The sequence below is a fragment of the Hetaerina americana genome, unplaced genomic scaffold (genome assembly GCF_022747635.1).
Source record: "Hetaerina americana unplaced genomic scaffold, ioHetAmer1.1.p SCAF_5, whole genome shotgun sequence".
In the NCBI taxonomy this organism is placed as follows: Eukaryota; Metazoa; Arthropoda; class Insecta; order Odonata; family Calopterygidae; genus Hetaerina; species Hetaerina americana.
This window is the reverse complement of record NW_027287095.1, coordinates 47075582-47147670: the sequence shown is the minus strand read 5'-3', so window position 1 is coordinate 47147670 and position 72089 is coordinate 47075582. Positions and strand designations below refer to the sequence as shown.

At 38.5% G+C, this 72089-nt stretch overlaps 1 protein-coding gene across 1 annotated transcript; it reads right to left on the bottom strand.

Moving 5' to 3' along the window:
* Positions 1 to 12627: 12627 nt before the first annotated feature.
* LOC139693664 (uncharacterized) lies at positions 12628 to 64686 on the bottom strand. Its single transcript, XM_071591902.1, has 6 exons — positions 63548 to 64686; positions 28729 to 28934; positions 28208 to 28343; positions 24522 to 24655; positions 21180 to 21570; positions 12628 to 13484 (listed from the first exon to the last, which is right to left on the bottom strand). The coding sequence occupies exons 1-6, from the start codon at positions 63636 to 63638 to the stop codon at positions 13228 to 13230; spliced, it is 1215 nt and encodes a 404-aa protein (XP_071448003.1). The 5' UTR covers positions 63639 to 64686; the 3' UTR covers positions 12628 to 13227.
* Between the last annotated feature and the right edge of the window lie 7403 nt (positions 64687 to 72089).

Here is a 72089-nt window from a genome sequence, read left to right as displayed (position 1 = left end):
ATCTGCGATCATGCGCACACTTAACCGACTCGACGGTCTGAATTCAGCTCCTCATGTACTTGTCAGGAAAAATTTCTTACCGATTATTTTTATTCCAAACCTGGTACGCATATTTTATTCTCTGCATTTCAAAAATTGATATAACTGTGTTGATTATTAAAATGATATATAAGAGATATTCGATGAAATCTCTTTACGAAAAAAATGACGTGTGAGTGTATTGTTTCTGGCCTCTACACCCTGTTTGACTAATTTATCATCGACCGAGGAATCCGAGACGCGAAGTCCGCGTCAGCGTGTATATATTTTAACACCCTAAAAAACTTGGGAAAGGGTACGCGGATACCAAATGGCAAAGTTGATGGAAGGGAAAAGGAGTATATTAACACCGATGTGGACCTCGTTATAATACATTTTATTCTCCTCTCCCCATCGCTCCTTCCCTTGCCAACACGGCACAGCTGGCAATCCTAACGAGTTGAGCGACATTTGACATGGAGAAGGAAGGGTGGAACGGCTCGACGAAGGGGAAATATTATTTCTTCCGAGTTGGGGGAAAAAAGAGCGCGAAGGAAGGTTGAAGGAAAAGATGAAGGTGCGGGAGGGGACGCTGAACGTAGAGGGAGGTAGAAGGCGAGGCGGCGGAAGGAGAGAAGGGAAAGGGTTTAAGTAAAGAAGTTGAGGGACGAGTAGGGTAGATTACGTGGTGGCGGGAAAGGGGAAGGGCAGGGCGTTTTATACCCAGACGCCGTCGGACACAAAACAAGGGAGATACGTGCCCCAAGGTAGATGCGGGGAGTTGGGGAGGGGTGAGAACGGAGAAGGGGCAAGAGAGGTGTGCGTGCTTGACCCCTTCGAGATTTTTACCCCTTCTCATCCCCTCTTCCGAAAACCCCCCACGCTGCATTCGTCCATTCCACGGCATGGTCGAAGGTTTACGCCTTTTCCCTTCACAAAGTTTCAGTTTCTAACTTCTTCCTATTATTTTTAAGGAAGACGCAAATCATCTACGCCATCCTCCTTTGCTCATACCTCCCCAAGAGTCATTTGCTCTCTCAGATGCCTCCTCCGTTCCCTTCAGCCCAACCGCCCATTCCTCCCGCCAAATACTGAGCTCCGCCCTCCATAGAACAAAACATTTGGCCTCTTGATTATTTCTAAATGTTATTTTATTTTTTCATGTACTACCTCCTTTTAAACAAAGCATTCTACTTCGATCCGTTTTATTCATTGTAAGATTTGTTCTGAATTATTTTTTGTCGTACTGATTAGGCAATTCAAAATTATATTCCGTCTTGAAACGTAAGACCATAAAATTGGCAATTGAAGCTTTGAAATTATAATTTTGTATTAATATCATATTAAATTTTCCCCGTAGTGTATTTTTTAAATAAATTAAAAATTCAATAAGTACTTTGCAATTTAAAAAAAAAGTTTTCATTGAAATCATTTAAAAAATCAGAAAATCATGATTGCTCTATATGTATAGTTCTTCAGATATCAAAGGAGTCATTGTAAAATAAGATATGTTTTATGCATAATAAAAAGCATCCCTTAGAAGTCCTGTAAAAATAACCAAAAGGTGTGGGGATAACCCGCATTCTTGGTTCGAGATATTTTACTTCGAACTTTGTAACATTCATATATCTTTTATGATAACATGTCGAGTTTACCATGAGGCTCAAGATGGCCTCCTATATTCTTCAGGATAGTTTTTCACTGGAAAATGAATGCTCGAGGCCAATTCAACCTTATTTGATCAATTTGATTTCACAATTATATTCTCCTTCTCAAACTTCAGCCTCGATTCTCTTGTATTGCTGAAAGCCATTCGCTAATTTATACCTATGTGTCGATTCCTCTCGAATCCCGATGGTTATCGAATACCGCGAGAGGAACCGAAGCTAAGTCGAAGCAAAATACCATTTGGCTACAGAGAACACCGTCATTGGTTAAACCGATCAAATGTACGATAACCACTGTCAACCCCCCCCCCCTATGAATCCCTTTTCCCTCCTCTCCACGGCAGTCCATCCAGAGAACTGCGGATGCCTTGAACATGTTGCGGCCATGTCGGCAATCCTTCGCTCACTCAAACTACTAAGGCAGCAGTGGTCTCCCCACTCCTTCTCCCTCCCCCACTCGTAAATCAAACCAGTGCCGCGCACCCTCGCTTCCTCTCCCACACCGCGCAAAACCTCCATCCCCCGACCCTTCCTATCCAAGCCCGAGACGATGCCCAGCGTCGACCGGCCGCTCACAAACCCCGTTCACCCATTCCCCCGTCACACCTAACCCTGTTCACTCCGTGATGAAGGAGAAGAAAAGAAAAAGAGATGGGAAGGAACGGAGAGGAGGAGGGAGGTTGAGAGGAAAGAGGAAGAAAATCCTCACGCTACGCGGGAGGGAAGGGAGCGGGAGGGTGAGTTCACGGAGGAGGAAGGAGAAGAGAGGGTGGAGAGTTTGGCGTTGGGGGAAGAACGGGGAATGAATGAGCCAGTGGTAGAGGGAAACGGTTCGGAGCCGAAGAGAGAAGACTTGCGTGACGGAAAAAAAAGGAAGAAGGATCCCAGGGCCGGGCCAAGACGGACGGGTGAGAAGAGGGGGGACGAGAGGGGTGGACGGTGGAGAACGGAATGACGGGAGTTGTGTGGGCGGGCTGGTTGGGAGGCGAGTGAGGGCGTGATGTGAGGATCGTGACGAAGGTGAAGGGCGCCATGGTGGAGTGCGACAGCCTAGATGAGTGGACGTGGAAATGGGGAGATAAAATAAAAGGTGCGTTTTAGATAAGGTGAGGAAAATGTAGGAGAGGGTCGAAGGATTACGGGTGCCAAGAGGGGGGGGGAGAATTCTTCGAGAGTCAAGGGGGATGGGGGATGAGAGGGAGTGCGGGAGAAAACAAAAGGGTAGAAATCACAAATATAGGAGGGGGCTTAATATTTTGGAGTTTCGTGAATCTAGAAATACTCATAGAGCTATCGTGAGATGGACGAATAATACACATTTAAAAGGTTACAGAGAAAGTATTCACCATGGTGAATTATTTTGAGACGCTGAGTCGGATTTTAAATACGTTCGTTCTTATAGACATGAAATCCTCTCGGCGAAATAAAAATAAAAATGTCTCTCGGCGAAAATTGGACTTCCTGGATACTGAATATTTTTAGAAATAATTTCCTTTAAGCTGATCGTTTTTCACTTTGGGATCACAACCTCATGGTCATAAATTTGTCTTCTCAACTACGATATTATTTAAACAATCAATCCGCAATCACACTTTTTAGATTTACTATAAAGGAAAAGTGTACCTATCTATGTAACTATGATTTTTCTCCATTCAAAATATCGCTTGTTCGGGCTTTCTTAATGTATTACTCATGCAAAAAAGTTATATAGTGACTATTAAATGTACATTTTGAATGTATTTTCAATTTCAAAGTGAATTAAGAATTCCACATGAGCACCAGACTTCGGGAAAAGCCGGCGCGGTCAAGAATGTTATTACGAAATGACATCAGTTGAAATTGATTGTGAATGCACATGTGTAGGAGAATATAAATAAATCTTTGAATATCAATTTTTACTCTCCGTAAATAAGTAAGGCAAGCTTCAATAAGACAGAATTGGGCGACCTTTGGCACCCTTTCACCAGTACGGGACCTGGAGCAAGGAGAAGAGAATGAGGAGACTGAAAAAACATCGACTGGATATGAGAGCCCGAACTCTGACCCCCATTGAGGTCCCCTCCAACCACTTTTACCACCCCCTCGGGCCGGCGGCCACCTTCTCCTCGATGTGAGTGCCGCTGCCAGCGTCGCTCGGGGGAGTAGCGGAATGACGTAAGGCGGGAGAAAGTGCCGTGGGGAAGTGACGAGTTGGCGTGCGGAGGCAAGGAGATGGAAAAAGAGAGGAGAAGAAAGCGTGGAGCAAGATAGGGATGAGGTGAATTTGAGTGAGTGAGAGGGCGTGATATTGCAAGAGGGTAAGACGAGTGGACGTGAGGGACTAAGGTGGTGGAACGGTGTGGGAGATGGAAGGAGAGGTGGTGTTCGGAGAACAAGAGCGAGTAGGAAGAAAGAAGAGAGAGTCAAAAGGCAGGAGTCTTGGAGGAGTAAGAGGGAAAAAGTATGAGTGGTTAAAGTGAAAGGGACTAGAAACAAGATAGCGGGGAGATGAACGGAAGGTTCAAGAGAGAGAATAAGTGGCCGCATCGAAGACAAAGAGAAGAGGGAGCCTTGTGTGAGAAAAAGTCCATAAAATGTGTATATAACCTTCGTGCAAATTTTGGAAGATGAATGGAAACGAAGTGACTGAGAGAATATTTAATTATCATCGTAGTGGGTGATAAAACAAGACAGAGGGAAATAAAGGAAGCATGGTCTAAATATTTACATGAGGAAAAAAGTCATTCCGTGGGTTAAAATGAAATCATAGCAGTCAAACTAGCCGAAAAATAAAAGGTTATTTACATAATTACAGGTGTTAATTACATATATTAATTACATGTGTTAAATGAGGGTGTTAATTGCAGACTAAATGGCAGTATATTCCCAGGAAATTATGCCTAAAAATATGACTACGAGCCACAGGTGAGCAATGATTTTCGTAATTGTCCTTACATGAATTACAACCTGATATCAATTGAATGTAAATTGAAGTCGAATATTTACGTAATAATAAGTACCTTTACGTAGTACTACTATACCTCAAATATAATATTCCTTAGAGGACAACGCAGGTGGAAATAGCCCTCACAGGAACGAGAATTTTGGGAATAATTAAGAAACACACGTTTCTCCTTAGATAAAAGCCAACAAACCACCAGCTGCATGCTGAAGGTAGTTGCAATTTGCGGTCTAGAAACAGCAATAAAGTTTTGATATCTAATCGCTATTTCAAGCTGCAATGAAAGGTGATATCAAGCATCGAGAATGTCTAAACCCCATAATAAAACACTTACTTAAGAAAATACCTGAAGGTTTTGGTAACAAAAAAACGCGAATCATACTAATATTTTACTTCTTGAGCCATAAAACTAAATATTTTGCTTCAAATTTCGAGACAAAAAAAATTTTTTAGCACTAAACATTTTCCGAGTTAACCGTAAATGAGAGCCTCAACTCAGCTCTAAATAATTCACCATTTTCATAATTATACTCTGCAAGAATTGTTACTCCTCAGTAATGGAAATAGAATCAATACGGATAGCAATGAGGTGGCACAGTGGCTTGGATGTACTCTACCCACCTCGAGGTCCGGGTTCCAATCCTTGAAGTGGCAGGATTTTTCAATTGGATGTCGATACGTACTTGAGGTACTAGATGGAGAGCACTTCAAGTGAATGATACCGTCTGTCAGATGCGTTGAGCTGAAAATACCTTGGATTCTTTTGGAAAGAGTAGGCTAAGTGTGATGCCAGATTTCTCTCCACCCTTCCCTGAAGTTCCTACCCCACCAAATTGACCGCCTATCTGTAATGGTACAAAGGTCATTTGCTTCAAGTTATAACTACTAGTACTACTTTGAGCCAATGTACCATTTATAAGACTTACCCTTTCCACATACAAAGTGAAGTTCGTAAATTAGCTATCGTGAGTTGATTGAACGTGATAAACCCTTCGAGGCGGAGGGTGGAAAAGACCAATCAAACGTGGTAGGCAAATTATCTCTTTTCGTTTGAATGAAGCGTCACCAATCGGATGGACGGAAGTGTTGAGAGAAATCGACTCAATGGCCGGCATGAATGCCCGCCATCCGACTCATGTTTTTTCAGCACAGGTTACGCACGGGAAAATAAACGAAAGAAGGGGACGAGCCGGGAACCAGTAGGCGGTAGTCGGATAGGGAAGAGAACATTAGAGAGGATAATAATCGCGAGAGGTCAAGGGAAGGCGATGAAGAGAGGAACATGAGAGCGGAGCGTGAATGAAAAAGGGGATTTGGGAGAGTAATTTGGAAGAAATGAATGAACGAAAATTCTAGGCGGGATATAAGGTGGGAGGTATGGGGAGAGAGAATGTTAGGGGGAGGGCGCGAGGAAAAAAGGAGGAGGGGGTGATGTGGGTTAAGCAAAGATGTATGGCTGCGGAAACAAACGGTAGTCCCGCAAGTGGAAGGGGGGTGGGGATGGGAAACTGGGAAGGAGGGGTAGGAAGAAAGGTAAACAATGAGGAGGGGAGAGATAAAAGTGAATGGGGAGGAGGTGGGCGAGGAGAAGTTGGGGGGATGTGGGGGAAGGGCGTGGAGGTGGAAAGGGATTATTTTCTTTTTGACGGAAGTGAAGGGAGGGCACAATGGTGAGAGGGGAAACCAAAAAGAAGGATAAGAAGAAGTAGGGAGAGTGCGAGTGGAAGAGGCCCTGTGAGGAGCAGCAGAAGGGAGTGTAGGAAGAGGAGAGAGTGGTGGGATTGATAATGGAGTTGATTGAAGAAGAAGGGCCCCACGTTGTGTGCTGCTAAGGACAGTGAGTTATGAGAAGGATGTGTTTATGTTGATTAATCGTCGAGGATAAACCACTTTATTAATCATTTAGGAAGAATCATGGCAATTGGATTGGCTAAAATACAAGTGAGATGGCGGCGTGGGGTTTAAAAGAAATATATAAAGACGAGGTGCTCCGGGTGGTTCATGACGGATCTCATAATCAGCGTTTAAATTAAAAGTTTGTGGTTACGCTTCACTTGGGCATGAACCGCTAAAAGGAAGTCGAATGTCTCCAGGGATATGAGAAAAATGAGGATTCTACGCGGATTGAAATTTCTGGTAAACAATGGGACGAAAATATTACCCTGGAAGGAATTCGTCTTCTTCATTTAAGATATTTTGAGCAGTGGTTATTCAAAGAGTGAAGGAGATGGAAACAAAAACGACTTAGGCTCATAAAACAATAGTATAACTCCTCCTGCCCATACTGAAAGTGCTTTAATTTTAAATAGTAAAATTAAGCTTTTAATTAAACGCTCTAATATTTTTAAAATATTACCTACTTTTAATATATGCCCTTTTAACAAAAAAGGGATTCCATCCTAGGAACCTAAGGCCGTCATCCTACGGAAGTGGCGTTTAATGCTCAAAAATAGTACATATGGAAAGATTCAACAAAGTTGACTGTTGACAAGTTAAAATGATGGTTTGATGACGCTGAAAATAGTATATTTTTAGATGGAATAACTATATAAAGTTTTTCGTCACGCAAATGTAGTTGTTATCACAGAATGTTTCTTGGGCAAAACGTGGTACTATTTATGCCTATAAGTAACTCATTAAAATTGCTTCAACTCCAGAATGATCTAGAATTATGATGCATAATTTTCCATGCAAAACTACATTAGATACATGACTTGACAAACGTCCGCACAGTTTTCCACCATGGTTAATTCTTGAGATTAAGATTAAAATTAAAATGTTCAATGGGCTACCACATTGTACTTTAAATTTGAAAAAATATTTTATTTCCGAATTTGAAAATTATAATGCATATGAAGGTTTTTACATATGATAAACCTATTTTAAGATAAGCTAAGTTTTGATCATGGTAACATTACTAGCCCAAAATATACTGTTATGATTGAATCATAATTGAATTATAAATCCCTTGAAAGAGACTAATAAATCACAATTTTTTTAAAAGAGCTCGTCCTAATCAAACATTTTATGAAAAACAAAAGTCATATTTTGTAAATTCATTTTAAGCGAAATTAAAATGTATACACCTGCAATTGGAAATTAATTGAGAATACAGAAATAAAACGATATAACTAGAATTTAATGTATAATGGCCCACTCCCTCATAAAATATAGTGTACATTACACACACAAGACTGATATATTCTACCCTAGGAAGGAAACGCGAGATATTCATTGAAATAGCGATGACAAAAGGGTCAACAACTTAAAAATTATTTAAAGCAGTGTTTTGATAATAAAATATTATCCAAAAATATTATTACTAGTATTTTATTATTAAAAATTATGAGAGAAGATAAATGAATAAAATAATTATGTTTACTTTACTACTGCATGCATGAAATTTGATCCTGAGGACATTTAAGTCTAAATAAGAAGTTTAAAGAATTTACAGTACCTTGAAATCATCGCCTAAAAACTCTCTGGGTTAAGACTAAATGTCTTCAAAGTATTATCTGAATTTAAAAAAATATTCCTCTTAAATACCCAATTCAACAATATCTTTGCATTAGTTTATGGAAATTGTTGCAGATTTGCCTCAGATTTTTTAGAAACAAAACAAATTAGGGAAGCGAACTATTTGCTTTCCTGCCGTTGTACTGATTGCACTAAGGCATGAAAACACTTTCTAATATTAGAGTAGTAGCCGTTAATAGTAAAGTAGTACCCGTTCGTGCCGCATGAAGTGCTGACGACGCGAGTAGCCGCTGGACGAGGTCAGATAGCTTCAGTGGCTTGTCTGCCTTCTCTGAGCCAAGTTGCGTGACGCTAGCATTGCCTGTGTTGTTTCTGTGATTGTTTACAATGTTTAAAAAAATTGAGGACGCCGCCAGTTGTGAAGTGAGGGCAGTGATTAAATTCCTCAATGCAAGAAACGTTCGCCCATGTGATATTCATCGCCAATTAAAGGAGGTGTATGGAGACAATGTAATGGACGAGTCGTCTGTTCGGCGGTGGTGTCGCAACTTCAACATGGGGAGGGGGAACACACACGACGATGAGCGTTCGGAGAGACCGTCTGTCATTACAGACCAACTGGTGAGCTCAGTTGACGAATTCGTGAGGAACGATCGGCGCGTCACAATTGATGACATCTGTGAGCATTTTCCCAATGTTTCTCGAACAATTGTTCATGAAATTGTTAAACACCATCTGCATTATGCAAAAATTTGTGCAAGATGGGTCCCTAGCGTATCTCAATGAGCTGGCGGCGAAGGACTATGCAGCAGGAATACAGAAACTTGTCACACGTTATGACAAATGCCTTAATTTGCTTGGAGATTATGTTGAGAAGTAGTTTAAAGTATCCTCTTTCAAATAAAATTTTTTATGTTTGTTAATATTTACTTTTGTCTCTTTATTTCACGAACGGGTACTACTTTCCGGATGACCCTCGTATAAACGCGAAATCAACAATATCATTCATTAACAAAAAGGATCATATAAATGAATTTTAATCAATAAGAAAAAGAAATATGGCACTCGTAGAGAAATGGAATTGCTATCAATTTCAACTGCTGCAACTAGAAGTGAAATAAAGACTTCAAACTTGATTTCAAAAATACGAGGAGCTGCTGTAGTTAACGTTCACTCATTATAAGAAACCATAAGTCTTCGTTAATTGTGAAAACATCTCTGATCTACGAAAATTGGGAGACGGCCACGTGATTAAAGATTGTAGTTCATCCCGTCGACCGCTCATTTCCGGCCAAATTACTCCCAAGGAGACGGCGCGGCGGCCGGTAACGCGGTTCCATAAGATAGATAGATAGAGGTCTTTATTTGGGCAAAATTGAGACCAAATGACCCCTTCTTCCATTTAACCCATGAAGAGGAAATAAGCAGAGGAAAGAAGGAAAAAGAACTAGAAATGGGATGGGGAGCAATGAAAACAATCTAAAAGAAAAGACAAAAAGAAAGAGGGGGATTTTTCCATCGAGGGGGTTGAAAAGAATAAGAACGTGGAGGAATATGAGGAGTGTGGAACGGGGGAGAAATTGGTGGGAAGTTTGATTTTTTGGGCGTCAACGGGATTTTTGCCGCCCTCTACCCCTCCTCCAGGCCCCCGCCTCGAAACCACTCTCTTCCACAACCGGAGTGCCCCGGAACCCACTCCCAATACACACAAACCTCCCTTTCTTCCCCCCAAATCCTCCCCCGAAAATCACTCCTCTCACCGCAGCAACACATGTGTTCGTGACGAGACGGTGGGATGGGCACAGCAACCAACCCCCATCCCCTCCATCTTTCTTTTCCTTCCAGAAAATCCCTTTCCAATTCGATTAGAATGGAGTGCTCGCAGCCTTTTATCCGGAAGGGGGAGGGATCTGCGAGTGGGGAGAAGGGGATTCTGGGAGTGTCGAGGGCAGTAACTTATTGTCAACAAGGAGTGGAGTTTCTTTATCTTTTTTTGAGTCTACCGTGACAGTTATTTATTTTTCCCAATTTCGCATGAAGACTGCGAGTGTAGTAGATTTATGCGTGTAGCAAGAAAAGCCGAGCACCGGCGTAGGAGCTATTTTAATCCATCATCAAGCGGATTGTGCAAATAAAACACCATGGCTATCATTATCAGAGTTATCATTTCTTTATTCAAAATCTATTTTCACCCTCCCTAAAGCTAGCCGCTCGCATTATCCGCAAAGAATATTTTAAAAAATAAAACTCGGACCACCTGCAAAAAATTGATGCCGAAATTTCATTTTTCCGTAAAGTGAAAAATAAAATTCCTAAAATCCTTAGAAAACATTTCAGCAGGTGTGAATTTAATAAGGGTCAAATCGATTTAATATTTTGGATACAAAATTGTGTTTATTAAAGCAGTTTCATTCTTGTGTCCGTAAGCATTTATTTTTTAATTATGGCCAATATTATCGACTCTTATACTCTGTAAATGTTCAGTTCATCACGCCAGCTCGTTGACTTTATTAAAGTTCACTACTTCCGAAAAACCTTTAAATTAAAGTTTAGAAACTCAGAGTACTGAAAAAAATAAGGAGGCCATAAAGATACTTCAATAAAATATATTTTATAAAAGAAGATGAGATCATTGTTTTAATGAAAAGACGGCTTTCACAGACATAATTTCCGGCGTCATTTATATGCCACGTTTTTTCTAAGAAATATTTGTGAAGACCTAATGCGTGTTAGTAAAATTAGCATAAAAATCTCTCATATGAACTATTCGTGATTTTCAGTGATTCCTCTTTGTTTACAGGTTCAGTAAATGTATTTGGGAAAGCTTTACATTTTTGCGGTAAATGCTTCGAATTTGAATTCTGAATAATTTCGCGTTATCGTTCGATTTTTAACATGCTTAGTCGATATGCTAAGTAGACTAAGGAAAAAATATATTCATGTTTTTATTTCACGATGTGTGGTTGATAACACTCCTATTATTCAGTATAACATAACCTACCTTAAAAGATAGATAACTAAATTATAGTAATCATCATGGAAAGGGAAATTATTACAGCTATATGGCACAAAATATTACAAAACCAAACATATATCATTACGTTTCACACACCAGTACCTTTCAATAAAACATATCCCTCAGGATATTTTCTCATCGAAGGAGTACCGATTTTACTTTGCAACAGATGGAATTGAAGATTGACGGCATTGAATACAGTGAAAATAAAATTACTTATGCAAGATATAAAATTATAAGAGTTTATATGAATATTTAAATGTACGATTATCTCGACTCGTGTTTTGAATTATTTGGTTTTAGTTTTTGGTGGGTGACAACTAGAACTAAAATTGTATAGCATTATGGGTTTTATAGGGTTATGAATTGTTTATGCACACATCCACATAGAATATGGGAATGGTATAGAAGGAACTAGATTGAGCATAAATATTTCATCGTTTTAATATTCAATTGTATCATGTTACATGAAATGATAGATTTCACAAATGAAAAAGTGTTTTCAATTAGAGTGGACAAATAGATTTCAAGTACCTAAGTAATGCAGTTTTAAAGGTGAATTTCAATTCTCCATTGCTTCAAAATGCGATGACTTTCCAGATAAGCTCCGTCATCAGTTGGAGAAATGCAAAGGGTTGTATTATTTTCAGGCAGTATTGATTTCTTCTCACTTAAAAAAGAAGCAATTAGTAATAATTCATTGCCAAATTCGCCTACCCGTGGCAACAATTCGTATTTAAATCATAAGTGATTGACGTTATTACAGCCGAATTAGGGCCTCCAACCGATAATTAGTGAAAGGGCACTCAAGAATTTCTTGGCTCATTTTCCCCTCTCTCTCGTACCCTGCCCATCCACGGACACTCCTCCCTCGTCATTGATATGCATCTATGCTCAAATTAGCACTATACAAATTAAAAATCTTTGCGAGACGGTAACTGTCCTTTTGTTTTTAGCCTCATAACAATTTTTTTGTATTATTTTCCTATTTCTCTAATGAAAATGTCTTCCATTTCCCTCTCCATTCGTTCCCCATTCCCATTTCAGGGAGGAGTCATTGTTTATTTTTCTCACTTGGGCCGTCAATAAGTTTCCAAGAGGAGGGCAATGCATTCAATCCCAGACCAACCCGTGTCCATAAAGTTCTTGCCTTCCCCTTCCCTGATTTAGATGGGAGGCTCTCCACGAGGCTCCCTCACTTTCAATTAACAAGGGCGTTGACAAATTTCCCCCTCGTCATATATAGCTTCCGCTGATACAGACATGGAAATACTTTTTGGGGAGCGACGATTATCGTTATGTCCGCAGTGATATATATAAATATATATATATATATAAATATATATATATATATATATATATATATATATATATATATATATATATATATATATATATATATATATATATTTATATATATATATATATATATATATATATATATATATATATATATACACATTCATATATATATATATATATATACACATTCATATATATATATATATATATATATATTTATAGATGCACTTACACTTATGTACAATATTGCATGCATTTAATTACTTTTTCGTTTAACAAACTGCGGACTCTATCATTTCCCAAAACTGAAAAACCCTCCTCAGTATCAACGACACGATCCAATTCGGTCCGGAGCGAGAGGGGAGTTAATTGATACAATTGAACTTGGGTCCAGAAAGGAGCAGGACACAAAAAGCAACAACCACCTCTCACCAATATGGGCACCCCGCCCCACATCCCCCCATCCCACTGCTTTACCATTGAAGGAAAAGAAGACGAGAGGGCCAGGCTACCCGCCTCGTGAATAGAGGGGCTGCATTCCTTCGCTCACGACCAAGACAGCATGCTCAAAATTAATATGCTCCCCCAAAAGGTTCGCCAATTTTCCGGGTCTTCTTCCCCGCCGACGTCCATCCTTCACACCTAACCACCCGGTTTGGTGACAATGATTGCGAAGACAACGATCGCGTTGGTGACGGCAATGGTATCGGAGGCTGTGGTTGTGGTGGTGATGTTGGTTGTGAATGGCGGTGAATCCGCCGCTGCCTTCCTGGGAGTGTCCACGCTGGATGACGCTCTCCGCGATGCTATGAAGTGGCGGCAGAGGAGGCGGCGTTGTCATCCGCCGCGGGAGATGGGGCGGAGGAGGGAGCGGAGGGGAAGATGGGGTTGGTTGAGGCCGCCGCGCTCATGCGCTCCTCGGAGTGGTGCCCCGGTGACACGAAGAAGGGCACTGATACAAGAAACAACGACGGGATGAGCTGCGAAGAGGCGAGTGCCGAGAGTGATGCCAGCAAGAGGGTGAGCGAGGGTGAGGAGACGAAGGCCGAGGCAGCTGCGCGGACTGGAAAATAAAAGAAGAGGCACCGAGTGGAGGGGGTGGTTTGCGTTAGAAAGATGGGGAGGGCAAGAGACAGACACAGCGAGTGAGGGGGAGGAAAGGAACGGAGGAACAGAGTTGAAGCATTCAAAGACGAGTAGGAGAAGGTAGGGGAGATGAGGGGGACTGACAGAAGGGGGAGATGGACAGGGCAAGGGAGGAAATGTGCTCACCAAGTCGTGAGAGTAAAACAAATGAAAAATATACATAATACCCATGCACATATACGTAAATAACAGATGCATTACGGCATGAAAAAGTGGTGTACTTTTTTTTGGTCGTAGTTGGAGTGTCTTTTATTTAGTTTATTTTTTCTTTTCTTTTTTCGAGGGAATGGGGCGAGGGAGAGTCTGAGCGAAAATAAAGGGACGGGAGCTCGAGGAATGCACGTTTCAAAATCATGATCTTGCTGAAAAATGGCAGATGTCGAAATAGAAAAAGAGTATGTGGGTGGGAGGGTGGGTGGAGTTGGGGGAAGAGGTTGGTGATGTGCTCGCTCGGCGTGGGCCGACGTATTTACTTAGGCAGATGCACGGAGACCCGTTTCCCATCGCGGGATGAAACTGACCGTCTTAGCTGCTCCCTTGTAGGCATACTCTAGGACATTTTAAGATTGGAACATGAGAGTGAGTGAAAATCTAATAATTGTTATTGCTTATATTAAATTTTAGCGGGACTATGCAGTGAAAATACGTGGCGGAGGCAATGGCAAGGGATCCAAAGAAGTATTTAAGGGACCTTAAGATAGTTACATTAAAAAAGCATGCATATACTCTATTACTCCATCAATATGAATCTTCATTGATAGAGTCCTATAGAACATGTAGGCTCTTTAAAGTTCTGCCTGATTAACGAATTTAATACCTATACAGTAAAAGAGAATATAAACCTGCTGGTGACAAATAAACATTACAATAGTGGTTTTTTAGTACAATAATCGCTTCTTAATTAAATTTCTATTCATAAAAAATTTAATGGACATTCAAGGCAGCATGTGTAGGATAATTATTGTCATGCCAAACAGAGATGAGAAAGGCAAAACTATATAAAGTAAAGCTTCTAATTGCAGTTGGTTCCTAAAATTACTCTGAATGGAGTAATTCTATATATATATATATATATATATATATATATATATATATATATATATATATATATATATATAGAAACACAAAAAAAGAGATCACTCACACGTTATTTCTTGATAATTTCGACGGAATTCTACTCCGTCTTCATCGGAAGATAGAGAAGTAAGTTACTATTGCCATTAATTCATATCCCGATGAAGACGGAGTAGAATTCCGTCGAAATTATCAAGAAATAACGTGTGAGTGAACTCTTTTTTTGTGTTTCTATATTGTTTGTTACTGTGTAATGTACTATTCGGCACTTCCGAGTTACGTCTACGAAAGCATATATATATATATATATACACACACGAGGGTCATCCGGAAAGTAGTACCCGTTCGTGAAATAAAGACACAAAAGTAAATATTAACAAACATAAAAAATTTTATTTGAAAGAGGATACTTTAAACTACTTCTCAACATAATCTCCAAGCAAATTAAGGCATTTGTCATAACGTGTGACAAGTTTCTGTATTCCTGCTGCATAGTCCTTCGCCGCCAGCTCATTGAGATACGCGAGGGACCCATCTTGCACAAATTTTTGCATAATGCAGATGGTGTTTAACAATTTCATGAACAATTGTTCGAGAAACATTGGGAAAATGCTCACAGATGTCATCAATTGTGACGCGCCGATCGTTCCTCACGAATTCGTCAACTGAGCTCACCAGTTGGTCTGTAATGACAGACGGTCTCTCCGAACGCTCATCGTCGTGTGTGTTCCCCCTCCCCATGTTGAAGTTGCGACACCACCGCCGAACAGACGACTCGTCCATTACATTGTCTCCATACACCTCCTTTAATTGGCGATGAATATCACATGGGCGAACGTTTCTTGCATTGAGGAATTTAATCACTGCCCTCACTTCACAACTGGCGGCGTTCTCAATTTTTTTAAACATTGTAAACAATCACAGAAACAACACAGGCAATGCTAGCGTCACGCAACTTGGCTCAGAGAAGGCAGACAAGCCACTGAAGCTATCTGACCTCGTCCAGCGGCTACTCGCGTCGTCAGCACTTCATGCGGCACGAACGGGTACTACTTTCCGGATGACCCTCGTATATATACACACACACACATATGTATATACACATTTTTTATGAATTAGCGTGATAATACAGTTGATAGATCATCTGGTTAGCGGTCAGACTCTAATATTTAAATCCAAAGTGATTCCTCTGGGTCATCCCATACAACCAATACAAATTTATGGTAATATACTTTTTGGGGGACAACGCTGGTGGCAGAGGACAGGAAAAAGTCCGCCCATCTATAATGCATTAGAGGCCTTATCCGTGGGCGAGCTCTATCGTGGTTTTAAAGACATCTACTGTACTTTAAAAAGTAATGACTGAAACGATGCTTTTCTTTCATCTTAAATAGTTTTTAGGTCAAGTTCACGATTTCTATTTAATATCTCGTGGCGCCTACTGAGTATAAACCAGAGAAACTGAAGAAACCACATGTTTTAATAAAAGCAAACTCTAATTCATATTATGAGAAATAAATTTTTTAATAGTTATCAAGTGCATTATGTTAGGTATTTTTATAATATTAAGAATTAAAAAAAATACTGGAATAAAAGATGTGTCTAAAAGAATAACATTCCTAATGGTACCATCCTTGCAAGATATCTGCCAAGTATCTAAGATAAACAATGCTACAATGAATACTAAGTTACTTTACGTGTTGATTAAATGACATTGCCGTAATCTGTACATATATATATATATATATATATATATTTATATATATATATATTTATATAATTATATATATATATATTTATTTATATATATATATATATTTATATATATATAAGAATATTTAATAGAAATGATGCGTTGTCCACACGCGTTTATATTGTCACCGTTAATCGGTGTTTGTACTGCATGGTATTTTAATGAATTCATTTTGTGTACCTTCCGTTAAATATTCATTACATACTGGCAACTCGGTAATGATAATCTGAAATACGACATTTTCCTAAAACTGCTCAATAATATTATTTCAGATTGATTTGGAGGGATCAACGTTAGATAACAGAACATGTTTTGTTTAACAGCAATATTATGTTCAAGTGCGATTCGTAAAGGGCTTTCATTGGCAAGGAGTGACTGAGGACTACTGAGTATAAACCAGAGAAACTGAAGAAACCACATGTTTTAATAAAAGCAAACTCTAATTCATATTATGAGAAATAAATTTTTTAATAGTTATCAAGTGCATTATGTTAGATATTTTTATAATACTAAGAATTAAAAAAAATACTGGAATAAAAGATGTCTAAAAGAATAACATTCCTAATGGTACCATCCTTGCAAGATATCTGCCAAGTATCTAAGATAAACAATGCTACAATGAATACTAAGTTACTTTACGTGTTGATTAAATGACATTGCTGTAATCTGTACATATATATATATATATATTTATTTATTTATATTTATATATATATATATATATATATATATATATATATATATATTTATATATATATATATATATATATATATATATATATATATATATATATATATATATATATATATATATATATATATATATATATATATATATATATTTATATATATATAAGAATATTTAATAGAAATGATGCGTTGTCCACACGCGTTTATATTGTCACCGTTAATCGGTGTTTGTACTGCATGGTATTTTAATGAATTCATTTTGTGTACCTTCCATTAAATATTCATTACATACTGGCAACTCGGTAATGATAATCTGAAATAGGACATTTTCCTAAAACTGCTCAATAATATTATTTCAGATTGATTTGGAGGGATCAACGTTAGATAACAGAACATGTTTTGTTTAACAGCAATATTATGTTCAAGTGCGATTCGTAAAGGGCTTTCATTGGCAAGGAGTATCAAGAGAGTCCAAAGAGTTTAGATAAATTTCCGAGATATGAGGCCCAGAGCTTTGATAAACGATTAATAAATTAGTGAAAGAAGAAAGACACAGTGAATCTTGAATGAAAGGTACAAGGGGAGGATTTAAAGGAATTTTGAGAAGGCGTGAGGTTAAGAATTGTCCATTTTGAATATACATGTAGGTTCTCAAGATAACATTGAAAATCTATACGATTGTAAGAAAAATAGTGATGTTAGGAGGGAGGAGGGTAAGAGTTTATCACTGAAGCCACTAAATGTCTATCGTGAGAATATACCAGGGTACATAGTTGCTAAGAGATAAATGTTCGCTCCCTGACCGAGCCTGAGGTAACCGGACTGAAGGCTCTGAAAAGGGACTGAAGAGGCCAAAGGTTTCCAGGAGTCATCGTGGCAACGAAATGGAAAACTTAATTCTCCAAAAGCGCCATCAATTTGTTCATAAATGCTCGGTTGACTAAAATGGTTTATTCTTCTTCCCAGTGTTCACATTTTCCTGATATTGGACTTAACAGAAGTTAACAGGGTGGGGGTGAGGACGGAGAAAGACAGAGTTCCCGTCCCCATTCCGGCGCTGCCTGATGGCAGGAATGGCGCTGAGGCAGAATGATGATGAGTGGAAAGAAAAGGCAGAGAGATTTGGGGAAACAGAGAAAGCGCACCCGGAGAGATAATTGAAGGCTTACTCTTTCACTACTCACAACCTCAGTGAGGGTGAGAGAAATCACAAGTAAGCACGACTGGGTCGCGACCTAAGAGGTGACGAAGACCGTAATTCCGTCGCTCGATAACGAAACGGTCGACAATCACCTCAGTTGAAATAGGCATCTCTCAATGTATCTCATTTATGCTTCCTCGCACCCTCTTCCTTCTCTTACTCCCCTCCCTCATTTCACTCACCATTATTGTACAGCCCCTTTCGATCAATCCCCTACCCCCCCCCAAACGACAGCCTCCTCACTCGTTATCTAGCTTTCCCTTTCGAGCAGAACACAATTATGAGCAAGAGGAATTAGGAAGGCGCTTTCAATTCTTCCTACCTCTTCGGAATTGAGATTTGCATAATTTCTCAATCTTGAGGGGATTAGCTTTTGTGTGACGCTCTCAATTGTTTTCTCACTTATGCCTCCGTCGTACATTAGGATGTCCCCCATCAGTGGGAAAACAGATGATAAACTTTTGCATTGCAAATTAGGATTAACCATGAGACATAAGACTTTATCAAAATATCAAAGATTCGCGCTTATTGGAGCCCGGGAAGACTGCAAATTCTACGAATCCGATAAGCTGAAAACTATTTTGGCACAAAAGTTGAAGTGAAATACTCATTTTTACAATCATAAATTCAATTGAAATAACTGTCCTCACGAAAATCCCTCTTATACTTATAATTGAATCTCTAATTGTTGACAGGGAAAAAGAGTAAAGGAAGATAACGAGAGACCGTAAATACAATGATTTTTATGCGTAGTAATGGGATAAAAATAAAAAGTAGACTATGTAAAACTATACACATAAAATAACCATAGAAAGGGACGTTAGTTTACCTTTTATGTTATTTTCCCCTATTTCATATGAAAATAGAGTCAAAACGGAGAGAATAATATCTGTAGTATCTTGAAGTATGCAATAAAATTATTGCCTCTGGATAATATTGCGTGTAATACATTTGGGAATCTATATTTGTTTAAATAAACATTAGTCAAAACTTTGGTAACATAATAGAGCGTTGGCAATATTTAATGATTACTTATGAATTATTTTCAAAACAACAATTAAATTGGAAATATTTTGATTTCATTAATAAGAGTCAACTTAAACCTATATTTTATATATGCATCCATGAATTATCTGATAAATATAAGGTAAATGTCAGTGAATAGTATTTATATTAATATAAAGAAAACTGAATACGTGTGGCATTTAATTTGCTTAATTTCGCTCGCTTTCAATGGATCATCTCTTAATTCTCTTCTTTTGTGTTCTCCTCTCATATACCTACGCAAATAAATTGGAGCTTTAAGTAACGTTAATAATATTAAAAATTTTGAAAAACTGCTTGATGACAAAATTCATTAAATTATAATCATCTAATCATACGTACTTATGTATTTCGAAATAATCCAAATGCAAACATAACGAATCCACTTCTGTCGTATATTAAATTAGGATTCGTTTAGAGACATATTTGTAAAGGAGAGGAGAGGTTTTGCCTTTTAACCTTTAGGCACTGAAGTGTTATGATCAGTCCACGATCACCTAATTCCGCACAATCCATTCAAATGATCACAGCCAAAGTGCCATTGGGTATTTTATCCTGAAGCTTCTGCAGCATTTTTAAAACAAATCAATGCACAATGCCTATACGAAAGGATAAGACTCTGAATCATTTTGGGACTTAGCTTCTAAAACCATTATTAATAAGCTATATTATTAAGGATATTATAATATTCGTTACGTAAATGCTAAACATTATTTTCATGGTACAAACATCGAACCAGGAAATGAAATTTGCCATTAACATTTATGACACCATTGTAAAATAGTTATGAGTAATACAATTATTGTCATAAATAGCCAAAAGTAATTTAGGCTCTTTGACAGATGAATAAAAATTCTAATGTTCCATGATATTCGCATGTGTAATGAGAGATATTGAGAACTAATATTAAACTCATATTGGAGCATAATGGTCATTGACAATAAAATTGAAATTTTGAACGAAATAACCATGCATATGACGGAGCATAAGAGGGAACTCTTAAAGAGTATTAAACAATATTTTTTTGGTATCTCAATGATAATGGCCCACAACTGTAGCTACATAACAATTATCAATATGAATGCTCTTCTCTTTCCCAATAAATTCAAGATGCGACCTATTTACGTAAAATCGCTCAAATTTTCACTGTAAAATATGGCATTCCTGAAGAAAAGGTGAATAGGGAAAATGCTTCACTACCAAGAAGGAATTGCACTATGCTGAATGAAAATAGGAACACCAAAATAAAGAAAGAAAATAAAAAGTAATTCACCACTTTTTCTGGCCACAACACATAACTTTGGCCGCCAAACAAGTCATTTCATTGACCAAGTTTGTTCTATTTAAATGCAAGAGAGTGAAATATGTAAAATTCTATTAATAATATATTCCATGCAGTGAAAGTAGTATTATCCTCCAGTATGATAGCATCAACAAGTGAAAAATTGTAAAATTAGGATTTTATCGACGAAAAATGTAAAATAAAACGAATTTCTAAATGTGCATCAAGGGGGTATGGTTTCCATTGCTATAAATAGTTATGTTAATTTTTAATAACTAGGAAATTAATTGAAAGTGAATAGAAGTAGGTCTAAAAAGAAGAACTTTTCAAATAATTTTATTGGAAAGAATTTCAAGAAAAATTAAAGTTAAATTTTACTTCAGGTTAGGGAGATAACATAGATTATAATTTTGTGTAACAAAAGATATTCAGATTCACGCAGAAGTTCTTTACATTTTTACAGCATCATTAACTACTAGATTCAACGAAATTTCACCGGCCTCCTCTCGGCATCCACCACTCACGTTCTCTGTCATTTTTTATCTTGGCCACATGAAGTAAAACGTACCTATGAAAAAGGATTCCCTGCTGTCTATCACCGGTGAGAGGGCGGGGGAGGCGTCCGGACCGTCCTCCCTTCGCCCCTCGCCCGCCGCCACCGCCACTCCTCGGGACTCCAGCCGTGACTCCACGCTGCCGTCGCCCTCCCACAGGAGGGCAGAGATGGTGGCCACGCAACGCAGCCGGATTATCCGGGAGTTGTGATAGGGGCTCGCGCCGCCGCTGCCACCCTCCCTCCTCCGGCCGCCCCTCTCCGATTCGCCGCTTCCCCCGCCTCCCGGACCCGGCTCCAGGAACTGCTCCGGACGGGCTCGGAACCGTAGGCCGAGGACGGCACTCATGAGACCGTGGGTCCCGTGCGGGATGGGATCTCGTTGGATCAGCCAATTAGGGCTCGCCTTTATTCCGAAATCGAAACGAAAGGAAAAAAGAGTTTGAGTAGGGAGAGCGAGAGTTGGGTGGAAGCAGGGTATAGAGAGGGAGGGAGGCGGATGGACGGAGTGGGAAAAAAAACTGCAGAGCACGAATCAGGGAGTCGGGTGTGATTGGTGTGTAAGTGGAGGAGCTAAAAGTTGATGATGATGATGTCAACGGCAAAGGAAAGGAGGCAAGAAGTGAAAACATGCACGTCATGAACGGATAAAAATTTAATTGGACCGAAACAGGCCGTAATGAGAGCGTACGGTTGGCCAGGTGCTTTCAAGCTAATTTAAGAGAAAAAAAATTCATTTTATCCAAGTTTGTCAGATTTTCGAAGGTTGGCTGGGGTCCGTATGACCGGTTATTGTGTTACTATTTCCAAATCACAACCAAATTATGAGAACATAAAATCACGCTCTTCATCAGGACCAGAAAAGAGCAATTTTTCGCAAGAATTGTTTCAAACAAGCGATTCTTCTTTTTGCCGATTTGAAACGAAAAAATGAAGGTGATTCAATTATTAACATTTTGTTTCCACAAACGCAAGGTTAAACTGCTATTTTGTAGCATTTGCGAAATAATTTTGGCAATTCAAAATCTAAAGGAAACAACGTACAAAATATGAACAAGTATTATATTAGAATTTAGAGATTCCGGATATATTGGCGCCTTAATTCATCAAAATTAATGCATAGGGCTTCCATGAGTTTTAAATATTGCCCAATATCTACATCTAGAGAAACTTAATTAACCTGTTATGATTTTTACTTGTTAACTCCGTGTAATCATTTAACTATGTATTTGATTGCGCCCTTAAATACCTCATTCACACAGATACCGTTACACACGAGTTTACCTTTTCCTGCTTATTATGGTACAGTTTTTAATGAAGGACATTTTTACATAGACATTTCCAAGAGTGTGATGGAGGAGACCGAGGAAGAGGTTTAAAAAGAATAGAAATGAAGGACGGTATGAAAGAAGTATGCAGAATTGAAGAAAGGTTTATTTTAATGTCGGATGTCAGGTTGTCTTTCAATAGAAGAGGCAAATAAAAGTATCATTGCCCAGTCTGTGTTCAACCAAAACCTATCTGAATCGTCATTATTTATTATTAGGTAATCTACCAGTTAAGGAAGGTTTTTGGACGGACATAATTACTAATTCAACAATTTGTGACCCCCAGCAAAACACAACGTCCTACTCTACATCAGGCCTCTCTTCATCTCTGACTACTTTCTACATCTTTGACTTCATACTTTCTTCCTCCCTTCATCCCGTCTAACATCCCTATCCTTTTCCTTCCATTTCCTCGTTTGCCCTAATTTCTCCCCTCGATTACAGTCTTCAACATCCCACTGCCGGTCAATACCCCCTTCATCCACTTTTCCTGCCTCCATAGGATTTCTCCCAACAAACCCCTCTCTTCGCCCACTATACCAAGTACTTCCTCATTTGTTTTCTTCTCTGTCCATTTTACCTTCTCCATTCTTCTCCACACCCTAATTTCAAAAGCCTCCATTCTACTTCTGTCCTCCTGATTCAATGACCACGTTTCCGCGCCGTACATAGCTACGCTCCATATCAAAGTTTTTACGAGTCTTTTCTTAATATCCTTACTCAACGTCCATGTCATCAACTCCTTCCTCGTTGTGAAAGCCTCGTTGCCCAGCGCAATTCTTCTCCTTACGTCCCTACTACTTTGACCGTGTTGGTCCAAAACACTCCCGAGATACGTAAACTGTTCTGCCTGCTCTATTTTTGCCCTCCTATTTTAATGTTTAACTTAGCATTTTCCTTTTTAGAAAATCGCATAACCTTTGTTTTATTAATATTGATCTCATACGATACATGTTACACTGAATTTCTAATTCACTCAGCACCTGAATGGTTAACTACTTAAAAATAATTTTTCTACCATGTATGTATAATAACGACCGTGGGACTCTCCAATAAGGATTTTACATGTAATTATGCGTCCCGTGTAGCTCAAAAATATTTGAAAGCCATATGGCCCCACATAAATGCTATATATAAGTAAGTATTTATTTTTATTTAAACATTTTATGATACTCAATCGTATAAGTAATCCATTTTTCTATAAAAAGTGAACGGCTATAATAAATATTAAATCCTGATAAGAATTATTTAAAACCTAGTATTTTACAATTATAGCATGTAAAAATATAATAATCCACATATAAATAATGAATTTTTAATAATAATTCATTAAAATATTTTTATAACTATGCTGAAATGTTGATATGAGGTAATATTATGTATTGACTTTGAGGAGAAGGAAACGTATCTTGTTGAAATGGCTTCGTACACAATATTTGTGTTAATGTATTTTTAGAGAAACTATGACTTTCGGACAGACTTAAACGTACATAAGGTGATATGGAAATCACTAAAGATGGTTCTTTGTTAGCGTATATGACTCCGACATATACCCATAAGATAGTTGCATCACTTATCTTATAATTATGGAGGACTCAGATTCAAACAGTAATTGGTATTTCATGGTACCAATAATACTAGCCACGATAAGGCCTGCGAAATACTTAAAACATAGTCCGCCAAATGTAACACGACTATGCCTTAGATTTCCATAGCAGAATTGGTTTTGTAAGATAGCAAGGTAAGTGGGGACGGATGAGAACCATCGGCACGTCAAACCAAGTGTGTCTGGCTCTGAAAAAAATACTCGTATATATACACACACTCGTATGTATATATATATATATATATATATATATATATATATATATATATATATATATATATATATAAATATATACATATATAAATATATGTATGCAGAAATATATAAATATATGCGTACATTTAAAATTACATTTATCACACTTATTAATCGGATATATATAAGATAAAATGAGCGAGGAGAATTTTTTTCAAAAACACTTACCGGATAGTCATTGATAAACCATCGGAGAGCAGCTGCTGGGTGTGACTTCCCTGCGGTGCAGTTCAAATCTACCCAGTCTTCCATGTCATATGTATTCTTTCCACCCGTGATTTTGGGGGGTTCTTTAGGTGGGACTTCTAGGGACCAACGAAGGATGACGCGTGTAAATGAGAACAGAAGGGAAAGAAAGGAGTGAATAAGATGCCTACATCACGCATCAATAATTACTTCACGCTAATTTTATTTGGTAGAAATAGTGAATAGTACAATATTTGGTCAGACATCCGAGCCTATAGAACCGCATTCTCATATTATTATAAACCAACATGTGTTGTCCATTCTCTATATGGAATCTGAAACCAGTCTTTCATCCATGATACCAACTATTTAACAGTAATACGTAACTCAATAAGTGCATATGGAATTAAATCACCATTTACCAAAATTCCTTCGCAATATACTTAATAAAGTAATTTAATATATTATAGCCTTTCAAAGAATTGACCCCATAAAACTACTATTACCACTATTCAAACGTGGTAAGAAATAAGGCTGGTTATTTGTGCAAATTATAAATGTATCGCTTGCTTTTCATTATTATTGTACTTCATGATTCCAAACCTCTTATAAGGATATAAAAAAAACGTATCAGGTCCCCGAACATCACGGGTAAATGTAGAGTTAAGTAGTTTTAGGATCAGTTGCTGCAAGAATAAGCAGCGTTGACATAGTGTAAGCGAACACTGATGTACTCAGCGTTCCGAGTTCCTATACAAAACAAAATAGTTTACATTTGCGCCAAGCCTTACGTGTGGTATTTTATTTTTGAAGGCCACAGTACAAGGCAAGGCATACGACTTAAATAGTTGACTATTAATTACCTGCCTAAAATGTATAGACAGACTGACGCCACAGTACTATGCAGCATCCAGCTTTCAACTTTATTCTGTTCTCTGACGCCCACTGGCCTCGGTTTGTGACATAATGCAAGTGCATAAACTCTTCAACTCATTCCCGGCCCATGGGCGTGTACAAAGAGCATGTACGCCGGCATTCACTTTGTTTTGTTACTGCTTTGAAATATACGTGAATAAATCTATCACAGTCCAAAATTGCCCTGAAAGAAATAATTCCCTCTGATAAAGGAAACGCATTGTTGAAGCTTTCATCGCCATTTTTAAACACTGGGTTACTTCAAAATGAAAGATATAACATAAATGCACATGAAAAATATACATCTATTTTCTAAAATACTCTGAAAAATTTTAGTTTTAAGTTTTTGATTCAATACATGAGAATATTTTAATGTGTGCAGTATTAAAAAAATTGGCGACAACTCCGTGTGATGATATGGGTATGAGCACATTACTGGGGTAAAAGCGTGCCTCATAATTTCGTCTTCACATTAGGATTTTTATGAAATCAGAGAAAGGATGAATTGTTCTCTAGCTTTTCCATATTAAAATTTCATGCAATGCTATACAAGGGATTTTCTTGATTGGGTAGTTAGAGGGGATATTCTGAGTAATGGGTAAAATTTTAATTTCGTTGTCAACAATAGGGGTGTCCACTGAAGATAGCACAAGGATGACTAAAGAATGTGTTCAAAGCATATGTTATAGCATGTGGGAACAGCTATGACTACACCGAACAGCATCTATCTTTTCGGTTCGGATGGAACTCATTAATCAAAGTGTCATAAACATGTCACTCCACCATGCCCAACCGCCTATTATTCGTAACCATCCCTCCACTGGAAGAAAAGTAAGCGACCGTACGCTTTCAGAGTGCTCCTTTCAAATTCTTTCCCAACGATTGATTCTTACATCCCTTCGATCCTCTTTCTTTCCTAGGTGATGTCCAAGAAACCTTTTTGCTTACACCGTGACCACCCCGTAACTATCAATCTAAGATATGGATTGCATTTAGGATTTCCAGAGATGAAACCTTAAGCCCACGATACTGATGAGTTTATTTCATTGCTAACAGAGGATATAATATGAATAGAATTATAATAACATGTCATCGTAGGTAATTTTATCTTTTTCTTATTTTTGTTGTTGATTTTTCAAAAATAATCCAGCCATAATCAAAGAGAATAATTTTTTCATCAAAAAACTTGACAAAACAATACGGTTAAATAGACATAATCATTATCTCATGGAAATGCAATTAAGAGAGGTATACTCTGTCAATATTTCGGCCCTTGAAAACCTAATCATGGCTTTAATGTCATCAATCGCGTCATTGCATTGGTACACGTCTCATCAACCGAAGTCAGTTGAAAGTTCTCGCAGTTCAATTTGGATTCAACTCCAGACAAATAAACCATTGGTGAAAATCTCTTTGATTTATACCGTGACATGGTTAAAGCTTTTAATCTTACAAAAAAGTAATTAATGATTGGTTAAAACCGCAACAAAAAAGGGTTATCAAAAATCATGAGAAAATAGAGACTTTCACGCTTATATGTCTTGATATGAGCATTAAAGACAATGAAGTACGTACTTGTAGCTGTAAAAGTTTTTAATAGAGTTGGTTGTATAAATAGAGAGAAAATTATCGATGATTATTCTTGCTAAATATAAAATACAAAGGAGTGTACAAAAGAGACCGTAAAATATTGCATGATACATGGTGCCACCTTTTAATGTAAAGATACGAATTTGAGGAAATATCAAACTTGTGCATTACCTCGTGCTTTTCTAAAGTTAAAACTTTGAATCATCCCATCCTTATCACGCAAAGAGGGGTACTACTAGCACGAGCGGCTGTGCAAAGAGAAAAATATATTACGACGCAGCTGAACCCTAATACTCTAACTCCCAATTGGCTACGCCAGACTGACTTACGGTTAGTCCCGCCATAAATTAACAACTCATAGAAAAACTGGAATCTGAGAGGAATAATTTCCTTGTTTGTATCTGAACATATTTTAATCCCGTACAAAATGAGCAGCAATTGTTAAGATAAAATGGACTGAACACGATGTATTTTAACATTTGGGCTCCACGACTAAAAAATTGTATATTTTTCGTTTGACTTAAAAGCATCATCAAGATGTTTATGAATTATTTGAGTGGTATGCGTTTGTAAATTCCTGCATTTAGAGTACCTAAATAATAACAGTGACAAATACAGGATTATTTATGAAATATTACATTGAAATAACATATTCATCCTACCAAATTTTCAACATGTTTTTACCTATCTCATGGAGATAACCCGCATTAGTAAAGTCAGTGTAAAAAATCAGTGAAAAAATGGATACAAATCCATTCCATATAATATATGTTATTTACCTAAAATTAAACCCAATTGAAAGCATAAACATTACGGGTTGTGACATTATTTCAGTTTTCTTTTTCCTTCGAAACATCTCTCCTTGTTAGTGTACCTTGGACCCCATTGAAACACTCGAATTTTCATTTGGTTCATTTTAACACCACAATACCGGACTCGTAAGTCATTACCAAAGAGGTACTCATATGCGAGACATTTATTTGGTTTACCGGGTTGAAGAATTAGCCACAAGAATAGAAAGCCTGGATACTCTAATCAGAATGTCTGTAATGGATTGAAAAAAAAACTTTTCACAAGAATTACATACTGTCGTTTAAACTTCCTTGAACCAACTCAACTTTTGAGGCAGCTATAAAGAAAAAATTGCAATCACGAGCACTCACATACAACTTCCATCCTCCCTTCACCGCTGGCCGATGAGAAGGAGGGCGCCTCTGCCGACACCTCACATCGATACACGCCGCTTGACCTGAGGGTCACGCTGCGGAGGAACACTTTCATGCTGTCCGATAGATGGTGCTGCTCAAGAGGGTGGGTTGACGACGAAAGAAACAATCAATGAAAAATTAACCAATGACACACTCACGACATTCAAAAGGGGTCTTAGAAAAGCCCCACATTACTCCACAGACATCCGTCGTAAAGAGGCATTTTCCCCACATTCACTGATAGTTTACAAGCAAGTATCCCTTGACCAACAAATTTCACTACGTAAAAGTAGTTGAAAAAAGATAATTTCATGCCTCTTCAATATTACATCGAGCTATAAAAATTTTTGAATTACTCATTGGGTTACTCTTTTATAGATTTGTAAGGAAACATTTTTCTCGTGATAAGTTTCATATTATCAAACGTCATACGTGCTCTCTTGTTTATGCTATCAAATGGCACTGCATATACTCACATCCACTCGTACTCCTTCCAATTTGTACGAGTGTTGACGAGGGAGTGCTCTGGGAACGTATCGGTAAAACTCCTCGTTGTCCTTATACCACTTGACGCTGTACAGGCCATCGCCTTCCAGCTCGTGCCCACACTCAAGGAGAGCCATCTCTCCGCGTATTCGATAAGTTGGGATTGACACCTTGGTCAGCCGCAAGCCTAGAGCAACTGAAATGAAAATTAAAATAATCCTGATCACAAATAAGGTGAATACACAATTATATTCGCCTTAATTTTTTGACGACAGCAACATTCAAAGAAAACTTAAGGAAAATTAACAGTTCAAGTATTTTCTGTCTTTCATGGAAACTCTCCAACCCAAAATGACGCAATATTATAAAACATAAATTTTACAATACTACAATAGCCACAAAAAAATTAGAAAAAATTGCTGAAAATTCTCTTTCCAATAAAGTTTATTCGTTCTTAAATGTGAAGTAGTCCCAGTAATTTCTACTTGTGTTAACCAGCTAGAAATAAGGTTACCTAACCAACAGGACATAAAAACGATTTCATTATCAATTATGAAGAGTGATTTTACTAAAGTGCTTACATGCATAAGGGCACTTATGAATACATTATTACTCGTTAATATGCTTCTAATATATGTCATTTATCTCTGGATTCTGGTCACATGCCTTTCAAATGAAAAAAAATTAAAAGTTTAAACTATGACCAGCTGGTATTTTCAGTAAAACAGGTAAAAATATTCACTTCGCGTGAATCAATTGCACCATTAAGAGCTCTTTCCACCTTTCTTCTGTTTAATTATTTAAAACTCACTTGTGCTTTGAGCGTTCTGTTGTATCTCCAGCATCGTGAAACCGACAATGAGAACGCAAAATCATGGATGTAAATGGAATTTATGCCCACAAGCGTGCCGAGCATAATTCCCATTCTAGAACGCCAATGCAGAGTTTCTGCGAACTCAAAAGCATTCTCCCACTCCGTACCCCCGTATTACTTCGGATATAGGCACAACGCGCTCGAACCTCCCCGTTTCATCCAACATCCCAGACCTGACACTCTTTCCACCACTTCACCTCCTCCGTCCAGCACGAAACCTTCGCTCGCCATCTCTCTTCCTTCCTCGATCTTCTGACACCAGACTCTCCCCGCTCCATGCTCATGTCATTGAAAATTCATGGTCTTTACTCTCTTCTCAAACCAGGCCCGTCTGTATCGCTTCACCTTTTTCAAACCCTCACTCTCCTCCCGTCGTTCTCTCTCAAATTCCGTTTCTCCACCATCTTATCCCACACACTCTCTCCTTTGCAAACCCATTCGGATTACATTGGTCTTTACTCTTTTAACTTCGATGACTGAAACTTCTTATTTTAGAACCAAATGAGGCCGCGGAGTCTGAATGCATGCAAATTTTAGCGCAGGAGAAAGCGTGATTCAATCGTATTAATTCACGATATTAGGTAACGAAAGTACGAGGGCCATCCGGAAAGTAGTACCCGTTCGTGAAATAAAGACACAAAAGTAAATATTAACAAACATAAAAAATTTTATTTGAAAGAGGATACTTTAAACTACTTCTCAACATAATCTCCAAGCAAATTAAGGCATTTGTCATAACGTGTGACAAGTTTCTGTATTCCTGCTGCATAGTCCTTCGCCGCCAGCTCATTGAGATACGCGAGGGACCCATCTTGCACAAATTTTTGCATAATGCAGATGGTGTTTAACAATTTCATGAACAATTGTTCGAGAAACATTGGGAAAATGCTCACAGATGTCATCAATTGTGACGCGCCGATCGTTCCTCACGAATTCGTCAACTGAGCTCACCAGTTGGTCTGTAATGACAGACGGTCTCTCCGAACGCTCATCGTCGTGTGTGTTCCCCCTCCCCATGTTGAAGTTGCGACACCACCGCCGAACAGACGACTCGTCCATTACATTGTCTCCATACACCTCCTTTAATTGGCGATGAATATCACATGGGCGAACGTTTCTTGCATTGAGGAATTTAATCACTGCCCTCACTTCACAACTGGCGGCGTTCTCAATTTTTTTAAACATTGTAAACAATCACAGAAACAACACAGGCAATGCTAGCGTCACGCAACTTGGCTCAGAGAAGGCAGACAAGCCACTGAAGCTATCTGACCTCGTCCAGCGGCTACTCGCGTCGTCAGCACTTCATGCGGCACGAACGGGTACTACTTTCCGGATGACCCTCGTATATGCCTTTATTCAGTTAATAGTTTTTAATTTTAGAAGCCTGAAATTTTTATGGCGTCCTAAAGATGGGATATATGGAAAACTAAAAATGTTTTGTATCGCTTACACGTGTTAAACTTTTATGTAATACTTCATAGTACAAATTCTTAATTATGCCACCCATGTTTATAGAACCAAGAATCAATTATTAAGGAAATGCCATCAAAAATTTGAACTATGAAGATTATTTCTCATTTGGTATTAATATGTTTAAAATATTAACCTTTTTTTACATATTAACATATATTATAACATATTTTATATAAATTATATATATATCTTAATTTTTATTTATATTCATGTTATATTTATATTACAACATATTTAACACATTAAAATATTTTATAATAAATTTATCTTCGGTGCATTTATCTATATATAACGTAGCATTACTTTTTCCTCTTTTTTACCCGATTAGTACACAGAGTAATATGAATGCACATACAACTTTGTTTAAATAGGAATACATAAAAAATGATTTCTTCAATGTCACCGTCATTTTAATCTCAGGAGGGACCTTTACCTCAATGTTAAATAATAGCTGCATAACTCTCTAATAACCTGATATAATGCTCTCACATTTAAAAATATAATCCAGTTGTTAAAAAAGGAAAAAAAATATTTTTTGGAAATATATTTCATATTTATCTACAGTCTAGTTTCTCTATTATAAAATGAATGTGTTTTGCAAGCAATCATTTTTAAATAAATGAATCTCTGGGATAGTTTTAGTTTTTTTCACAAAATATCCGTATTGAGACTCTTCGAAATGAGGTTATTTCATCCGTATGCAATAATTGAAATTAAAGCAGTAAAACGCTGACTTGTGAGAGAACTGAGGCTGAGTTGTAAAACGCAATCTCTCTTCTCGAAAGGTCATTTCTCTCACACCAGCACAAAGCAAACTTTTCCCTCCATAATCTTTCCTTTTATTTACCAAATCCCTCAACCTTCTGGTATGCTTCTTATGAAGAGCCGAGCCAACATAAAGTAAAATATTTGTTCTCCAGCCTTCCACCATTCCCTCACTTGCTTTCATTAATTTCCGCCACTTTCAATCTCTCTTCTTTCACCTCTATCCATTCCTCTTCCTTTAATGCGGTACTTCCTCCTCTTGCTCTCACAGCCTCCAGCCCACACTACACTTCCTCGTTTCGTAGCCTCATAGGATAATCCTGTCTGGCGTTCCCCCGTCTTCTTTCAACCTGTCTTTGGTAGACAAATCCCTCACTCCTTTCCCTTCCTCTTCATAAATGTTTAAATGAGCGCGGCTAAAAAACGACGAACCTGGATATTGGCTGACTATTCTCTCTCTCTTTCATCCTCCGCAACCTCTCGTCTACAGAGATTCTCCATCTCTCAACTCCCTAGGAATTCCACATGTCTCACTCGCATCATCTATCCACTCCCATTCTCCCCCGCACTGAGAAGGCTTTGAAGGTTTTTCATTTCCTGGCCTGCAACTGTCTTGACATTTGCCATCAATGTTGCCTACAAAAATATTATATGACATATATTTCTATTCCAAGCTCTTTAACTCCCTCCATCTTCCTGAAGTTGTCTTCTCATCCTAAGGCAAAAGCTCCTTATCTCAGGTTAATACGTTTCTTTTGTACCTGTGATCATCCGTTTCAAGTTTCAAATCTAAGATGAATTTTATACATTTATTCCAGGTAAGTACACTTTTCTATTGTCTTTCGACCTCGTTAAAATTGAATTGATTTTTTAGCTAAACCCTGATATAAGGCTGAAATTTTGTAAAACCCTTTCGTCAAATACCGAGAATGCTTAGAGTAGGGTAGGGTGTTCGTTAAGGGGTTTTAAAAATATTTCACGGATTTACAACTAGATTCCACGTATTTTATTTGAAAGGTTGATTCGCCTTATTTTATTCATTTGATGAAGCAAATACTGGTGATAAGTGTAAACTATTGTAGAAATAGATAAAATCAGATAAGAAACTTCCAAACTTAGATGCTGTAATTTGTGAGAAGTTGAATGGATGAAAAATGTGAGAAACCGGGAAGTATACAGAAGGATAGAAAAGGATAGCTGGTATACAGATATATAAGGAGAAAAAGAACCAGATTGTTTGCAAATAATGTATTCTTGAGAATGATATTACTCAGCAAAAGAAATGAAATGTAGCCAATGCTAGCACGAGTAGACTCAAATCCTGTTACAACCTCCAGTTTGTGGAACTTCAATATGAATACATATTTTAGGCAGGTAATTTTCTAATTTACCTACTTATTTACTCCAATGCCCAACGCGTACTATGTCATCTTTCCGCACCTGAAGATGTCGTGCATTGAAAAAAACTTTACAGTGAAAAACGACAAAATTAAGTTTTTTAATATTTTGGAGGATAATGCTTAAGATTTTGAGTTCTTGCCTTACATTAATTAATGGTATATCATAGGAGCTGCTATGGTTTACGGGAGTTACTTTGGCAAGGGGAACATGGAAGAGTGCTGTATTAACCTTTCAAATTGGAATACCGGTAAAGAATTATACTTCTCTATCGGATCACAAATATGGAAAAAAATATCTTCCGGAATGAAAATATTTGGAAACACTTTTCAACCACAAGTTATACAGCGATACATAAGGTATATTTATCAAAATCTATGATAACTTCAAATTCCCATTCTGCACTTTTTAAAACTTTCTCTCTCATCCACCCGCACGTGTGTGCTCCAATTAGATTAACCTCATTGAAAAAATCCTTCAGGCATTCTCATTTCAGTTTTTTTAACTCGAGTCACAAAAGTTATTCATTTTATTTTATGCATATCATTTTGTTGAAGCAGATGTCAAAAATGTTATCTTTTGAGACTCGACGGATTTTGCAGCATTTTTCTTCCCCAAATCCTAACATGGATGTGATCAAATGAGTCCAGGTATGAATCATTTTTATGGTACAAGAGACATTTTTAGCTAAAATGATAGACGTAAGCCTACATTATCACATGTATCAGTGGCAATTTATTTTGGCTATGTTAGTCCTACCTTTAAAGGATGGAGGACCATTTGGGCATTTGTTTTCTTTCATGCTTTGATTTTGTTGCCCACGTCACTCAAATCGTCAAGCTGGTTGTTTTCTGAGCTTTGCTAGCGCTGTGTAACTGACGCCATCTCGCGCCACCTAATAATTCTATTCTCTTTGTATCTACATAGGCCTTGGGAGTCTATGAGCACTACTCGCTTATTCTGCTCTGTTTGTGGACTACTTCTGGCGAGATATTTCATGTGTATGTGCATAAATGAAGCCTCGAGGGGAGTTTTCCATTTAGAGAGAATGTAGGTCCAGCGCTAACGTATGTCTGCTAAGTCACAGTCAATAATAATATACTCTTGAGTTGGCATTATTTCAATGAATTATTTTTCAATATAATGGAAGAAATGTATTTCAATGAGGAAACGCTTCAACCCCCGCAAGAAAGAATATTTGAAAGAAAATTATGGATAACATACTTGTTTTAAACGAACGACAAAATGTTCTTTAAAAGATAGAATATTTTAATCAAGTCCAATTTACAGATATTGTCGCTTTCAAATTAGGAATTATGAGGCATTAATAAATTAATTATTGGATTTGAGTCATTAAATTCTTAAATAAAAAAAGAATGTATAGCAAAAAATTATATTTGTAATTAAGAATGGAGAAGACACCCATTAACACATCGACATCATTAAAATTATCGACTGAATTATTGTAATATGACAAATATATGCATATACACAATTCTGTATAGTGGTAATTAACGATAAATTGATTTCGTATATCGGAAATTATGAACCCTTTTCCGAATGATAGAACAAAATAATTTTTTTTGAAGAAATTTTCACACGTAATGAATAGCAGATTAATGCGTTATAACCAAAATCTGAGGGCCGCATTTCCATTATAAGCTACATTCTTTTTGACTCAACTGAATGAAAGCGATATCCATTATATATTGGACGCAAAAATTTCATTTCCAACCCGTAGAAAAAAAAAGTTTTGAAGAAGTGAGTAATTTTTATAACTAGCATTAAACCAGGAACACATGAAATGACAAAATTACCATTTTAAATATCTCTAAGACTAGATAAATAAAATATTTTGCTTTACTCGTTCATTAAAATAACGGTCATATATATAGAGATAAATATATCTCTCTTGCATTTGAAATAATAAATGAGAAAAGCTTTTGTACACGCATTTATGTAGACATGTAGATCGAAATAATAACCAAAACTAATTCTATCCTCAGACCTTGTCATGTTTACCTGCGAAAGCAAAATATTTGAAGAACCACATTAATTCCTTTGAATATTCAATACTATTGTTTTACAACACACTTTTTTTCTATGTTATATTCAGTGGATTAACAAAGACCTTCAGTAATAGTAGTTATATAATTCCTGCAACTGAGTATGAAAAATGAATACATATTCGGAGTACAGCAACAATCTTCTGCGGCAAAATATCATTACTTCATAAAAAAGATAAGCATTTAAGAACATTTTTACATAGGTACCTAATAAAACAGGGTTTAGAGATTTTCCACTACTGTCAAATTATTACAAACTATGTTCCTCCTGACAAACGTTATCAAAGTAAATAGCAATCTGCCACCCACATTGAGAGATAAATCATCTTCACTTAACCCAACCGGAGCTTAAAAAAATAGATGGGATAATCGCTAGGGAAAACTCCCAGGAATATAAGTCAAGAGCGGAGCAAGAAATTGAACTTTTCCAACTACGATGCGTCAATTTCCTCGAGAACCTTAATTCTTCATCTACTCTTCTTTCTCCCAAAACAAACTTTGTTCGTCCGCACCTTATTCACAGCTACCCTTTATGGCCCCCGCTCACAATCAAAACCCTAAACCTACCCCACTCCGCACAACCACCCCATGGACAGCCACCCCTTCCGCCGTCCGCCAGCCATCTCCCATTCCCTTCTCCGGCGAACGGAAAACCTCTCAAGGGGGCAGTTAGAGGGAGGACGGGGGAAAGGGCCGGGAATGATGAGGGGAGGCGACGGCCAGGGCATTTGGGGCAAGTTTTGAAGGGAAACATTTCATGCCTTTACTCTATGCCCCCCCCCACGTGCCCACCCCCATGCTCCACTCCGATCCCTCCATCCTTCCCGCACTCACACCCGCTTTCTCCTTCCAACACCCGTCACCCTCTCCGTTTGCCTCCACCCCTACATCCGCCGACATCCGGGTCCGTCGAGACGAAGATAATCCGGGAAACTGACGCTTCACCACCCACAATCTACGCGAGCGGGAGAGTTCGGCGACGATAATTTGAGGAGATCGATCCCGATAGGCGCCATCCACTCCGCGAACGACGATTGGGTACGTTATGTTTCAACTCGAGGGAATGAAATTACTCGGCTCCGTTCGTGTTTTTTTCCACCTATCAAATGTCAAACTACAATGGAAGCCTGAGGAACTTCATGATGACGAGAGCAGGATTTCAAATGAATCCCACGGTGATGTGAAAAGGAAATTTTTTAACCTTTTAACTGATAATTATTCACCTATGAATAGTGGTGACCATTAAATATTATTTCGACTTCATTTCACATAGAATATTTAATAAGTAATACAAATGGCATCTTCAAAAGGCACGAGAATACGGAAACGAAAAGGTCCATACTTGAAAATATATCAAAAAAATCCAAAATACTCAATGACGTCACAAATAATTTCTATTCCAACTGTTCAATGAAAATAAAATAGTAAAAATATAATGATTATCCAATAAAGACAAAAATATTTGATAAAATATGCCCTTAGGTATTTAAGCATAACTTTTTGATTGCGTTTAAATTCGTTTTCCAATTTCTAAACAAGAGGGTACTTTGGGGGGGGGGGGGGGAGAGGGAATTGCATCCATCAGGTACGGAGCATTTTATCAATTCGTTATTCTGAACGGAGTAGCCCTTGCACTAAACCTCACAACACGTGCCGTAAGGAGGCAATGGGAAACTAAGGATACAATACACATATCAGCTTGCGATTGTATTCTGCGGAGATTGAAGTAGGCGTCAAAACGACCACGCTAACTCGGTCGAATCAGACCACTCGCGATCTCTCACCCGAATCGAAGGCGGCCTTTCTTATGCTCAAGTCTCTTCAAATATTCTACCTTCATACTTATTTTAGTACGCTCTAACATTAAGCATCATCTCAGAAAACATAATTCCAGATGAATCCTCCTGCCACCTCCCTCTCTATCCCTTTCGATTGAAGTAACGCTTGGACCCGCACCGCTAAGTTTTAGAGGGAACAGGGCCGAGAGAGAGAAAAAAAAATAAACTTTACGGTCTCCCTTTCGGTCCACCCGACCCAAATGCTCCTTCCCGTGAAAGAAAAGAAAAGACGACTCCCACTCATTCGTCGTCCTTTCTCTCTATTTCCCTTCATGCTCCAACTACCCCCCTTACTTTTTCACCACACTTCCAAGAGGGGACGCACACCTGAAGCCAATTCGTCCCTAACTTCCCGAGGACCGCAACAGTGAGGCCATATTCACGCCACCCTTTCCACTTCCACCCCAACTGCCTCACTCCTCGACTTACCTCTCCAAACTCTTGGCTCAATATTCTCCCTTTCTCTCACCCAACACACTTTTTTGTCCTCAACCACTCCATCGTCTTGCTACACGTTTTTCCTTTCCCATTGTGTTCTTCTCAATGTTTGTATTTGAATGAACTTAAAGTATGTTATCTACACAATCACCAGTTCTTCTGTAACTTTTACCCATGTATTAGGAATACTCAGAGTGAATTTCTTGTTCCAAATTAGGAACAATCCATGCAAGCAATTTCACATGGTTTTCAGGGCCAAATATTTTGGAAACATCAGTATAGCACTGAAACTTAATCATAGGTTTTGCTAGAAGAAATTGAAAGTGTTGCCTAGGCACCTGGATAATGTAATCGAACCTGCACTTACGTGGAAGGCTCATGCTGAATTTCCTAAGGCATCAACATATGCCATGGATACGTGAATCTTCTTAACTTACGAATGCGGGAAATTTTACGTAGTGGTTCATGTAACTCTCAGTAAGTGAAAAACATTTTTAACTAACAAGCGGAAAATATAAGCGAAAGCTCTCATTATTAACTTAATAATTATTTATCTATCAAGGAAAAATTAATTATTTTAATATCTGAAATTACTGTTTAGAGATTGATCAAAGTTGATCGAGCTCTTTTGGAGTATGATTGCATCGCCTTATAATGAAGCGTTGTGCATAGTAACCGTAATTTACGCGGGGGGTGATAGAAGCAATAATCTATTTTAAATTGAACTCTTCATCATATTTCCCAGTTTTTGAGCTGTAAACATTAATACCCAACCACCCCTTAATTTATTTCTACACAATCTAAAATGTCACGCCTATTTCCTCATTTCTTTTTTCCACGTGCTTTGCTCATCTCGCACTTTCTCCCATATTTCCCTTCTCCTCTCTTCCCCTCCTCACCTCGTCCTGCAGCTCCATCTCACACCCGCTCTCCACTCCATGCTCCCTCATCCTCTCATTCCTTCTCCCATTGCTTCACTAATCTCCTTGGGGTATTTCTTTTTACGTTTCTTATCTCCGTCAGCTCCAAATCTTTTTTCACCCCGTATATTTCTCTGGGGCGCGCTAAATCCCCACCAATTACGCGTGCCCTTCTCACGCACAAAGAAAGAACTTTTGTTTCCCGTTTTTGTTCATCCTTTTTTTATTTCATTTCCTCTTTAACTCCTTATTTTTTAATCACATTTGTAAGGAATAAATTGCAGGAAAAGTGCTCGTGTGCTCAAAATTAAACAATATACCATTTTGACTATACATTTTACAATAAGTTCAAAAATAAATAATAATTTATTACATAAAAGCGAAATCGGAATGCCTAAATTAAATAGATGATATCCTCAAAGTTATGAAAATTTGGTTCACTTGTTAAAAGCATTTGGCAAAAATCTTAGTTGGAGGGAAATTTCAAATTGATATTTTAATCCGGGCTATAAGTATCAGGTATATTCAAATAAAAATAATTAAGGTCAAAGAAAATGCACCTCTAAAATTATGGGAAATATTCATTTCACACGATGCTATGCTCCTAGGGCCCTCTAACTTCTAATTACCCGAAAGTGAATGTTTACCAAAAGTGTTCCTAGTAAGTGGACAAGATGTTACGGGAATCGGCAAATTAAATTAAGTCAAATACGGTGAGAAAAGCTGGAGTCGAGAATGGGATTAAAGATATAGCCGAGTCAAAGATGCATAAGTAATATAGGCGAGCAGAGATACATCTCTTGCGATAAATAAAAATGAACACCCATTTAGAGGAGGGAAGGTAATCTTAGGAGAGAGTATAAAAAATAGCCTTTCTTGCTCCTTACTTACTAGTTAGAATTTGCCATTGGATTTCCGAGAACATGAACTCCCTTGCTATAGAAAATTTTAGTAGATATGTTGGGAAGTCGGAAATAGCGTCCCGGAAAAAAATATAATGTTGAATGAAGAGGTAAACATTAAAAATTTCAGAATTAATTAATAAAATTCATGCACGCAACATATTTCCTTAATTTATGACTCCTAAAATTAGTGCACATTTTATCCAGTTTAAGGACTTACTGTCCTATAATCACGTAGTCAACGACTGTGCGATTTGAAAGAATTTCTCTCTGAGTGGCAATTCTTTCGTACAATTATCTCAATCCATTGGCTTTTATGATAATTTCGTGCTAATTAAACTTCTGCTATTAATATTTTACGATTTTTGGACATTATTAGGTCTAAATAAATTTCACAAGACTGCTAAAACTAGGGATGAAACTTCATCAATAATATCACAAAATCAAGCTTTTTTAATTTCAATAGTCAGCACAAAATTCCAATAAAACATCAAGCGATTGTAAAATTCAGACTGACAACTCCTTTGTGAAGGAAGTTTTCATTACGGCAAGAATCGGCTGACGAAGTATTTTCCGATATTCTCCTTGTGCATTGAAGAACAGCTCGCGGAGAGTACGCAGTGGGTGGTAAAAGTTCCTTTTATAAAAATCTAGTCGCAGTCACATCTACAATTTAACGCACGGTTTAATATCTCACATTCTGGACATTGAACTGTTTATGACTTGCAATACATCCAGCACACTCCACTTGTGATCATAACATCGGCAAAAAGTTCTTCCTTTCCAATGACTCAAGCACGGGAGCTAATTCCTTATCGAGCAAACTAGTCCTAACTCTGCATTTTGGCGAACCGCAAAATTTGGAGCAGCTGAATATCAGTTGAACTACAGAGGATAGAGAAATGAGAGCTTGCAAATTACTTTTAATTTGCATTTCAACGTCTTACGAGATGTCCGATCTCAACAGTTTTGATTATATTTTTCACAAACTTTCCCTTTTCATTACAATTGCTTCGGCTTTCGGTAAATTGAAAAGGAAATTCCTTGCCAAATCCCAAGAAAAATATTGTTTGCGACGGAACAGTGTTTAATACTAAATACGGCATTCAGCTACGTGAAATTAATATTATGCGCCATGAAGTCATAGTCTCCCCATAAACTGCGCTCGAAGAGTGAAAAATGTCTCCTGAAGCGGATTCCACTTAAAGACAAGAAAATGGAGCTAGATTCTGTTCCCGAGTCCGCTTTGCGCAGAGCTTTAAAACTGAGCTCAATTCGTGGGAGTCCGAAGCCATTCCAAGACCACAACTTTCGACCCAACACGAACTTGTGAATACAGCAAAGGGATGGAGAAAAATAGAACGAAAAAAATGAGGGAGGGAGATAATAGAGGCTCAAAATGGACCGAGAATGAAGAAACGATGATTTGACGAGAATGTGGAGAGAATTCTCGTGTAAAGTATGGGACGGCGGGGAAAAAAATATAAGTAGTTTAGGCGCGCGGCGTCGTCGTGGAGGATGCATTAGGGTATGAGTGGGGGAGACGAGAACAGTCACACAAATGATGCAGGGAACACCGAACTTGGCATGCGTGAGAGAGAGATAGAGTACGGGAGAATAGATAATGGCTAGTAAAGTCGAATAGAGAGAGATGTGGAGATATGGTTGGGGGAGGAGGTGAGAGAGGGCAGCTTCGAGAAAGAGGGGTGAGAGGGAGAGGGAAAGTGAAAGGGGCGAAAAGGGAAATATGCTTACCGCAGGAAGGGGTGCCCCTCGCATTAATCCCAAAGAAAAGCGCCCGCTTTAGCATTCCGCTCACGGCCGTCCTAACGTCGCCGAGGCCAACTCTCTTTGCCTCGCTTGATATCGTCTACATAAGGCGCTTTCGACGAACCAGCCTCCACACCGCCTCCGAATCACCTACCCCCTCCTCCCACCACCAAACCATTTCCAAAATCCCCTACGCGCCCGCCCATGACTACCGTGACTCTCCCGCCCCGATCCACACACACCTACACACACAAACACACCCACACACGCTATCTCTCTTCTCCTCCCGTCTATGTCCCCAAACTCACCGCATGACATCCGCCACCTGCTCCACGACTCCTCCGCTCGAGCCTTCCCTCATCCTACCCATCTCTCCCCTCGAAATCCTTCCCGAAAACCCCTTGCCATGCCTAGGCCTTGCATCCCTGGCCTCTCGAGGGATCCCCTTCCTTCCTCCGCATCCGTCAACTCTTCTCCCCACACCCCCCGCTCATCCCTTTTACTCACACCGCACCCTGCCCCTCCCCCAGAGTCCGCCACCCCCATCGCGCTGCGCTGCATCACTTCCACTTCCTATCCGTCCATTCCTACTCTACCCGGGTACGTATATTTTTCTCCTTTTTTTGCCTCTCCTTCCTTTCCTCCAGACATTTTCTTCCTTTCACGAAATCTACCTTCCGCTCTCTCTCTCTTCTCTATCCATACCTCTTCCTCGATCCCTACTCTGTCTCTCTTTCTCTCTCTATTTCACTCTTATGCCAGTTTTTTTTTCGCTGACCGCATACATGAGCACATATAATACATATATTCTCGAGCGCGAGCAGTAAAGAAATCAATTGGACGACGTGAGAGGCAAGTGGAATTTGAGCCCGCGGGAAAGGCAATTGAGGGATTGCGAGCGAGGGGCATAGGGAGGAAGGGAAGGGTATACGACGGGCGGGGATGCTAGGAGGAAGTGTGGTATTTTCAGACGTGGACTGGGGGGAACGAGTTTGGGCGTTTAGAGTGGGTTGGGCTGGGAGGAAAAATGCGGAAGGGTTGAAAAAAAGTGGGACGGGCGAATAGTTAGGACAAAAAGTAGAAAAGGAATAAAATGGTAGAGAGTAAAAATGAGGAAATGGAGAGGAATGGAGGAAGCGACGAAGAAAGGGCCAAAGAGGAAAAGGGTTGAAGGTTAGAGATAGATGGGGGAGGAAGATAAAATCCTTTGGAGAAATTATGGACGAAACAAGTGACGCTAAGAAGATAAAGAAGCAGTCCCAAATGAGAATCGTTTGAGTAACCAGGTATTGCGGAAGGAGAAATTGAAGCAAAAAATCACTACCATGGAAGAGACTTCTTTGCAGAAGACTAGATTAATGGTAAAAATATTAATTTTTAGATTTCAAATGATAATATAAAATAAGCTCTGAGGATTTCATCCATACTGGAATATTGTCTTATGTCGTCAAAACTGGAGAAGAAAATTCTTGTGCAAGACATCCGAGGGATGGCTTGAAGGACAACGTTATAAGAGGGTAGCGGATTTCAAAGTAGACATTGAAGTATCCTTGAAAAAGTACTCAATAAATATTTTAGAGTAATTTTCATCACCAATGAGCTTCAAAGGGACGGAATTTATTTTAAACTGTAATGATTCAAATTAAAAAATTAATCTTAACATTTTTTAATTTCGATTTGTCCGACACGAAAGAGAAACATCCATATAATTGTCTGCTATAGGGATATTATCATCAGATTTGCTCTTTCGAAAAAATTATAGATTTTCGAACACACAATTTGATAATCAAATTACTTATTTTTTCTCAACTAATAATAGAATTTTTGCCAAAGCTGTAGCTGGCGAATTAGAGCTTCAGAACCATTTCAGCAAATTATTAGGCCGATTCATCTTATAATAATTATCATAAAATAATCATATTGATAAATGGTTTTTAATTACCCCGTGAGCTATTGAGTGTTGTCTGTTTTCCCAATGCCTTCTGTTCTGTGTAGCCTATTGCGCCGACGTTTTTCAGTGCTCTCTCTTTTAAATCAGTATTAATAGTCCCCTTTGATTGTTCCTTCTTTCAAGGTCTCATTCACTGAACGCAGCAAAATTGTGTCCAAGAGCTTCCCTCTCATGTTATAACTTCCATCATTTATTTTAAAATAATAAAACTATGAGTATAGTTATCTATTGTTAATAAATCTCAGTTGCTTAAAATATGTTAGACGTAGATAAACTGACTAAATTTTGACGACGATTTATAAAATACTGGTTGCAATTAAAAGTTTAATACGTCTCATATCACCATTTATCGCCTTTATACGAGATCCGTGCTGTGGATCCCAAATATGTTAGGCAAACGTGAAACCAATAGCGCCATCCACTGTAAATAGGCTTCACTCGTGGCTCTTGGCGCGTAACTGGATATTATGAGTGCACCTCGTGCACCTTTACGAGGTTTCTCTAAGCCCCAATGACGAAAGTGCACAGTGAATCATACTTTTTCAAAGTTCAAACTTTGGGAGTTTCGGAGAGGAAAATCAACACCATCTTCAGAGGTAACTTTCTCAAGCTGGAAGTTCTAGACAATATAAACATGCGTGAAAAAATAGTATCCTGTAACATACAGGACTCTAATGTTTATGGTACATAATTCTAATGGTAGTCTTCGGTTTCGGGATTATTTCCATGATTTTAAACCAACTTCAATAACTATAAGCATGCTGACTTAAATATAGGATGAGCAACTCTATCTTTATCTTCAACAGTAGTTTTTTCGTGATATTCTTAAAATTATCTCTAATATAAAAACATTCAATTCGCAATAATATTTCAGCCATAACAGTATTTCTCTACGTAAGAAATGGTTCCAGGTGTAATATTCTGGATACATTCTACGTTTGTTAAAATCAGTTGATTAACTTTCCCACTTATGAATGAACTTGGTGCTAAGGGCCTATTTTAAGGTTCCAACCTAGAAATTGACACTTTCAATTAATATATATTTCTGAATGACAGGAATTCTCTTAGTTAACGCGATCCCCAACAATTTTTACACATAAACTTACCCACTTTTTTATCAACTTAACAATGATTTCATATTATGCCATATTCTGGGTGAAATAACAAGATTAAATATTCACCTTTTTATTAAATTATAGCGAAAAAGCGGAAATGAACCTAAGAGAATGTCACCATTGATTGTAATATATAAGCATGATAAAGAATAAGTATTCTCAGCATTGATTTATATGCATGCATGTATTTTACTCTCTAAACGATACATAAATATATACGTGGGAATAACTTAATAATGCAGAATTTACTGTATATTTCATTTATTTTTTAAAGAAAACCATAAATGAAAAATTTATACTTCTGTGTTAACTAGTCAAATATAATTATGCTATCACCAAATGCCAAAAAGAAACAGCACCTTAATTAAGAACGTGATTCTAATTATCTTATTTTTCAGCTGTTTGAACCGTAACATGGAAATGAGCTACTTAGGTAGTGAGTCCAATTCCTGCACATACGAATATGACTAATGCTGGCCACCATCCACCATCGTAATTTCGACCTCATCCACACTGTTGATTAATGTGCGGCGCTTAATACTTTCAGGCCATCCGCTCGAACCAAGAGTCAAAGAAATGCACTTTTTCCCTCTATTTCGAGAGTCGAAATGGTTTAATTAACACGCACTGAAGCGGAGAAAATGGGCAAAATGATTTATTGCGAGCGGCGAGAATCGTGCGGATTAAAGTGGAATCGGAATTAATGCGTCTCGGTTCGATGCCGTCTCAACCTCGCCACTCTTGCTCTCACGTTTATACCAGTGCAAGAAAGCACTCTGCGGTGACAATAACTTTCGGAGGAGCGCTGAGACGGAAAACTGAAAAAGAACTGCCCAGCGGTCACGTCCCCTACTCAACCTCCCCCCCTTTCGGGACGGGTGTGGATGCATCACTTGGCTCTTTCGCTCTCGAGATTGCCCGGACCACACACACACACAAATACATAGACACACACGCGCGAGAGGACACAAGCTTGCCCAACCTAACCGGGTCTAAAGGGTCGAGAACTGCCACCGCCCGCTTCACAGTTAACTCATCCCAAAACTCCGTAGTTATCGAAGCGCGTGAACCGCCAGTTGGTCATGGAGTTGGCGAGTGATTGGGCGAAAGGTAGGAGGTCCGGAGAAGGTCCCTAAAGAAGGGATAAGGGGTAGGAGAACCGAGGGCATTCTTTTCGGGCGCTGTCCCGTGGGAAAGCGAAGGTAAAGGCAAGGGATGTATGCGAAAGAAGTGGGTGGATAGAGCCAGGGAGGGGAACAGGAACAAGGGTTGTGGAAAGGACCAGAGACCGGAAAAGGCCGGGGATTTCCAGGGTTTCTGGGTCCGTGGGACAAACTGCGACAGGGTTTGTGGGAGGATGAGGGTGCGAGAGTGCCGAGTGAGGTCGGGAGCCGATAGTTGCCACTTTGTGGAGGCTTTCTCTGGGTGAGACGGTTTGAGAGGCAAAGAAGGGTGACGGAAGGTTGGAAGGAGAGGGAGAAGATTAAATAAAAGGTGTGATGGGCACTCTTATCTTCGAAAATGAAGTGTTACTTAAATCACTTGTCATCATTATTGCCTCTACGGCTTCACAGTGGTAATGGCTTTGGAAACAGTCCTAGAAGGAGAAAAACATGCCATAGCACAATAATCTCTGTGCCGACCTTGAAGGTTTTACTAAAATTGAAAATTTTTTCAAAGATTACGTATTATTTCATTCAAAAGTTTTCACAAAAATATTCCAAATTGTTTGATTTGAGATCATAAAAATTCTTTTTTTCTATAATACATGTGCATCTAATTAGCCTAAAATATCATTTAATTCTAAGAAAACTAGATATGTCTATATACAATAAAGTAACAAAAAGGAATTAGATGTTTTCATTTATACGAGTTTCAGTCACTGAACATTTTGATACATAATTTCCCGGTAATTTTTGTATTTAGTGTCAAAAGTGTTGACAAAATTGTAAAAAAGGTTTTTTTCAATCAAAAAGAGCCTATATATCCGAAAAATAAATATCTTGAGAAATATCAAGATACATATTTGACTATCATAATTTAGCTATTTCCTAACAGCTACTAGACTACTAAGATGGAGTAATAGATGAACGCTTACTATATTTGAGAATAAATTGTCTGAATGCTTTCAGTAAAATAAACAGGCTCTTGAAAAATACGAAGACATAACCGAGATCGCTAGTTATCAATAAAACTGGAGTTGAAGACTTTTCAGAATCAAATGGAAATAGTCGAAAACTTTAAGATTATTTCAATATAGTTTAATTTAAATACTAGTTACCAGTTAAAAAAATACCTTTTGTGCCAAGTCTAAGATGGGTGAATTATGAATATGATTGTATTAACATAAAAATTCTCACCAGGAAAAATACAATTATAAAAATGCCCATATTAACAATAGAAATATTTCGTTAGATGAAATAAAGTGGTGTAAAAAAGTATAGGTATCTATCAAAAGTTTTTATGATTAAAATCCAAAGAATAGTTTAATAAATGAAAAAGAAACACTTTGTTCCAATCCACCAATTTGGTGGATTGGAACAAAGTGTTTCTTTTTCATTTATTAAAATGAACTTCCACAAAGTTGAGGCTGAAACTATTGAACTAATAGTTTAATATTTATATTTCGATCAAACCATGAATTTCAAAGGCATTGACAAAACATACCCTTGAATCATCATGTCTAATAGCCAGGCTGAGAAAATAGTATATCTTTATTTTTCTTCTCCTTCCAACGCACAAGAAAGAACTAGGCAGGTGATTGATGGAATTCATCTCATGAGTAATAAAAAGTGACACTTCAAATTTTCTTGGTGGATTCACTATATCTGCACGACCGCAACACCACATTAGTTATAAGAGATGATGTTTTCGATATCTCTGTTTACCCTAAGATGTACGGCGAACGATACAAGGTAAAAAAATCCGAGCTGAGCCGAGCAAACACGTACGCTTCCGTAGGACCTCGTACCAACCAACACACCTGCGTCGTTTCACGGGACCCAACGCAAACAAAGTGACACGCACATGCGTCATTGGGGGAATATGAGTGGATGGGCGGAAAGGGGATTATTTTGGGCAAAAGGGACATCGAATGAATCAAGACAGTAGTAGGGTTTGGAAGGCTCAAAAGTGGGCGGACTGAGAAGAACCCCCAACATCACTACGAGAAAATGTGAGAGCTTTCGTAGAGGGAAGAAAGAGACTTACCCGATGAGGTATCGGTTGGGAAAGAAAGAGTTTGAGAGGACAGAGGATCCGGCGTAAGAAAGTTGGAGTTTACAGTTTGCCGGGGCGTACTTTTTGCAAAAAATAAAAGAATGTAAAACGCCGTGTCTTCCGTGATCATTTCACCAATTTTTACCAAACCTATTCCTGCCACTGGATATTAAGAAAAGAAAACTTTTAGACGATGGCTCCAAAATGAAAAACACTGATTAGGAAATCGCTAAAGAAAAATAAAACCTCTTTAAACTAATAGCTATTTTAAAACTTTAAATTAAACATGAGCCTTTTTTGTATACCTGTAGTATCCAGTCCTACCGCGAAGTACAGGTGACTCATATTTATACGATATTATTCTAAGATATTAAGTATTTAAAAACGATTATACGTGGAACAATATTGACATTTATTTTTGCGTTGGCCTATGCCTCTTTCACTTCTCAACAATCTAAAAGCGAAAATGTTGCAAGACGTTTTCAAAAAACGATGTAATGACACGGCATGTTAACATGTAACTTTAAAACCCCAATTGCGGTAAATACTGATATCAGCAGAAAAAATTAGGCATAAAAACAATATTCATTTTTAGTGGTGACATTTTACAGCCTTATGCATTAAAGCTACCGATTTTTCCGAAATAAAGTCCAAGGTTATTAATCGGTCCATCTTTTTGTTTACTTTACCTTTTTACTACTGGTTAAGTAAAATATAATCAAGGATTTGTATATATGTTATAGACTTCGATCAAAGAATTTTAGAAGCAAGGGTGATGTCTTTAATGAAGAACCATAGAGGGCCGTTAAGAGAGGATGAGACGGAGACCTACAAGACAGGATCGAAAGACGACTACGAGAATTCGCCTATCAACGCATCCTTCCTCTCTCATTCCCGGTGAGCAGGTTTAACTGAATCCTCCACTCGTGGAAGCCAGGCACTCAACAGCCCCAATACCATTCCACCGATTCTGGGCATGGGAATTTCGTGAGTGTGGGCAAGACTAAGGGCTTCGGGATCCATACGTAAGGAAGGTGACGGGGAAGGAGAATGGGGTGGAGTGGAAGAAGGAATGGCATGGGTCGTGTGTGTGTGTGTGTATATGTGTATATGTATATATATATATATATACATATACACATATATATATATATATACACATCGTTTTCTTTGGGCCTAAACAGAATTATATTAAATTTATTTGTTCAGTGCTATTTTAAGAACTCTCAGCTTAAAATAAGGATCTTAATATGGATGCTTGCAAAGTGAAATGGCGTTCATTTTCATCAAAATATCAGACTAAGAATTTATCTGATTTCGTAAGCACCCAAAGCCATATGGTGCAAAATTTTCCAACTACTGATGCATTTTCGATCAGAATGTAAACGATAAAATAAAATCCCAGAAGAGGATCCCTTTTGAACACACAAGTACACGTAATTTCCTGTTTTTACTTAATTCAAGCTATTTTTTATTTTATTAGGGAAATGAATGGTGGATCTTAGTCCTTTAAGATGAGGTTAATGGATTTTGTCTTCTAACAAGTTTCAAGATTCTGGGTCCTTTGGTTCAGAGTCACGTAAATTAAAATGTACCCGAGATAATCAAAAAGAAGGCTTTCAATTACTCTTCCCGCAATTTTGAAATCCATATGGCTCGTTTCGGCGTTACATCAAATTTATGACATTGACTCTGAGGCTATGAACAAGCAAAACCCTCCCCACACCCACCAAAGGCGTTAAAAGGAGCTCGTAAATTAGGACATCAACCTAGATATTCCATCGTCCCGCCCTCTGTGCACGTTTTCCCTCGTCTTATCGTTTCTTCCCGTTTCCCCCTACCCATCCCTCCGCACACTCCATCCTTCCCTTCAGTGTCTCTCATTTTCAACCTCTGGCCGCATTCTTAAAACCCATCTTCTTCCTCCCCCAAACCTCTATTGCCCCAACTCCACCCACCTCATTCTTCCCATTTTCTTCCCTCTGCTCTTCTAATTATTCATTTGTAAAGCGAGAACGGCGACACTGCGGCGAGAATAACAACTATTTCAGCATGAGGGAGTAATGAAGCCATTTGTCGCCGCTCTTCGCCCGTTGACAGCACCCCCTCTTCCCCCTCTTCCCCACCTTCCCACTCCCTCCCTTACCTCCAACCCCCATCTTCCCTCATCCTTCTATCCACCCCCTTTCCTCCTCATTCCACTCCCCACTTTCTCCCTCCCTCGCTGTCTCTCTCTCTCTCCCCCCCCCCCACGTCTCCGCTCTCTGCCCCATAAAGCAAACTCTGTGCCCTCCCCTGTCGTCGCCGCGAAATCTCCCGCTTTTCTCTTCTTCCCCCTCCTCATCCGCGGTCTCCATTCGCCCCCAACTCCAACCTCTCTTTCCCATCAACCCATTTTCCGGTCTCCTTGCGAGCTTTCCTTCCTTCCTTCCGTCGACCGGCACTGCCAAATTAGCGATACCTTTCCCCTTGGTAGCTTGGTCAACGCAGAGCTTGGTGGTATATGCATTTTTTATTTTTCTTTTTCTTTCACTCTTTCGTTAGGCGTGATCAGCATTTTTTGTCGGAAAATGGATCGGTGACGCTCCCGCTGCTTGACCAGTGAAATAAAATCACTATCCCAGATCGCTCAAGTGGATGACGCGCACACTATTTTACGTGGCAACAAATCGAAGGAATTTAATTGGTAAATTGCAAGTTAGAGATTTTTTAATAACTTATGTACATATTTTTTCCTCTTATTATTTTTAATACCTGTGCGCAAGTTTTTTTTTAATTTTCACATTTTGATTTAGTTGGCAATAATTAAATCATTTGCATTATTATTACGGTCACTATTACTTTTACCTAATTGCAGCACTTAAAACAGTCTAAATTCAGTCCGGGTCACTCATTGGCCCATCAAGATTGCTCGTTTTTATTATTGTGGCAATAGAAAAAAGTTGATACCACAACTTATTTTCTTTCAAACAGATATAATGAAAGAGTCATCATTTCAATACAATTAATTTATGAATTTATCTTTGAAACTAATCCTTGTTTCTAAGGTATTTTTCTATTAGATTAATTTTGCAGAGATAATTGTTTTTTAAGCATTTTAATAGCTCTTAATATGATTCGGTCCAGATTAACAGACCCAGGTCTGATAATATGGCCTGGAGTTGAAGTGATGTTCCACTATCAAAAATATTTAACAACATATCATTTAGATTAATATCTGCTTATCATAAAGTTAAGCAGATTCATAGATCAACCTATTAGGTATTATTTACATTTGAAATAGATAATTGCTTCACATGGATTATTATTGAAATGAAAACATTATTTGTTTTCTTTAGAAAAAAAAGAAAAATAAAGAAAACACAAAACGACAATTTTCGCATATTATCATCAACTAATTTCCATCGTATTTTCCGTAAACTATGGATTACTTATTGTTGTAAAATTGGTATTTACTTCATACTTTTATTTTGAGAAAGTATATCCTAAAAAAACGTATTGCGGTAGCCTGGTGGATAGTGTTGGGCTATTGACCGGAAATTTCGTCGGTACATATCGCAATGATTTTCATGAATGCCTTCACGTTAATCCTAATGTTATTTTAAGGTAACAGGTTTTTATGGAAATATAAAAATGGCACCTAATGGAAAACCAAATAAAATATGTGAATTTCACTTATGAGCTGTAACTTCACTAATCAAATTACCTTTCAAATTTTTTCCTGCAGCTCGGTATCTCAATATTGAAATCTTGAATGTAGTATAAAATACCTGAAACGTAACAAGCGAAGCAATCGTATCCTATTAGTCAGTAAAATATACTTTCAAACGCCTGCATAAATAGGATGAATAAAATGTATACAAGCAATTTGAAACCAATTTTTGGAGGTGACCCTGTGCTCCAGATTTGACAAATGACATCACTGTTTTTCTCCATGGGTCCAATTGGCATATTGTACAACTTTTGCCTTGCTGTGCATCAAACCAAGTGATATTTTGCGTCCGATTTTCCAAATCCTTTTCTTCAAATACACCCTTAATAAAAATTAAGGTTTAAAAAAAATTTATATTTATTTCAAGGGCATTTTTTTTAGTTTTTAACGCAGATGTCAAGGTTTTGCTAGCATAACTTGCCTCTCATTGCGCACTCAAATACGGAATTTTATTTAAGTAATTGAGACTCGTGCATTAAGATTTAATAGGAAATAGTTTAAAGCAAACTCTATCCTATCTGACAAGCAGCATGTAACTATGAATCACAAGCGAGCTTGTCGTGGAAGAGGGAATTTTGTAAGAAGAAAGGATGTACTGCATCGCCAAATTTGTTGTGAGGTGACAATGGGAGACAGCAGCTTATACGTGCAAGTACAAATTAGTATCCTAGTAAAGACACTATGTACATTTTGATTGGAAATAAGAAGAGATGCCTTTTTTAAAAATGAAAATGAATAATTGTACAATAAGCCCTTCCAAAATGTCATGAGCACTATTATTCAAGTCGCATGGTGAGAAAGGAGACTTAAAGATAGTAAATAACCACACTTCGTAATATAAAAGACAAATATAATAACCTCAACGTTTTTAATGTCAAAGCATCACCATTATGATGATAATATATCTGGTTTCTCTAGAACCTTGTTTAAAAAGGTCATGACGAATGTAGGAAGATGGTAGAGGTTTTTAAGATTACGGGTGAAAAGACTTTGGGGTGAGGGTGAGTTAATCACACACATAGACGACAGCAGTTTGAAGAGGATGTGAATTGGATAGAAAGTCAATATGCGCTCAGATATCTGGAATCAGTTTAGGGCAAGGGCAACGGTAGATTTTTCAGAGGGGGCAGATGTGAAGGTACAATAATATCAAGCAATCTACTGACAAAGGGCCTTTTCTCACTATGAGAAATTTGAAACATTATAAATAATCCAGCTTAGTACCACTGCCACATAAATGTAAAATGTATTTCATAGAAACTATTAGAGTGGGGAAATGCTCAAATATTTTACAAAGATAAACACTTTTTGACCCAAGTATTTAAAATATGTTAAATAATATAACAATCGTTTTTTACGTTTTCTGTCAGTATGCTCAATATAAAATGAATAAAACCTGGGTTGTATTATGTTTCAGTAGATACAACCCATCCATTTTTCTAAATCGTCACGCATAACCCTCGAGTATTCCATCAAAACAATATACCAGGAGATTAGAAAAGCCTGCATCGCACCTTCCTCCACGATTAGAAATATATTTCAATAAGGTAAGCGGTTTTATCAGGTGCTAAAATGGTCATTTCCTGCCTTTTAAGTTAAACGCTATTTACTTATGTTTCGGTTTTAGACGTTTTAGCATCGCCTGCAACAATCTCTTTTCCCGAAATAAGTTTTTTTCAACTTGTCAACAACCTTAGATATCCATAATTACACTGGCAAGACGCTTACTCATCATTTAGGCTTAGATCCAGAATACACGCAACCGTACGCACAATGTTTACGATACCTAAACTAAAAGGCTGTTCGAAACCATCTCTTTTTACCCTGTATTCCCCACTTATCTCTTTTGCCAAACCCCCAACACACGCATAACCCCTCACATAAGGATATCCCTCCTCTGTCCCTTCTTCTCATGCCCTCCTTCGTCCACATCCCTAAAAACCCTTTTCCCTCCACCTCACCATTCCCACCCGCTCCCCCCCTGCCTCGCCCCGCTAGCCCAAGCCTACCTTTTCGGCTCAGCGATCTGCGTAGACCGAAGCTTTCCATTTGGCTCAACATATGCTCCAGCGTTTCCTGCAGTCCCAACGGTGTGCAGCAACACATTTTTTCATAAATCTCACCTCCAATTTTTTACCCTCAGGTTGGGAAAGTAGACGGCCAGTTTCCTATAATTACACATATGCTGAGGGTTTTGAGGGAGGAGGGTTTTGAACCAGCACTTCACCAAACTCGGTGTTCCGACGGCGATTTCTATTTTCTTTGATGATTACTGAAAGGGTACCCTGAACGCTCTCATTGGGATGACACGGTTTGTGAATGTCAATCATCAATTGGTAATAATTTTTGAGTACGCGTTTACTTGTTATCAATTTGTGTAGCTCATAACGTAAATGAAATAAAAAAATTTAAATAAAAATTTTTTACAAATGAAATTTCTAGGCAATGCGTAAAACATCACAAAATTATCGATGAATTACATAATCGCTACTACGTCATATTTGACATAGGATCTGGAATGAAAAAGTTCAGAGTAAGATTGTAAGTAATTATTGAAGTAAGTCATGAATCCGGCAAGCAGTGTTAGTAGTTTTAGGGGAGAAGACCGACAGCTAAGGTCATTAAGGATGTATGGGGGAGGAGGAAAAGTGGAGAGAACCCCAGCGTCGGTATCCGTCTACTCCTAACGAAAGGTGTCCGAAGTTTAACGTCCCATCGGCGTACTCATTCGAAGTGCTCTCCACAAAGTGCCTCAAGTAGGGATCGGGATACCACTCAGGACCTCTCAGTAGGCAGCCAGTACGTTAGCCACCGCATCATCCCGAAATCGCAAAAGAGTATCTTGACCGGGAATTGAACCATAGGTCTTCAACTTAACAGGTCGATGCTCGTAATTGCTTGAGATATCGAGGAAACGTAATATACAAAGAAATATGCGGGGGTTTTATGCATTCAACTGCCTCGAATTTTCGTGCTCCTATTCCTTTTCCTTCTATCAAGTTCCATGCATATATAGCTTCTTCCTCCCACATTTTCCTAAACATTTCAATAGTTCCGCGGGAATGTTATCCAGCCCCACGGCCTTATTTAGTGTCATCTCCCTTAACGGCCTTTCTATCTCATTGTCTAGTATGCCTGGACCTAGGCTGTCTTCCTCTACGGCATATTCTTTTTCAATGTCTAACTTTGTTGGTCTAAGTTCTTTACTATACAGTTCTTCTATATACCCCTTCCATCTCTCTTGGATCATTCCTGCGTCAACTATTACCTTACCCGCCTTATCTCTAACTATTAGCATAGATCTTCCTTTCTTACTTCTCGATAACAATTTAAAGCGCACCGATTCCACCCTTCCACTGCAGACTTTCCATATCCTTGCACTGCGTCTTCCACCATGCTTCTTTTGCTGTATTTGTTGCCCGCCTCAATTTATTGTTCAATTCTTTGTACTTAATTTTGCCTAATTCTGTATTTACATTCTTCCATTTTCGCCGCTCATCCATCTTTGTAATCATCTCATCCGTGATCCATGGTTTCCTAGTCCTTTTAGCGTTGACGGTTCCAATAGTGTCTTTTGCGGATTTTGACACCCCTATCTTGAAACCTTCCCATTTTTCTTCGATAGTACTTAGCTGTTCACCATTCTCCATGATTTCCTCTACCGCCTGTTTGTACTCCTTCCTTATCAAACCATTCAATGCTTTTACATTTCATTTTCTAACTCGCCACCCCTGCCTTATCTTTTTGAAACGGACGCTACATTTCATAACAACTAAATTGTGGTCAGAGTCCGCATCCGCTCCCGGCAAGCTGTGCGAATTTATCACACTGTTCCCAAACCTGTGTCTAACCAGGATATAATCTAGCTGATACCTTTCTGAGTCACCTGGCATTTTCCATGTATACATGCGTCTTTTGTGGTGTTTAAATATATATATATATATATATATATATATATATATATATATATATATATATATATATATATATATTCGAAATAGCTCTTCGGGAACGCAAAAATATATAAAGACAGTGATATAGATTTTTAAAATATAGAAACACAAAGAAAGGACACTCAATACGACCAACCTAAAAAAGACACAAGACATTTTTTCCGAAATTTTCTTAGGTCGGAAACTTTTCAGACCACCCTCGTAGTTTTGACTTTTCGACATCTCGGCCGTCATTATCAGAATGCCGTTCTCGGGGAAGAGTGGAGAGGACGTATCCCGGAAGGGTGAGGGAAGTAGAGTTAAATGGCCTTTAGGAAAGGACAAGGGGATGAGAGGGGATACGTAGGCGGATATTGGATGTATCCAGCGGGCTTGATTCAGACCAGGAGGTTTAAGTGACTGGAGCAACCAGATATGTGCCATCTCGCGGGTTTTGACCTCTATGCTACTTTTATAAAAAGTGTCATGTAGCTGGTCCATGTATTTCTGTTGGGGGAGGGTGTAGTTGCAAATACAGAGGCCACGGACCGAGAGTTAGAAGAGGATGGAGCGTTTGGTATGTGATGGGTGGCAGTTAATGAAATGAAGGTTTTTTTGGTTGTTGGTCCGTTCAGTGTGGACTGAGGTGCTAAACATATTTTTCTATAGGTGAGTGTCGATATCTAGGAAAATAATATTCGAATCAGATATGGATGAAGTGAAAGATACCGAGGAGTTGAGAGAGGAAATGAAGGAGGATAAATTTTCGCGTCCGTGGGACCAAAGGAGGAGAATATCATCAATTTAGCGGGTCCAGAAGATTGTTTTAAGGGTTTGTTGGTGGAGATAGGTATGTTCAAGTTTTCCCATGAAAAGATTGGCGTATACAGGAGCCATACGCGTAACCATTGCAGTGCCTTTTATTTATAACTAGAACTTGTCGCTAAATTTGAAAGCATTTTTGGTTTGAGTTGGGTCAGTTGGATGAGGTAATTTGTGGATGGGGTGTGTGGTACGGCTCATAGGGAGAGGGAGCATTTGAGGCCAGGCCTTCTATCAGGGGTAAGGAGGTTTAGAAAGAGGTGACATCTATTTTGGCCATGAGAATCTTGTGTTTTGAGGAATTGGGATTGAGTGTAAACACTCTAGAAAGTGGTATGAGTCTTTGAGGCAGGGAAGAAGGCAGGGAAGTGGCTATGGGTTAAAGGTAGTGGCCTATCAATGCAGAGATTTGCTCAGTGGGTGAGTTGATGCTGGAGACAATGGGACGTCCAGGGTTATTGGTTTTGTGAATTTTTGGTAGCAAATAGAAATGAGGGGTCTTAGGATTAGGTGGAGAGAGAACGGATGCATCTTTGGGTAAGAGACCTTTGGGACTAAAACTGAATAGAGAAGAGAAAATATCCTTCTTATCTGAAGGTTTGAGTCATGGACTAGGGGGAATAGCAAGAAAGGTCGTTCAATTAGTGTAATGCCTCAGCATCGTAGCCTTTTTGCTTAGCACCACAACGGATGACCCTTTGTCCGCCATCGTGATTATTATTTTTTTTTTGACGCTAATTGCCTAAGAGCTTGTCTCTCAGGGGGCATAGGTTAACTGGTGGCTTTAAGGAATCTATAAATTTTTATCGGAAATCTTTGTCAGAAGGATATTGATAGACTTCCATTGGATGGTTGGATAGGAGTCATTTGGGTTCATTTTCTGAGGTTGTACGGAATCGGGTAGGTGCTGGTTTAATGGTGGAAGAGTTCGAAGTTCTTTAAATGAGTGCGCCTCTATTTCAGTGATTAAAACCCTTCCCTAATCTGCAAGTAGCATATACGTGAGAACCCGCAAGATGGTGCATATCTGGGTGCCCCAGACATTTAAACCTTCAGGGCTGAATCAAGCCCTCTGAATGCATCCAATAGCCGCCGTCTACGTATCCTCTCCCGCCCCCTTTTCCGTTTCCTATTGGTCCCTGACCTCTCCTCCCCTCAGTCCCAACTTGCCCTCTCCGCTCCTCCCCGATAAGGGCATTCTGATGATGACGGCCGGGGCAGTCGAAGTGCCAAAATTATAAACATGAATGTCCTTTCATTATGCTTCTATATTTAAAAAAACTATATCAGTGTATCAGCAAATAATGAGGATAAGGATATATTCTATATATATATATAAATATAATTATATATATATATATATATATATATATGTATATATATATATATATGGTTATATATATATATACACATACATATATATGTATACTATATATACATATATGTATATGTATATATACATATATATATATGTATATATAAATATAATTATATATATATATATATAACCATAAAAACCATGAACACAGTAATCAACCCGAAGGTCGGTTTAGTAGGTGATGGTCGAGTTTACCCAGTACTAAGCCCGACGGCGTGTGAAATTCACACATCAGGGTAGGGAGGCCACTTAATTTCCCTGTGCCGGTTATGGTTTCCCAGGAAGATCATACGTATAGCTGGGGTGAAGAGAGAGGCTTGAACGAAACGGGGCCCTAAATAATTCACTACTTGGACTATTGCGAACATTGACTTCAATGCTATTCTAATGAATGATTCAAGATAGATCGCGATGTAAAGTATTGATAGCAAAAATAATAATTCCAACATGTAAATTTTCGGATGCAACCACCTCAAGAATATTTTATTGTGATTGGAAGACCTTTGCTTGACGAGTCAATCTTAGTTCATGTTAATAGGTTATTCATCAATAATTCTTAATTCTTTAGCTTCATGCTTGATATAGAGTTATATATAAACACTAAACATTCGATACGGAATTAATGTAAAGAAATATCGTACGACAAAGCACAGAAAGAAAAAGAAAATATGATGTTTCTACTATTCCTAATTTCCATTCATTCTGACAGCAAAGGTTTTTTTGGAAACGTAAATACTCAAGCTAATTTTTTCTTCATTTGAAGGAGTCATTTTATTATTTGTTTTAGTTTCACAAACAGACCTTTAGCTTACTATGTTCAGCTATCTATTAGCAACATTGAAAATTAGATCTATATAGCAAAGAGCAACATTTATAGTTAGTAATTGGGATAATATCTCATATATTTTGTTAATTTGGAAAATATATGAGTTTGTTCATTGTTTGCTTATGCGTGATTTTTCTTTAAGATGCCAAGTGAAATTGGTATAATAATCAATACCGGCATTACATATAAAACAAATAACACAATATGAACAGCAAATTTCCGACTCTAACCACTTATAATGATAAGATCAATATTTAAACACTAAAGACATTTCTTTCATAAATTGGTCTAAACTGGTTTTGCAGATGCAAAGTAGAGATAAAATATATTCACAATTGGCACCAGCACGCAAGAACACTTAAAGAGAAAATGTTTTTTTGTGCACAACGGTATCAAACAGATCCAACTTTGAAGGAAAGCTACTTGAAAATTTGGACCCATCAAGACTGTGGTATCCTTAACCCTCTCAGAATCCAATGCCATGTAGTAACAGGAAACCATGAGAAAAGATACAGGAAATAATATTTCTCGTAGTAAAAAAGTTTGAATGATTCAGATTTAAATACCGCTATTTACTTTCTCATCAGCTACAGCTACAGCTATATAAATATATTATATACTCCGGTATATACTCTGGTATATGGCAGCAAATAACTAGAAACTCAAACTTGCAAAGCCAATGTCAGAATACTTGTACATTGGAGAGATAATTTCTATTTTATTATATCGACTTTTACCACATAAACAATTATATAATTTTAACAATATATTCACGTGTATTTACAAAGAACGTAATAGAAGAAAAGATTCAGGTAAAAACAAAATAAATTTTCAGTGACAAGTTAAGGTTTAAAAAGTTCATTCCAATGACTGACGTTCCTACTTTCTTAATCAAAGAAATTTCACTGGTAAGTCAGAATAAATATTATCTTGACTATATGTTCAAGAATATTTCATCGTAAAAAAGGATCCAATATCATTCAATTTCTTCTGAAACCCTAACAGATATTAATTGAAGAGTGCTGTTAATGTTCTCCCGGAATATTGAATTTTTTTCAACCGACGCAGGAAATAACAATAACAATAGAATATTTATGCGATTTCCAAATGTTTCTAAAACTCTCCAACGGCCCTTCCTTGATAAATGATGTCACAATCTAATACGTCTGGTTCGTTTTATCCGAGCGGACAGGATCAAGCCGCTCTAGTAATATTCCTGAGAGGTTCCTTGTGAGTCAAAGGGATGAGGATCTTTTCCGCTAAATATAACACTCTAGGCCCATTATTTACAGCTCTAAGTGAAAGACGGTGACCAGGAAAGAAACTCACTCGAAATTTAAGGTTTCGGGACCGGAAGGGGAAAAAAAAGTTATTTCAAAACTCGACGCCGGCCCACAGGTTTCCTTTCTCTCTCTTTCTCCCTCCAAAAATGCAAAGATTACAAGAAGTTTGAAAAGAAAAACTTTGTGAAAGTTAGTCCATTTGGCCGAGGAAAAATATTGTTTCAAACTCGCCCTTCACTGAAAAGACGTTATGAAAGCCGGACAAACTCAATTCACTTAACCATCATTTCTCCGATCTCTATTCTCTCTCGATACACTCGCTGTTCCTCGGTTCTCATACTATTCTCGTAATCATTATCATTCTATTTTTCAACTTCCCTCAAATATTTAGGCAATACCTCGATCCTACTCTTCCTCTTCACAAACCTACCCCAACCAAGTCTCCTCTTTTGACCCCTGAGCAAGACAAGAACGACTACATCGCGACTCTCTTCATGACACTGGAATGCAAATCACGTAACCCCGATTACGCTCTCGTGAACGAATAATACAGTTTTGATGCAACGCAGCCACCTAGCGCAGATGACATCAATCGACTTTTGTGCCGACGAATGTCTTTCCCACTGAATGACATCAAAGCAATGTAAACAAGAGACTTTTTTTAGAATTCATGTAAAATTAACATTAAGAAGAAAATGGCAGGTTATTTCAAAATTAAAAGCATGAATGAAATAACTATTGAAAAAGCAATACCATAATTTAGCAATCAACGAAAACATTTTTTGTATTACCGAGGATACACGGTCAAGAAAAAATAAAAATCTACTGCCCTATTACGTTAATAATGAAATGAAAAGCTTTCAACTTACGGAGTATCAATTTTATAGTTATTCATTAATGATCAGATGGTACTTTTACATCAGGATCATAGTTAGTCAATAGACGAGAGAAATTTGATTGTAACTGAAACCTGTGACACGTTTTTATTCCTGCTCGCAGATATGATTAAAAGGCAGTGCAATTATGACTCAAACTTTACGTAATTCTGAATAATTTTTGTTTCCATGAAAAAATTTAATATTTTATAAATGAATTTTTAGTCACCCAAAGAAGCATATTAAAAAATTAAACCAATAATCAATTCTACATTTAGTTGGTTTTTTTCATCTGTAATGAAATACTGTTGCATATAGCCAAGATGTTAAGGCGTTTAAAAATGAATTAAGTAACTGTATAAAAGAACTTTTTATCTTGAGCGCGATAAATATACTCCCGCCAGACCATCCCTTCTCCGTATTGCAAAGCAAACATTTTTTTCATGAAAACGGCGATGTGGAACTTAAACACAGTCTTTACCTAAGCGAATTAAGAATGGAATCGGCTTAATACGAAAAGAAAGTAAGTTACGCTCACAGAGGTAAAATAAATTAAGAGTTGATTAAAGAGGGAGTTAAAACGAGCCCTTCAACAACTTCAAGTAACGAGTCGATGGAAGTTCTAAAGAAGCTGTGCGGTGCCAAACTTTATTCTGCTGATTTTTGAAAAACGGTAATTTCTACTCCATTTCTATGATCTTTATATATACACAAACTAAATACCAATATTTGAAATGTGAGGTACTCCATTTTTACTCAACCTAAATACTTATTCACCATGAAGCCGTAGACGATTTAACGCTTACGTTAAAGCTCTCTACAAAACTTTATCCATAGTTAATTGGTACGAGCAAAATAATCCTCAAGTAATTAAGAACTTACACACCAAAGAAATGCACTGCGTTTTCAGGAGTTCATAAAGTGGTGCTCATTATTTTTAAGGGAATAAAAACTTCTTGAGTGGATCAAACATTGAAGATGATCCATTTAATTTGCTGGAGCCAAATAGGAAAACCTGATGGTCATTTTAGTTTTCGGAAACATGTGTCGTCAAGCGTTACATTAGGTTAAAAATAAGATCTCATATTTAACGATTAATCAATTCGGGCAGCATCACGAAGCAATTCTCCCAAAAGCAACGTTTAATTTAAACTAGAAAATAAATTTTCATCTGAGCTTCTATTTCAATACAAAGCGTTTAATATTTTGATTTTCTTCGTATAGTGAGAAAATCTGTCCACATCTAGTTGCCTCTTCAAAATGTCTGCTTTTAATCACCAAAAATTATAACTTAACATTTCCGCAAATTTACTGAATCACATAATCAAGTATCCATGCCGAATTTGCTGCAAGTTTAACTTCCTTAAGGATTTGCTCCGATTTCGGATTGATTAGGGAAGTCTTCTTGTAAAACGTCAGTCTTTATCAATATAAGCTTGGTTTTAATCGTTCCTTCCAAAAATTACTTAAATAAATTAAGTTAATTGTTGACCACATGTTGGTTTCTTATGAGTTTATGAATGAACAATCCTACTATTCAAAAATATATTATAACGATATAAAATAGAATTTCGTTTGTTGTAAGAAGTACACGCTAATATTTTCATAAATCTGCAAATAAGACAAAAAAATGTTCATTATAAGTTACACTGTGCTATACACTTTATTCAACTTTGAGTTTGAGGTAAAAAGTGATGCTGAAATCTTTGAATCAAATAACTGAAACATACCATCACTTATTAAGCTGGTTTGATCATGAAGAAGAAATCATTTACACAATAATTATCTATATTGTTAAAATAAACTCATATAAATGGAATATAACTCTAAATAAAACATTTCTATATTTCGTACAAAATGAAAAAAATTGGGAGTAGAATAAATTTTTCCTTTAAATGAAAATTTATTTCTCTGTGAGCCGATAAATCTGGGAAAATGAAATATTTTTGGTATTTCCATCATTACTTTGCAACTAAGATTATATCACTACTGGGGAATTGGGATAACAAAATGAAGAATTGAATTAAATGTATCAAATTCTAGTAGGCAAATAGCTGTTTTTTCCTTTGAGTTCGTTATCTCTAGCTATATTCACTGAAGGGCATCCTTATATTATGACGAGATTAAAACGTTTGGAACGGTTCAATCGCCAACACTTTTTATTCCATACAGACAGACACATGCTTCTTTTTGCTATCTACGATGAAGCTTTACACGTTCAAAATTCTTTCGATCTCTTTTCAGAAAAGTCCCTACATTTTTCCCGAAATCAGGAAATACAATTTTTTTTGTTAATAATTCAGTTAAATCGCGTTGCCACATTTCTTTCAAACAAGTAAACATAATTGCGTTCCATTCGCTTTGATTAGTAGCATAAGCAGCAATAGGATCCCTCGGGAATCGATATGATTTTACAGATTCAGGAAATAACATAGGACGGGTACAAAAACAAACATAATGAAATAAAATACCAAATGAATCAATGACGAAGGGAATAAAACTAGAATTAGAGGAGTAACTTGACAATTAGAATAAATCCAATTATTCATAGGTTAAACTATCTATCACGTACCAATTCTTGTTAGTTTATATTTTTAACAACGTCTATATGAACTCATAGGCTATACATATTTGCTTCTTATCCCAACTAATATCAATAAAAATATGAATATTGACGACACTGCAACGTACGATGATAGCATCTTATGAATATCAGGCAAATCATTGGATTTAAAAAATCTAAGGATTCTTAGTCAAATTTTTTATGAATCGAGGCGTAATAAAAAAAATAAAATCCCAGCATGTTTTCCACAATGGCGATTCTTCAACTATCATTTCGTAAGCATTAGTTTCCGTAAAAAAGCGGATGAGATAAAACAAGGGAATTAAATGGGATTAATAAGTAATGCATCATACTGAAATGAACAGTGATGACTTTATTTCATCAAGATATTTTCTTCCTGTTCAAGACTTTCGGGATATGATCACTCGGGTCCGTTCGCCAAGAAAAAAAATATCTATGATATATGACCGTTGGCGTAATTAGAGGAATCTTCAAAGTTTACGTCAATTCACTGATAAGCTTTGTCATGCTGGGGGTAAAATGTTCAAAGGACATTTCAGTAATTTTTCCCCTTATCAGAAAATGTGTGCGATGCTGTGGGCGGGAGGGGGAAGTGGAGAAAGGGTGGTAAAGGGGGTCTGTGGGTAGGTGGGGAGTAGGGTGGGGGGAGTAAATAATGTCCTTACCGCCCCAGGTGGTGGTGGCCAGAAGAACGATCACTCTGATGATGGCCGTGGTGATGCGGGAGCTGGCCATTGTGGCGCCCCTCGCGGTCATCCCTTCAACCCCTAAAACCGTCAAACTACTCGTTGAGCACTGTTTTCCCTTCCTCCCTCCCTGCGACACTCCGACACACTCGCGCGACAATAGTGGAACCCTCCTCTAGAGACACTTTTCATTGACGGTGAGAGCGAGAGAAGGGAGGGGAGATGGAGGATGCGGTGCTCAAAAACGTTTAGTCAGTTGTTACTCCTCCCCTCCCGTGGATTCCACAGGTATATGGGAACAAACAAGGAAAAGACGAACCTATCTCTTCCCTTCGAATTACTCCGGGACAACTTTATGTATTCCTGGAAGGCGAAATAAAGTTCAAGGTTAACGTCGCAAACACACTGCGCAAAAAACTTGAAGCTTTAATCTTCTCCTCAAACGGTCACCTAATCGAAATGTTCTCTCGTTCAACCACCAGCGTGAGTTCTGCTAGTCCCAGAAACTCTCGAAGCATGAAAGAGCTTCTTCACCTTGATCCACACCCCGCTTGATATCGTGGGAATTGCACTGATAAAAAAAATTTGAATATTGGTTTTAAAAGTCAATGTGTGTCAAAAGTGTTGCAGATATGTAAAATCGTCCATCAAGGGGCAGTCTTCTTTCACTTTCTCCTCTCCTATCTTTTCTGCGAAAGTCTTGACGTGGTTGCGGTGATATCAAGACGGCTGCTGGGATGATATGCTCTCGGTCTTCCCTTTCATCGTCTGCCGAGTGCGGGCCCGCGAACTGAATAGGCGAGACTAGAAGGATTCCCGGAAAATATCCGTCTTTACCTCAATCCCGACCAGCACACTCGAGTCGAGCTGATCGACGCAGGGGATCTAAAAACACTCGGGCGAGAACGGGAAGGGATCGGAGTCAAAGAGCCGTCGTCGCCTACGCCGTCACCGCGGCCTCGACCTCTCGCATGACCCGGGGGCGTCGAGCGGAGGAGCGTCGCGGGTGGCGATGCGTCGTTCGTCGGCGGAGGAGGAGAACAGTCGCTGGCAATGATGCCGGCCCGAGTCGGTGTGCGGCGGCGTTTGGTGAGCATCGGTCGACCTCTCGCTGCGGGCAGAGCAGGCACACTGAGGGGCGGCGCAGTGGGGCGGGAGGGAGGGAAGTGGTACCCGTAGAAGGGAGGAGGAAGGAGGGGAGGAGGCCGGGTGGTGGGGAGGAACGGCGTCAGGGGCGTGCGGGGCACCGGTGTGGAGTGGGGAGGTTTTGTTGGGAGTAGAAGGAGAGGGGAAGGGTGAGTGTGGAAGGAGGGGTAAGAGTACGGGAGGTGGGAAGAATCGTGTGCTCCCCAAGCCTCCCTCTCTCTCTCCTCCCCAAACCCCTGCGACCCGCACCCCTTCTCCCGTTCCAGAGAAACCACGCCAGGCGCCCTACTTCCCTACTTCCCCTCTACCTCACCCCCCTCCCACACAAAACCCTAGCCTTTCCTCCGCCCCACATCACTTCGCTCGCCTCCTCCCTCTCTCTCACAACCACGCGACCCCTTAAAACCCTCCCTCCCACACTCTCTTTCTCACCCTCCGTGCCCTCCGCCCTCCTTGCGAGAGCCGGGGATGGAAAACCTCTTTTCAGCTCGCGTGCCAAAAAACGAGGAACAAATGCAACGCGATAAAAACTTCGCGCGACAGCTGAATTTCTAGTCCATTTCAGAGCTCAGCCCTGGATGAAATCTTATTTGCAATTTCGCCATTCGGGGTGGGAAATGGAGGCGGAGGTCTACGAGGTGGAGGAGATGGGAGGGAGTGATGAGGTTTGAGGAGGGGGGAGTAAAAAGTAAGTAGAGGGGGAGGCCTCGAGAGGGGGGGAAAGGACACATTTTTATAGATCCCCCTCCGCGACGTCGACGTCGTGGCAAATAGGAGGCTGGTACCGTGAAAAAACTCGAGAGGATTACAGTCACGGAGCGCTTCTCATTATCTCCCGCGCCCGATTGACGACGCGGAGGGACTGCGATAAAAATTTGGACGAAGAGGGAGCGAGAGGGGAACAAAGAAACACGAGACACGTCGAAACAGAAGCAAGGCCGAGTGACACTAGCTTACGTCGCGTGTGCGTGTACCCCGTCTCTTTTCCCAGTCTGGCACGCGTACCTACGTGTCGTCGGTCCTATCTCTCCCTCCACTCTACTTGTCCGCAGCGCGCGACTGTGGCATTTGCCGTTGTCTTTCGGTGTGGCGCCCGAAAACTCCACTGTCGAAGAGAACGTTTAAGGGCAGCGCTTGCGCACTGCAGGGGAGCCGAGAAGGACGATCTCGGGGAGGAGTGGGAGGGAGGGAGAGAAAGGGGAAGGCGAAGGAAAGCATAGACAGAGAACTTGTAAGGGAGAACACGAGCAGGGGGGTCTCCCGGAGGGTATAGTTCTGCCCCCTACAAGAGAGTTTATCCTCTTCAAAAGAGAGGGGCGGAGGAGACGCATAATGACTCGGCCATAGACGCTTACTGGGGCGGAGGAGGAGGTAGGGGTAAGAGATGTATAAGAATTAGTACAATAAGTGGAATTGATAGGCGGGCCGGGAGAAGGGAGAAAGGGAAATGGGTGAAGGGGGGAGAGAAGCTGGCAACTTTAAAGAATGTCTTCCTCTTCATAGTAGTTAACCCACTTGATGGCATTTAAGAATTTGGAAAAAATATTTCTCGTTCATGACTTTTTTCATTTTCCCGTGAAATTAAGTGCTACAAAGGTCAATTACGTTAAGTAGTGTTAGCGCTGGATCTTATCTTTTCTGACGATTATAGCCATTTAGACCATGGCAACGAACAAGGAAAACCACTGTCCGAAGTCATTCCATCTGTAAGCGTTGTACGTTGCGAATCTGGTCGCTTTGAGTTAAACGGCCTGTATGTATATTCCTGCCGGCTAACGCACTACGTAACTTGAAATATTTATATAGAAAAAGTAAAAATATCGTATTGAAATAATTTGAAGGTGGTGAATAAAATTCCGATCAATAACTGTCATTTATTTTGTCACGGCGATATTTTAGTCAATATACAAGGTCGTGCTTGTAGTACTGAAAAGTTACAGTAGAAATTGAGTTTAGGCATTAGGTGAAGGAAGATTCTATTCTGCTGTAACGTAGGTCATTATTGTTGAAGAAATGAAAATTATGATGACATCAATTGAAGAACATAAACCACTTGCTGGAAAAGGTGCAACAACAATGAATGTATCCCGAAGTTTCCAGTGACGAACACAGTTAACCAACCGACTGGTAGTGTTTTGCCAAATTTAAAAAAAGCAAATTATTATAGGAAATACATAAAAATTGAGGATTTTTTCGAGTCGTGCTATTCATATTTGAATTCCACCTTTTAAAATAGGTTTTGGATAAACAAATACTAAAAAACGTTACCTTTCTTTGCCTCTTCAAACGAAAATAATCTAACATCCGACCCTATAATAAGCCACTATTCAATTACGTTTACTTCCTTACTCCATTTATGACGTTCAACATGCCAATTCCTTTCCTAGACAATTCTATACAGCCCAACGTTATCTCCTCTATAATCGTTTTCAGCATCTCAGCCCATCCGCTTCTGCATCGATCTTTTCTGTCTCTTTTGAAATTCTTCTCGCAATCCCCTCTACCGTCACACCATGCCACGTACTTATTCGTACGTTTTCCTTTGTCCTTTTCACCTTATCCATTCTTCTCCTCACTCACATTTTTATAGGTCTCATACACACGCCTATCATCTTGCTTTAGCTGCAACGTTTCCGCACCATGCAAAACCACCAAATATTAATGATGCTTTTCTGAATATCCTCATTCAACGTCCTTGATTTCAATATCCTCGTCCTTTTCAAAGGTTTTGCTTAATGTAATTTGTAATCCTTACGTCCCTACTATTTAAACGAATGTTGGTCCAATTCTCTTCCAAGACAGATAAGCTGACTAACTAAAATTTGAACATCCGCAAACCTAATTTATCATATGAATTATCCAGTCGATTCCATTCCTGTCTCCAGTTTTTTCCATTTCTCTCCAACCATCTTCTCCACATAAACATTGAGAAGCACAGATGATTGGCATCTCCGTCTTACCTCTCTTTCTAACACAGTGCACCTCAACTTTCTATCTACAACTCGCGTCTGAGCAGTCTGAGCTAAGCACAGGTTGCGATTAAGTCATATTTCCTTCCGATCTAATCCTATTTTCTGTATAACATTTATTAAAATCACCAAATTCAAACCATCATATGCCATATCAAAATCTACGGAATCAACAAACATATCGAGGTTGTATTTCATGTTCCACTCTATTAGTGACATCATTACTGCTATTGCATCATACGCGCCCCTCCCATTCCAGAACCGAATGATTATCCTCCAGGCAATAATTTGCCTTTCTCCCCATCCTCTTGTTGATAATCCAGAGTAGCACTTTAGCCTCGTCCGAAATCAAATGTATTCTTCTTTAGCACTTTCATACTTTTACTGCCGCCTTTCCCTTTTTACGAGGTTAATCCCAGAAGTACTCGACCCAAAAAAGAAAACACAAAGCTTTGGAAAAAATGTATTTATTTTTCAACATAATCTCCTTTCAGCTCCATGCATTTTTCCCAGCGATGTTCAATAAGTTTGATACCCTTTTTATAATAAGAACTGTCTTGTTTCTCAAAATAGCCTTTAACTGCCGACATCACTTCATCACGGTTGGGAATCTTTCACCACCTAGCCATTTTTTCAAGCTTGCGAACATAAAATAATCCAAATGGGCTAAATCTGGCAAATAGGGTGCATAAGATGGCAATTAAAACTTGAATGCATGAATTTTGATCCATACAATAAAGAATTTGTGAGCTGGTGCATTGTCTTGATGAAACAACACTTTCTTCTTAGCCAAATGCGGCCGCTTTTGCTTGATTTCTTTGCTCAAACGTTGCAATAAGTGCGCATAATACTCGCCGTTAATAGTTTTTCTCGTTCAAGATAGTCGCGAAGTATCCCAATCGCATCACAAAAAGCCGACGCCATGATCTTGCCTGCGGATGAAACGGTCTTCGCCTTCTTTGGAGCCGGTTCTCACTTTTGAATCCATTGTTTTGATTGTTTTTTTGCATCGGGTAAGCGTGTTTAATCCATGGTTATGAAACGGTGCAAAAATTGTGCTTTGTCGCTGCGAAACTTTGCTAAAAACTCAATGGAAACATCTTCACGGCACTGGTTTCGCTGGAATGTGAGCACCCATCCTGCATACAGCTTTCTCATGTCTAAATTTTCAGTAAATATGCGATGTACCGCACTTTTTTTTTGAAATACCTACTATGTATGCTAGCTCGCGCAGCTTCAGTCGACGATCATCCAATATCACTAAGTGGATTTTCTTCACCGTATCTGTAGTCATCACCTCATTGGGTCGACCAATGGGATGCTCGTCTTGACAGCTCGTACGGCCTCGTTTAACCTCAGCTACCCAAGTATTGTATCACATAACGATGACCAATTTTCTCCATTTCCACAAACTCATTTAAAACGTTCACTATTGATGACTGCCAAACAAATACTAAACAACGTAACGTCGTCAAGCTTGAAACAAATGCTTTATAGATTGTATACTTTCTAATACAGCGATATTTTTTAAACAACTACCGCCATCTCTAGGCCAGGCCGGGTACTAGGCCATTCCCATGTAAAAATAGGAACAAACACTGATTTGAATATATATTTCCACCGAATTTCTCTCTCTCATATATCCAACGAATTGATGCATAAAAACTCTTCTTTTGACGTTACCTTCAACCCTTAAGTAGTTTCGCGGGATTTCATCTACCCCTACGGCCATATTTGATTTCAATCTTCTCAGAATCCTTTCTAACTCTCCACCAAGTATTCCTGGACCGAAGCGATACCCTTTCACGTCCAATTCTTTTTCTAATATAAGCATGATACAATTGCAGAACTCGATCACTTCCTTCCGTGGCAATTTCTTAATCCTAAACCGTGGTATCCCACCACTCTACCATCTCTTCCTTCGCCTACCGTCGTGTTCCAATCCCCTATTACTATCAGGTGTTTCCTTCCAGGAACACCCGCGAATATGTTCTCCAACTGATTGCATAACCTGTGGATTTCTTCCTCTCTATGATTTCTTGATGGCGTGCAAACCTGTAGTAAACCAAGTTCATTGGTTCAGTTTTTAATTCGACTAATAATATCCTATCACTCGCTTGATCTACCTTTCCTACGCTTCTTCCAACATTTCCAAAATACTGATATTCCTTGTTGACTCTCTTCCCTTCTTCTATATATTACTCTTGTATTCACCAATCCAGTAATCCCCGCTATCCATCTATCTAACCTTGCACATCCTTAAAATATATATTTTTTCTACTCTCTTCATTTCTCGCTTACACGGGCATTTTCTAACTTCCCGTTTCTTAAGATCGTCTTACTATTGCAAGTCCGTATTCTATTTGGTTCAGTCCTCTACCATGTTTTTTGTGCTGCTGCTGTCCATTTCACCAAAGAAAGATTGCGTAAGATGACGACCGCTGACGACAGATGGCGCGAAGTCTTGACAGCGACGACAGATGGCGCATTGAACCGGACCCCCGTAGTTTTTAGGACTTTTAAAAATTGTAGCCACTTTCCGTTTATGGCGCGATAATTGACGTGACTTCCCGTTTCCGTCCTCAGTATTGTTTTCATAATGACGCCATCACGCAAATATCTGCCCCAGTGGGGTTTGACGCCCTTGCAGCCACCTCACTGAGGAACAGACGCTGCGTGGGCCACCTTTCGTTTGCCTCCTATTTTCGAGCTATTTTGCTTAGGTGACCTCTCTACCAGGAGCAATTATGATGACTTTCGCCAGCACATGAAAACCCACAAGCCTCTCAAACACGTTGAAGTGTAAGTCCATAAGGAGAATTACTTTGATATATGTTGATATTAATTATGTAATGCTCACTTTTTCATTTCCTTTTTAATAATCGAAATAAGATGACGGAAATGGAATTGCCGTTATCCAAGGGCTATCATCAGCGCAGATATAGTGGTCTAACATGAAATATCGGAGCAGTGATTTCGTTTAACCTCAAATATAACGGTGCCCACGTCTGCCATTACATTAAAGTTTTCAAAATCTTAGCATGAAAACTAATTAAATTTCTTTAGGAAACCGTGCCCATACCTTGTATATTGTCTATGTTAAACAGCAACTAAATAAAATTACATGTATTGTTGAATTCTATTCGCTAATTGATATACTTCCTCCAAAATGTAATTGTCTTTGCTGATATTAAGGGAAAACATTTAAATAAATAATTAGCAATGAACTTAAATTTTAAGGCACAAAACCAGTTAATTTTTGAATGTTTATTTTATAAATTCTATGGGAAAATTGAGTCATTATTAAATTGTAGGTTTCAAAATTCACTGCCATAGTACTGGATAGAATGAAGCATGCCTCTGCGTATAAATTTCTATCGAAAAAGCTGGTAATATATTTAGTAGAGTACACTGTGAGAGTATGCTGTCAACCAGGATGATAAATTCTATGCACTGTAGGTCAGAATAAAAAAGAGAGATAGAGGATCAAGAGGGTAATGATCCTGCATAAATATCATTAAAGACCGAAAGGCGGCAGGAAATCTTCAAGGCATTGGGTCCCATTTTTTCTGAAAGGAAGTTAAGAAAACTACTTAAAGAAGAAAGTAACAGAAGGCGAAATATATAAGGGGCAAATACATGTACTTCTTATGCTCACAGAATTATGGGTATTTTAGCTCTTGCGTGAGAGCGGGCGTTTTTATAACATTTACGACAGGGGTAATAAACGATTTCTCTTGTAAGTAAATATCAGCTTTTTCTACTGATTTCAGTATTGTTACATATCCATGATTATATCTGAGATTTTATGGCTAATATAGACATGATAAGCAAACCAAAATCTAAGGCTCTAATCATTAAATAAATAGCCTGTTGGTGGTAGTGGTGGAGTTCAGAAGATTTTTTAAATTGTGGAGTGAACGACATGGAAAAAAGATAGCTCATTGATTTCAGTGAAACACTAAACAGCTGCGCAAGGCTCATACATTAGTACACGGTACGGATTATGCCTTTTAAACCTGATGGCCACAATGTAGCACCGCTCCAGATGATCATGTAATGCGATAAAAGTTTCTAAAAACATGGCTTTGACGATGAGTTTTTAGCTGGGTTTCACGGTGACCAATTCTAAAAAACATATGAGAAAATACATAACAAAAAACCGCCTTCTACGAGAATCACTTCATTCAGCATATGGATCTGATTAAAAATACATCAGATTAAAATGTCGATAAGTTGAAATGAAACGATTTGTAGTGATTGAAACTTGTATCCAATTTCAACGGTAATTTTACAGCATTCATTGCTTTTCTCCAGGTGCTCTTTCAGCATATTCGAACCCTATATCAAGTAAAAAATTAAATCAGTAAGAACAAATCTCTTCTGAGAGGATATTTTAGTAGAAA

Coding starts and splice junctions, on each gene's coding strand:
- LOC139693664 (XM_071591902.1), bottom strand. CDS start 63,638: ATGACCGCGAGGGGCGCCACAATGGCCAGCTCCCGCATCACCACGGCC. Junction 28,344..28,728: donor TGGAAGGAGTACGAGTGGAT/GTGAGTATATGC, acceptor CCTCTTGAGCAG/CACCATCTATCGGACAGCAT. Junction 13,485..21,179: donor CAGGGAATCCTTTTTCATAG/GTACGTTTTACT, acceptor TTTATTTTCCAG/TCCGCGCAGCTGCCTCGGCC.